The sequence below is a fragment of the Pelophylax lessonae genome (assembly GCF_965119305.1).
Source record: "Pelophylax lessonae genome assembly, chromosome: 6".
Classification (NCBI taxonomy): Eukaryota; Metazoa; Chordata; class Amphibia; order Anura; family Ranidae; genus Pelophylax; species Pelophylax lessonae.
Genome location: NC_138773.1, coordinates 43836069 through 43908157, shown reverse-complemented (window position 1 = coordinate 43908157; position 72089 = coordinate 43836069). Strand labels below are relative to the sequence as shown.

The window sequence follows — 72089 nt, the reverse complement described above, 5'->3', positions numbered from 1 at the left end:
CCATCATTGGTATCAGTGGAAGGAATAGTGCCCCATCATTGGTATCAGTGAGAGGAATAGTACCCCATCATTGGTGTCAGTGGGAAGAATAGTGCCCCATCACTGGTGTCAGTGGCTAGAATTATGCTTCAATGTTGGTGTCAGTTGGAGGAATAATGCTGTTTATCACTGGGGGGAATAGTGCCCCTAGAGCCAAATAAATGGTGGTATGTTTGGCCTCAGTTTGGAGACCCCTGCTCTTGCACATGTATTTTTCTGGCAAGAAGGAATGAAAGTTCCTATACTTGCCCTCTGCGTCTGTATCAGGGACACAGAATAGGCAGTCGATGAGTTAGAGCCTTTCTCCAGCACGAGTGGTTCTCCAGCAAGAAGGAATAAAGGATTCTTATACTCGCCCTCACATCCATTTTATATACACAGGACAGATAACCAAGTGGTTCTTTGGTAAGAAGAAATAAAGGTTCTTATACTTGAACCCGTTAAACCCCCCCCCCCCGTCCGTATCAGGCACAAAGTACAGGCAGTCTATGGGCCCAGGACCTTACTTCATTGCCAGAGGCTCTCCGGCAGTTCTTGTTACTGAATCTCATTAGAACTTAAGAAACTGCTTGTAAGAGTAGCAAAACATCTTCATCAATAAAGTGAACGAGAATGTGACTACTATTATCTAATATCAATTCTTAAGGCATCATCCAGTGTCAGCATCTAATTCTTGGACTGAGATCCCAACCCAGATCCTGTAAATCCTGGTTCCTGTGAAGTTCTTGGCTGTGTTCACAAATGTCCGACACAGATCTCACCTTGTGAACGCTACAAAATTCCAGTATCCCAGATTAACTACTGGGGAAGAAGAGGCTGAGGAAATGCTTCATCCAGCCTGCAGTAGACTGTACTAGAATGCGGATGGCATTATCTCAGACTAGAAAATCACCAAACTAATGCTGGCCATACACTAGCCGAAAAATCGTTCGTCCAGTTAATGGGCCCAAATAGAAAATCAGTTTTAACTTTTTCAGAGCTGAAAAATCGAAGGAAAAAGTTTGGAAAATTCTGCCGAACGAGCGATAAATTGAAAAGTTAATGTGTTTCTCGCCTGAACTGTTTGCACTAGGTGTATGTGACAAAATAAACGAAAAATGCATAAATGTATGTCCATTGAACGATTTATCGATCAAAATGCAGACATTACATGAAGGCACAATCGTCTGCTGTCTCGGCCGAGTGTTCGTTTTTCGAAAATGAGTTTGAACGATTTTTCGTATAGTGTATGGCCAGCATTAAAGACAGCTTTTTTTTATAAAAAAAATGATACTGTTAATAAATAATGTGACGTGTCAGGAGTTTATTCATGCAGACTTGTAAAGTTAATAAGATGTCCACTTTAAACCCCTAGAAGGTCTCAGTGCTTGCTTTAATCATGTCATGGGGTCACCGCAGTCCTTTCTTTTATGTGACTTTATTAAAAAGGAGACAGAGGAACCTGTAGGGGTCTGGGGGGGGGGGGGGGGGTTGCATTGCATAATCCCACCTGCAGAAATCTACTGAGAAATGCTGGGATTCCGGCTGGGTAGAGGGAAGTGTGTATATTGTCTCGGGATCTGTGGAGTTTCAAATAAACACACCCAGTTTCTGGCAGACACAGCAGGAGTGACAGACACACAATCAACAGGACAGCCAGGAGTCCCAATCTGAATCTGAAATGTCCCAATATCTCCCGGCATTACCTACTAATGAGAATCTGTAGCATTGTTCTTCTATATATGCAGCGAGATCAATTCAAAGCAAACCCATGGCATGATCTAGGCCAGGCCTAGTCTGACACTTCTCTCATATACAGTATGTAAAAATCTGCATTTTCTTTCTTTTTGCTAGAAAGTTATTTAGAACCCCCCAAACGTTTTATATATATATATATATATATATATACACATATATTGTTATCATTATATAATAATAATAATAATAATAATAATATATATATATATATATATATATATATATATATATATACATATATATACACCCAACATATTATCATCAAGGCATTTCCTTAAAAAAAAAATATATATATATATATATATATATATATATATATTTATTTTTTTTTTTTTAAGCAGATGGCCAATATATATATATAGCAAAAAGAGGGGGTTCCCCTAAATGGGACTTTAAAGGCATTTGACAGATAGAAAACCTGGTATATGTTGTAACAATGTCTTTAATTGATACAAAAATATAAAATATGAAAAAATATATAGGGTTTGAGCATAAAAACAATGTACAAGCATTTGGCAGATAAGAAAAAGACTCAGAAGCTAGAACTTGATACCCGACATGTTTCGAAGATATTACTTTCTCCTTCTTCAGAGGTAGTTCATAGCGGTACTAGAGTTAATCAAATCTGAACTTTGTGTGCTTGTACAGGAAGATAAAACCATCTGGTTGGTCTGGATTTAACTGGCGATGTATATCATCATTTAGAATGTAATTGCAATTGAAGTTAGGGGACCATAGAAAATAAGGTCCAAGGAATGTCTCATAAATGTAGGGTCATCTGAAGTCCTATGGAAGGAGGCCAGAAGCAATGCCCTGCCGCTTAGCATTCAAAATGGATAGGCCAATCTAGTGATGGTATTCAGTGAACTTGCATATCCTCTCCAACCAGCAACCAACAGACAACTGTCTACACACTTGTCTGTTGGTTGCTGGTTGGAGAGGATATGCAAGTTCACTGAATACCATCACTAGATTGGCCTATCCATTTTGATGACCCTACATTTATGAGACATTCCTTGGACCTTATTTTCTATGGTCCCCTAACTTCAATTGCAATTACATTCTAAATGATGATATACATCGCCAGTTAAATCCAGACCAACCAGATGGTTTTATCTTCCTGTACAAGCACACAAAGTTCAGATTTGATTAACTCTAGTACCGCTATGAACTACCCCTGAAGAAGGAGAAAGTAATATCTTCGAAACATGTCGGGTATCAAGTTCTAGCTTCTGAGTCTTTTTCTTATCTGCCAAATGCTTGTACATTGTTTTTATGCTCAAACCCTATATATTTTTTCATATTTTATATTTTTGTATCAATAAAAGACATTGTTACAACATATACCAGGTTTTCTATCTGTCAAGTGCCTTTAAAGTCCCATTTAGGGGAACCCCCTCTTTTTGCCGTTTGTTACAGGGATGTGGCACAATTGGTTACTTAGGTCAACAGCACCCCCCACAAATATATATATATATATATATATATATATATATATATATATATATATATATATTTATTTAATTGTATCATTATTATTATATATATATATACACCAAACATATTCTAGGGCATCTGCTTAAAAAAATAAAAAAAAATAAAAATACACACACATATATATATATATATATATATATATATATATATATATATATATATATATATATATATATATAATAATGATACAATTAAATAAATATATATATATATATATATATATATATATATATATATATATATATATATATTGGGCATCTGCTTAAAAAAATAAATAAATAAAAAAAAAACTATCTATATATATATATATATATATATATATATATTTAATTGTATCATTATTATTATTATATATATATATATATATACATATATGCACCAAACATATTCTAGGGCATCTGCTTAAAAAAAAAACTAAAAAAAAATACATATATATATATATATATATATATATATATATATATATATATTTATTATTATTATTTTTTTTTAAGCAGATGCCCTAGAGAATAATATGTTGGGTGTTGTTGCAATTTTTTGTCCCACAGTATTTGCGCAGAGGTTTTTCAAACAACAATCTTTTGGAAAAAATACACTTTAATGAATTGTAGTGCACACAAACACAAAATAATACCTAATTTTTTTTTGGTAAAATATAAAAAGTGATGTTACACCAAGGAATTTAAAATTGTGCATGCCCTTGGAAAGGTGACAAACTACGGTACATTAAATTATCCATAGGCGATGCTTTAAAATCCTTTACAGGTTACCACTTTAATTTTGCACAGGAGGTCTAGTAGTAGTAAAAGTGGTATTTTTTGTACGATTTTCTGATTGTGTGTACCAGGCTTCACTGGCCAGATCACCAGATGAGAATAAAGGAAAGAAAGCTTAAAAGAGAAAACAAATGCAGCCATCCCATCTAAGCTGCAATATAATAAATGTTTGCTTTTGGGTTTCATATCGCTTTAATGGAGTGATGTCTTAAAAAAAAAAAAAACAGCCGCTGCTTGACCTGATAAAAGTGTCGGTGTTTTCCAAGTAAGTGTGAGAATCGGCTCCTCTTGGCTGATTTACTTAACATAATTAAATGAGTCGTGTCACTTTACACACCTTCCTGGTGACTGAAAGAAACGCACAGCTGTGGCGGTCTGTGAAACTCTCAGCGTCCCAGCGAACAGATGAGGTTTCATTGCAAACAGTCCTGAGGAAGGCGGCGGGCCCTCGGGGTGTGAGGTTTATAGGAGAGAACGCCAGACGCACGCTACCATTTTATTGGGACTTCTGTACTTTATACCGTCCGCCGTTACGTTCCAAGGTGGCCGCCGTGCACCCGCCACCGAATGAGGCCGTGCACCTGTCAGGGATAGAATAAACTAAAGCTGGCCACCAGGGATAGCCTCAGACATTGTGCTGCCTGGGTCCAAGAATGAAATGCTGCCCACATCTCACCCCCCCCCCCCCCCCGAAAAAAAAAAAAAATCACACCCACCAAATGGCCCCCCACATCTATTATTTTATGACATGATAATTGAAACAAAAATTAACTTTATCAGGAACTCAGATTTACATGCAACAGCAACTTGAGTATATGCAAAAGTTTATGACAGACCATTATGTTCAACTCCAAACCAAAAACTCCATATCACAGATTTTCCTCATCACAGATTCCCCCCCCCCATCATAGATCCCCCCATTTTAGACTATCCCATCTCAGATTCCTCCCATCAAAGACCATCCCATCACAGATCCCCCCATCACAGATCCCCCCATCACAGACTCCCCCCATCACAGATCCCCCCATCACAGACTCCCCCCATCACAGATCCCCCCATCAGAGATCCCCCAATTACAGACTATCCCATCACAGATCCCCAATCACAGACTCCCCCATCATAGACTCCCCCCATCACAGATCCCCCCATCACAGATCCCCCCCATCACAGACTCCCCCATCACAGATCCCCCCATCACAGACTCCCCCATCACAGACTCCCCCCATCACAGATCCCCCCATCACAGACCATCCCATCACAGATCCCCCCATCACAGATCCCCCCATCACAGACTCCCCCATCACAGACTCCCCCCATCACAGATCCCCCCATCACAGACCATCCCATCACAGATCCCCCCATCACAGATCCCCCCATCACAGACTCCCCCATCACAGATCCCCCCATCACAGACTCCCCCATCACAGACTCCCCCCATCACAGATCCCCCCATCACAGACCATCCCATCACAGATCCCCCCATCACAGACTCCTCCCATCACAGATCCCCCCATCACAGACTCCTCCATCACAGACTCCCCATCACAGATCCCCCCCATCACAGATCCCCCCATCACAGACTCCCCCCATCACAGATCCCCCAATCACAGACCATCCCATCACAGATCCCCCATCACAGACCCCCCCATCACAGATGCCCCCCCCAGATCCCCCATCACAGAACCCCCCCATCACAGATTCCCCGCATCACAGACCATCCCATCACAGACTCCCCCATCACAGATCCCTACATCACAGACCATCCCATCACAGATCCCCCCCATCAGAGATCACGCCCATCACAGACCATCCCATCACAGATCCCCCATCACAGACCCCCCCATCACAGATGCCCCCCCAGATCTCCCCATCACAGAACCCCCCCATCACAGATTCCCCCATCACAGATCCCCCCATCACAGACTCCCCCATCACAGATCCCTCCCATCACAGAAACCCCCATCATAGACCAAATCAAGGCAACCCCCCCCCCTCCCAAAATGAATACAACGCATGTAAAATTAATTTCAGCATTATAGCTGATCTCAGAGGGCTGGTTGTCTCTGTAGGACTAGATGTCTAGAGCACCCCACCCCCCTTACATCAGGTGTCCAGACCCCCCCCCCCCAACTATCAGAAGTCAAGTGTCCCCCACCCTCACTTACATCATAGTGCACCCTCTTACATTGTGCTGCTGCCAGAAAGAAGCTGGGAAGCAGAAAGTGCAGGGTCTGGAGAAGGACCAGAGAAGGGCTGGAGTCAGCTCAGGGAAAGCAGGGACGAGGGGGTGCTGTGGCTGCACAGAGAGGCACAGGATCTGTAGGTGGAGGTCCTCCTCTTTAATCTCTGCTGCTAACTGCTGAAACAAGCCTCTTTGTGGGTGCAAAGGGAAGCTCAAAATCTGGAGGAGTTTTGTCCTCCTCTCCGCTGCTGACTGCTGAGACAGGGGGGGGGGTGGGGGGGTCAGAGACCAGCCTCTCTGTGAGTGCACGGAGAATCGCAGAATCTGGAGGAGGAGTTCTGTCTTCTTCTCTGCTGCTGAATGCTGAGACAGGGGAAGCAAAGACCAGCCTCTCTGTGAGTGCAGGGAGAAGTGCAGAATCTGGAGGAAGAGTTCTGTCCTCCTCTCTGTTGCCGACTGCTGAGACAGGGGGGAAAAGAGACCAGCCTCTCTTTGAGTGCAGGGAGAAGCACAGAATCTGGAAGAGGAGCTCTGTCCTCCTCTCTGCTGCCAACTGCTGACACGGGGGGGGGCAGAGACCAGCCTCTCTGTGAGTGCAGGGAGAACCGCAGAATCTGGAAGAGGAGTTCTGTCCTCCTCTCTGCTGCCAACTGCTGAGACTGAGGGCAGAGACCAGCCTCTATGTAAGTGCAGGTAGAACCACAGAATCTGGAGGGGAAGTTCTATCCTCCTCTCTGCTGGCAACTGCTGAGACAAGGTGGGGGGCGGAGACAAGGATGATGCCGCAGCTGCAGGAGAAGTGTGATGGCCACAGAAAATGGCCTGGGGGGGGGGGGGATTCAGCCTGTGGGCCTTGTGTTTGACTTATGTGCCTTATGCATTTTAATACGTTTTTAGTGGGTTTACTGGATTACTGACTTCTAGCATGCACCTGTGAAACTTGGGCATGTACCTCAAAAATGAAGGAAAAATGCACTGCGGGTGCTTTTGATGTGTTTTTACTATAGAAATCAATGGGAGGTGTGTTTTTCATGCGCTTTTGAAACAGGACACCCAAGATGCAGCATGCAGGACTTTTCACAACATACCGCATCCTCGGCACACTGATGTGAAGAACTCCATAGGAATTAAAAGGGGAATATTTTTAATGCGTTTTTTAGCGCAGCAAAAGTCCATCAGTGTGAAAGGGGCCTAAGTGAAATGCGACTTATGTAGGATATGATGTTAGGATAATTGTCCTGGTAAGACCACTGGGATAAGGGCATGCATACTACATCTGAGATGGGAAAGGGGGACACCTTACATCACATAATACTCTGACCTGATCACAGCAATAAAGTAAAGCACAAGAAATGTCCTTTCACACAGGCGGTGCGCTCGGTGGACTCCGTTTTGCTCAGCGGGGATCGATCTGCCGATCCCCGCTGGGCAGGCGGATGACAGGTCTGTCTCCGCTTACTTTGCAGAGACGGAGCTGTCAGATCCCCGCTCTCCTGTATGGGAGATCGGATGAAAACGGAACGCCTGTCCATTCTCATCCGATCCCATCCGATCCTCCAGTCGGGTAAAAATAAGGTTTCCATCTGTCTGGATTATACAGACAGGATTGGATCGGATAGCAGTGGGTGTCAGTTGACAGGTCATCCGATGACATCTGTTGCTTCATAGAGGTGAATGGAGCATCCGATCCGGTACGCCTGAAAAACTGACAGGGACCGGATCGGAAAGCCCGTGTGAAAGGGGCCTAACTGTCCCTTGAAGAAGAGGCAGACCTTAAAGTGTATTTATGCTCCCAATTAGGGTTGCACCGATACGGAGTATTTACTCGTGCAAATGCAGTATAAAACCTGAAACCAATACCTTTGCGGTGTGATTTGAGCCAATACAAAATGAATGGGCTCAAATCTCACTGCAAAAAAATGCATGCGATTTGAACAGGAATGCAGTGTGATTCCTATCTGAATCGCATGCGCTTTCCTGCACCGCTCCTGTGTGAACCCATGTTTGTCATAGCGACTTCAGTCTGGATTCACACAGGAGTGGTGAGGAAAAGCGCATGCGATTTGGACAGAAATCGAACTGCATTCCTGTTCAAATTACATGCGATTCTTTGCAGTGCGATTTGAGCACATTCATTTTGTATTGGCTCATATCACACCAAAAAGGTATTGTACTCAGTATTGGTGAGTACTTGACTGAAAGTATCATTGCTTGTACTTGCCGGTCAAAAAACAGTATTGGTGCAACCCTACGCCAAACTTTTCTTCCAGCTTTGTATAGAGTGGGGAAGGGTTCTTTGTTATCCATGTTCCATTGGAAAGACTTCCTTTTGTGGAGACAGAACAGGAAGTGAGAGTAAATCTCTACAAAGGGGGCGGGATTCCCCTCTTAAAGTCTAAAGTTACCAGCAGGCTGGTTCTTTTTTGCAGATGTCTCTTCTACAATAAAATATACCTACTTGATCACAACCCCCTGCATACACAGCAACCAGTGTGCCGGCTGGCCGGGGGGAATGACTCCTGCGTGGGAATTACATCCTCCCACACCGGCCTGTGTGCAGGAACTTTAACCACTTCTGGACCCGCAAGGATTTGCCCCCTTAATGACCAGGCCATTTTTGGGATTCGGCACTGTGTTACTTTAACGGCAAATTGCACGGTCGTGCGACGCTGTACCCAAATACAATGTATGTCCTTTTTTTCCCCCACAAATAGAGCTTTCTTTTGGTGGTATTGGATCACCTGTGCGATTTTTATTTTTTGCGCTATAAACAAAGAGCGACAGTTCTGAAAAAAAAAAACATTTTATTTTTCACTTTTTGCGATAAAACATTCCCCAAAAAAATAAATGTAAAAATTAAAATTCTTCATCCTATTTAGGCCAGTATTCTGCTACATATTTTTGGTAAAAAAAAAAAAAAAAAAAATCGCAATAAGTGTATTTTTATTTCTTTGCGCAAAAGTTATCGTGTCTACAAACTAAGGTAAAGATTTATGTCATTTATATTTATTTTTTATTTTTTTTACTAGTAATGGCGGTGATCAGCGATTTGTTGCGGGACTGCGACATTGCGGCGGACAGATCGGACCCCTAACTGACATTTTTGACACTTTTGGGGGGACCAGTGTGACATCACTACAGTAATCAGTGCTAAAAATATGCACTGTTACTGTAATAATGACACTGGCAAGGAAAGAGTTAACACTGTGGTGATGAAAGGGTTAAGCCTAGGGGAGTGATTTCTAACTGTGGGGGGGGCGTGGCTTGTGAAATGACCATAGAGACATGTGATCCTATATAGAAGGATCACAGGGGCTCTATGATCATTTCAGGGAGAAGAATGGTCGGCTGTGATTACAACAGCAGCCCGTCCTTCTCTCTCAGCGGGGAGCGATCGCGGGTGCCCGGGATCGGCATCCCCGCTGCCTAGTGGGTGACGGGCGTAGGGCTACATCATTTTGCACAGTAGATCTCCGGCAGGTGATCGGCAAGTGGTTAATGTTATTGGTGCACTATACATTAATGGGTTGATATTTGGTAACTTAAAGGGTAACTCCACCTTCGTGGGGAAAAAAAATGTGCAAATAAAGAAAAAATAATATAGCGTATACAATTGCGACACAAATCATATTGTAATTGAATTTTATTAAAAATTACCTTTCCTTTCCAATCTGCAGCTGTTGTAATTTTCTGAAATTGCAATGCAATATGGCCGCCTGGAGCTGTTCTGTACACTGAATGTATACTGACCACACCCCAGAAACATTTCCTGCTTGTTTGATTTGCTCACCAATTTTCCCAGAAGTCTGCACTAAGATACAAGTGAGATTTCTGGCATCCCCTGCAACAAAAATTTTGTTTTTGGTGAGGAACACGTCTAAAGGGATGCAGGCCCAGCAGCTTTCCTCATTAGAGCTCTGCAGGTGCACAGCTGATAGATAATTATGAAACCACTCCCATTTGACCCACTCAACACAGAGGCACAGAGGAACAAACAATGATTTCTTCAGAATAACAAAAGGTAGGAATCTGCAACAAAGTTTGTTATAATCCTTGCAATGTCCAGAGATCACCCAGAGGGGAATGTTTTTTTTCTCAATAAAAGGGGAGTTATTTAAGGGTTAATGTTGATGTGGTGTTAGCCCCCCCCCCCCCCCCCCGTGTGTGTCACCTCCAGTTTTGCAGTGATATATACAGGAGGAGTTTGGGCCTGGTGGTCTTCTATCCTGTGGGAAGTTGGGTCAATGAACATAGGAGTGAGATGGGATCCTTATACTGTACCAAGTTTGGGGCTACCCCAGAATGGAAACAGGGAACGGAGTGTAAACCTTCATGTTAATTTTCTGAGTAACAGAGAGTAAGGCCCCTTTCACACTATTGCAACGCAATTTTGCCGCGATTTCGCGGCGCGATTTTTGCCGCGATTTTGAAAGCATGGGCAAGGCTATATGCCTCAAAATGCATTAAAATCGTGGCAAAGTAGTGCAGGAACTACTTTGAAGTCGGTGCGACTTCAAAACGCACTGATATGAATGGGGCTCATTGAAAATAATGGAAAACGACTTGTCATGCGATTTTGCGGTCCAAAATCGCGGGACAAGTCGCACTAGTGTGAATGGGGCCTTAGAAATAACAGGAAGGAAGAGTAGCCAACTTGGGAGAGAAGGTGGTGGTGGCCAATGATGGAGGTTCCATGGGAGGGTTGAACTGGTGGCTGTATTGTCTATTTCTGAATAGCACGGTCCCAGTATTTGGGCTCACTGCATAACTGAACTCTCCTCTGGACTGGGTCCGGATACAGCGGCTTCTCTCCATGCCTTTGGGTTGAAGAGAGTAACGTGTAAAAGATCTAATGGAGAAAATCTGTGCTTCATGTGGAATCTCTCGAAAAGTCTCCATAGTCAGAGCCGGGATAGGATCCCCTGGCAAGTGAAAAGACATTATCCTTCCGGTACGGTGCCCGTTCTGGAAGTTTGGGGGGGTGCTAACTCAAACATTAAAACAAAATAACCATGCTAACACTTGGCAAACGTAATTATAATAAAATTCTCAGCATGCAGTTCCCACATACTTTCAGGCAGAGTTGTATAAAGTACTCGAAACCCATACTTGAGTAAAAGTGCAAGTGCTCGTTGTTTTTTTTAAAATTTTGCTGCTCAAGCACTGAAAGCAAAAGTACCAGTAGTTTTGAAAAAAAAAATGCTACTCAAGTACGGAAAGTAAAAGTACAAGTACTGTGTTATGTAGTTATTAACCACTTAAGCCCCGGAAGATTTTACCCCCATTCCGACCAGGGTGTATTTTGCGATTCGGCACTGCGTGACTTTAACGGACAATTGCGCGGTCGTGCGACGCTGTACCTAAACGAATTTGGCGTCCTTTTTTTCCCACAAACAGAGCTTTCTTTTGGTGGTATTTGATCACCTGTGCGTTTTTTTGATCACGCGCTATAAACAAAAAAAGAGCGTCAATTTTGCAAAAATAGCAATATTTTTCCCTTTTTTTTATATGAAATTCCCCCCCAAAAAAATGTAAAAATCAAAATTTTTTAACATTTTCGGCCAATTTGTTTTATGCTACATATGTTTGGTAAAAAAAAAATCGCAAAAAGCGTATTTTGATTGGTTTGCGCAAAAGTTATCGCGTTTACTAACAAAGGGAAAGATTTTTGTCATTTTTGTTGTTTTTTTTTTTAACGCGTAATGGCGGCGATCTGCGATTTTTTTTGCGGTACTGCGACATTGCGGTGGACAGATCGGACCCTTGACTGACATTTTTGACACTTTTGGGGTTACCAGTGACATTTCTACAGTAATCAGTGCTATATATATGCACTGTTACTGTAAAAATACACTGGTAGTGAAGGGGTTAACTTTATTTGGGAGGGAGGGGCTGTGTGTGTCCCTAGGGGTGTGCTTTCTACTGTGATTGGCTGTGGCTTGAGCTGTAAGGACACTGATCAACGGATCTACATAGTAGATCCATGTGATCAGTGTCTTTACAGCGAGGAGAATGACAGGTGGCTTGTTTACACAAGCTGCCGGACATTCTCCCTCTCCCCCGCCGATCGCCGAGTGGCCGGCGGACATCGGGTCCGCTGGTCACACGCGCGGGGGGGTCCGTGACCACGCGGGAGCGGGAGCGCGCCTCCGGGGGCGCGCGCTCGCTCCCTAGACCCTCACAAGCAAGCAACGTAGCCCTACGTCAGTATGCCTGTGAGGGGCTGACCGCCGACGTAGATGGTCGTGCGGCGGTCGGCAAGTGGTTAAAGAAAGAAGTCAAAAGTTTGAACATCATATTGTTTTTTATTATTTCAAATGCAGCTTTTATTTATACATACAGTAGCATTTATTTTCCTATGCGCTGATAATACACATGTTTTGAGCTTCATGAAACCTGCCATCTACTGTTCTGGCAGTGGTAATTTTTATAATTGTAACGAGTAACTATGCAGCACAAAAAAAAATATCGGAGTAGAAGTATTGAAATCATCAAAAAAATGTAGTGAAGTAAAAGTGGAAGTAGGAGAAAAAAATTCTACTCTAGGAAAGTACAAATACCGCCTTTCAGTACTTAAGTACAGTAGTGAAGTAGTTCTACTTAGTTACTATACATCTCTGCTTTCAGGCCAATCAAGACAGCCCGAAGATTGGCACCCAGAAGAAGCCAGGGAGAAGATGCCGGCGCCGGTGAGGGACTGTTGGAGAACAGATGAGTATTCCTGCTTTTTTTGCCTTAAACTCCACATAAATGGATAGAACGAAAAACAAAATCAAACAGGTTCCGCCATTTACAGTAAGAGTGCAGATGGACGAATCCCCCCTGATAGGCTATTGAATTCTGCCAGCCATCACTGACTAGATGCTCAATTTTCTGCCCGGCCTCTTTTGACTTTTCAATTGAAGGATGTCAGGTGCAAGGGGACCAACAAGGCCACCCACTGAGTAAACAATGACCAGTTCATCAGCAACCCACAAAAAAGTGTGTGGTCATCTTTAGACAGTTGTCCCCAGATCAGGTGTCCCCATTGGAAGATGTCTCCTCTATTTCTGTTCTGGGGACAGCTGCAAATAGAGATGTTCAGGGCGTTTTACACTTGTGCGTTTTGTCCACGTAAAGGTCCATTAACCAGCGCTCGATCGGAAGGTTTTACCCCCTTAATGACCAGGTCATTTTTTGCGATTCGCCACTGAGTTACTTTAGCAGACAATTGCACAGCCGTACGACGCTGTACCCAAATAAAATTGATGTCCTCTTTTCCCCCACAAATAGAGCTTTTTTTGGTGGTATTTGATCACCTGTCCGATTTTTATTTTTTGCGCTATAAACAAAAAAAGAGCGAAAATTCTGGAAAAAAAAAAAACAATATTTTTCACACTCTGCTATATAACATTCCTAAAAAAAATTAAAAATCAAAATTTTTCATCATTTTAGGCCAATTTGTATTCTGCTACATATTTTTGGTAAGCGTATTTTGATTGGTTTGCACAAAAGTTATCGCGTCTACAAACTACGGGAAAGATCTATATAATTTTTGTTTATTTATTTATTTATTTTTATTAGTAATGGCGGCAGGACTGCGACATTGCGGCGGACAGATCGGTCCCCTAACTGACATTTTTGGGGGAACCAGTGACATTACTGCAGTAATCAGTCCTAAAAATTTGCACTGTTACTGTACTAATGACCCTGTCAGGGAAGGGATTAGCTCAGGGGCGATCAAAGGGTTAAGTGTGAGCCTAGGGGGTTATTTCTAACTGTGAGGAGGATGGGCTTGTGGAATCAACACAGTGACCGGTGTTCCTAAATAGGAGGATCACAGCCGATCTGTGCTGATTCCTGAGAAAACAACGGTATGCTGTGTTTACAACACGGGGAGAGATCGCGGGAGCCAGCCCTGTGAATTAGCTTACCCGCTGGCTAATTGGGGCGGGTGCGTGCGCCTCGAGCAGCGCGCACGTGCCCCCAGGATCCCTCCTGCGGATTGCCGTACAGGTACAGCGATTCGCGTTTCGTGCAGCCGAACATGAGTTTGGCACCATACCTGCTCTATGTGCGGTGCGTTGTGATGGCATTTTTTGTGAATATTACCCCTGAAGCATGACACAGAAGAGCCCAATTGCCATGTGCTGTAGGGCATTGCATTGTTAAAGAAGAGCCCTTTGCTATTTTTCATCCATTGTGGTGCATTGACTGCCCATTCATAATGAATGGTCTGCCTTAACGCAACACAAATAAGGTCATCGCAGAGGACAAGGGGGCACTCTTTATGTCTAGAGGAAAAGAGATTTCACCCCCAAATACAAAAAAAGGTTTCTTTACAGTAAGAGCTGTGCAAATGTGGAATAGATTCCCTTCAGAGGTGGTTCTGGCCAGCTCAGTAGATTGCTTTAAAAAAGGCCTGGATTCTTTCCTAGGTGTAAATAATATAACTGGGTACTAATATTTATAGCAAAAAGAAGTGGAGACTGCGCTCAAATATTAGTGCATTGTACAAAATTACTGTATCAAGAGATAAATGAAAATAGGAATAACATTCGTTGCTATAACAAACTAATTATGAACCTGTGGGTCACCCCAAAAGTGCTCAAATAAAGTGACTGTGCTAACACAAATAGTCTGCAGTATTTTAAAGTGCCTTGGTGCAATGATAATAAAAGAAAGTGCTAACACAAATTATTGCAATACATATAGTCCTCACTGTTTTAAATGAAGTGCCTTTGTGCAACGATAATACAATGCATAAACAGTCCTTGGTGATTTTAAAAGTGCTGGGTGCTCAGTGGGAGTAAGTATCCATGTGCAAGATACAGTGGGAAATCTGTCACCTAATGTTCAGCCCACTTACCAGACGACCCCTTGGGGTCTAGTGTAGGTAAATAGTCCCTTTGCTTGGATCCCGGTGTATCCTCAGAATGCCTCAATGGGACCTATGTCCTCTCACTGGGATGGGGGTATAGCTGGGGGTCTGCTCCACTGTGTGGGGAAGGGCTGTAAGGATTCCACTGCGTGTAGCATTGGTGTGGTGGTCCCATTAAGCCGCAAGGGAAGTGGGAAAACTCATAGTGTAGTATGTACAGATCAAGTTTTATTAAATTCAGTAGTGACTTACATTTACCGTAATTTCCATGTAAACAGCCGGATCGTGGAGCTGCAATGGAGATGCTGGTTTGCGTTCCGGATGCGTTCCAATAGGCCAGAAGTGACGTGGGGCATAGCACGGGACCCGACGCGTTTCGTCAGCAAACCTCTGACGTCATCAGGGATCACCAGCCTAATATTTATAGGTAAAGTTGATCCAGGGAATATCCGATTGCCTCTGGAGGGATCAGGAAGGAATTTTTTCCCCTGCTGGAGCAAATTGGATCATTGTCACCCTATAAAAGGAAGTACCTCAACAAAGACTTTAATGGCAGGATCACCAGGGATTGTTTTAACATTCACACCATCACAGTGCATTATTACATGCACGTTGATGTGTGTTATACCATGTTCCAACATACACTGAGTTTTCTTTTTTTTTTTAATGAGCCTGCAATGTGGTGCACATAATTAAAACACCAAAAGTTAACCAAAAAAGTGAACTTAATGTGTTACAAATGGTCCCCTCCCAATGAGGAAGGATCCATTCTGGACCCCTCTGGGGTACAAGACTCCTGATGGGGGCATGCACACTCAAGGTCGACCTATGCAAAAGACCTAGTGGACCACTCTCCTCATGGTCAGCCAAAGCCAAAAAGCCAACCAACAAGTACACGATAAGGGGTTCTCCTAAAGGGAGACACCCCCTCCCAAGACAGGAGAGGAAAGAACCTAAGGGCTATACATCCTGCCACCCTATACTTCAGGGTAGGCCTGAAGACCCTTGTGAAAGAAACACACATCAACATGCACTCTTTTCAGACGGGCAATTTAAAATGAATAGGCTGCCAACTCACCAAAAATAACGCATGCACACCACACTGCAACTGCTCTGCAAAGTACTGCCATCGGCTTGTGGTGCCACTCAGAATAAATGGCACCATATTGCGCAAACATGGGTAACACAATAGTGTCAATGGGTTCTGAAACATAATAAAAATGGGTTTTAAAATTGGAAACTAATTAATACTAACATGTGAATTCTTTTGAAACTCCACAGTGCAGTGAGCACACAAAAGACTAAACACCAGGTGCATAAAAAAGTGAAACACACGAAAAAGTGCACAGGGTATTTACATGGTCCTCCTCCAAAGAGAAAGAACTCTGGCCCTGATTCCTCTGGGGCGCAAGGCTCTTAACTGGGGTACTTGTGGTCCACCTAGTTGAAACCAGGTGGACCCTTTTCTTCGGGAGACTTGCCAAAAGAAAAGCGTTACTGCACTAGGTGGGGCTTACCCGAAGGGAGACCCAATGGGAGAGGGAAAATCTGACCAAAAGGCAATGTGCCCTCCCCTGAAGACTTTCAAAGCAAGTTCGAGGACCTACACCCTATTAATCTGGGTTAATATATTTTTTTTAATCCACAGTGGTCCACAAAAACACCCAAGTGTACAGAAAAAGTGCATGTGAAAAACATACACAAAAAAAGTGTACTTAAGGGTGTGTCTCTTGTCCACCCCCTAAAGGAGTAGGACCTTACCTTGACTCCCCTGACAGTCGCAAGGCTCAACTTAGTCCACCTAGCCAAAAGGTCTAGCAGACCCCTCTCTTCATGGTCAGCCAGAGCCAACCAACAAGTACTAGTACTAGTTGAGAGGCTCTTCTGAAAAGATATCACTACCCTGCCTCACCCCTCTGGTTAGATGAAGAAGAAACCTAATGGACTTACATCCTCCCCCTAGACTTCAGGGTAGGCCTGAAAAACCCAGACACAAGTGCAGTGACAAACGTAAAGAAAAATTCAATTAAATAAATGAGTGCCCATGCTAGTGCATAGGCTAGGCCCTGAGGCACCTGACTTAGCCCAAAAGCCTAGCCCAAAGAGGCGCAGTGCAAAAAAATCTTTAGTGCTGTGGCCATGTGCTTGTTCTCACAGTGGGGTTCCCATGCCCAAGTAATACTGAGAGCATGCCTGGGGTGACCAACTCCCAGGTGGCACATAAACAGTGGATTCTCTGCCTCCGCAGCCCATGCCAGACATGGTAGACCCAATAAAATCAGGGAACACTGGGCACTTCTAGTCTTTCCAGGGGAATTACTTCTGTGTCTCGCATCCTGTGGGCACCCAGGTTTTTGTTTCAGCTGGCCTCCTTCAGAGCCTTCATCATACCAACAGGGATACTATACAGCCAGCCATTTCTACCAAACGGCCAAAACTACGGTGGACATCCCTACTGGACGCTAATAAGAACAGATACTACACTTGATCTTAACCAAAAGGCCAAAAGGTTGGGGTGAATCAATGCGAAAGTGTAACAAAAAACCAAAAACAAATTATTACGAACATTTAGACCCCATTCAGACTGGGGTGACACGCCTTGGTGGGGCGACCTGTGAAGTCGCGGTGCACAGCATGCACCGCGACCTCGGCTCGACTTGCACGGACTTCATATAATTGAAGTCAATGCAAGTCGCCTCCAGGTCGCCCCAAAGTAGTACAGGACCCTTTTTCTAAGTCAGATCGACTTGTGTCGCTCCTATTAGAACGGGTCCTGTACTATTCAATGGCGAGCGACCGACCGCGACTTGTCAGGCGACCAAGTCGCCTGACAAGTCGCGCTAGTGTGAATGGACCCTTAAGTGCCGGTTCACACTACTCCGACTTGTCAGGCGACTTGGTCGCCTGACAAGTCTTGCTCCATTCTGTGCAATTGGAACCATTCTAATAGGAGCGACTCAAGTCACTCCGACTTAGAAAAAGGTTCCTGCACTACTTTTGGCCGAAGTCGGAGCGACTTGCATTGACTTCCATTATGTGAAGTCAGTGCAAGCCGCGCCAAAGTCGCGGTGCACGACGACTTGTTCAAGTCGCCCCGAAGTCGTGTCGCCATAGTGTGAACCGACACTAAAAGCTTATGTCAGCAAATTTGCTAATTTGTTAATTAGCTCATGGTGTATTATTTGCCATTTTGGTTGACTTGTGTGTTGTCATCTACTTTATGGGGCAAACAAAGACTTTGTACTTTGTCCGCTATTGAGAACCCCATCACACCTTTCTCTGCACATCTGAAAAGCAGCTGGTTAAAAAAAAAGGCAACTTTAGCAAAACTGCTTGTTAAATGGCCCCATAATGGAAGAAAAAGGAGAGAGCAATGAGACAAAAGCTTATATATGTAAATAGAACACAAGTCGGCCATTTACGGTGTGACCTGACTGTCCCCCCCCCCCTCCCCACCACCACCACCACCAACAACCTTATAGTACCTCCACCCTCCCTCCCTCCCTCTTTTGTTGTCAGCCAGGAATGCGATGCAATTGTGTCTTGAGCTGCTTGCAACCCCTTTTGGCGGGCTGTCACTCAGGGTAATGGAGGCTTAATTAATGATGGATAAGGTTTGCCCTCTCTGGACAATGCAGTCTGCAAAAATAAAATAATTAGGTGTTGGTTTCTGTGGCCACAACAATAGAAAAGGGCTTTGGGGTGGGGGATAGTTTCATTAGAGGAGAGGGACCTCATCCAGATACTGTTGCAATAGAACACACTTGAGTCATTAGGAGGATTTTTTTGTGTTACCTGAGAGGTAAAGTAAATACCAAGGCCATGGAGGCCATGATGAGGGTCTTCTTCTATAAGGTTCATACCATCTTTGACTAGTAAATAGCCATGTCTATAAAGGCTTAGAATGACCCTGTGACCAATTTAGAAGATTGCAGGTAAAAACACAGAAATATCAAATATTCCAAGTATTTACTTCCAGCATTTTTGCGTCTGAACCAATTTGACTACTTCGGAGTAGTCAATTGTCTAGTACAGCTTCCTCCCTCCTTGCACATCATTGTCCTCTCCTCTTCAAGGGTCTTATTATTCTCTGTGCTGGCCCAGCTCCTTTTCTTCGCCCCATTTTTTATGTAGTAGTCAGAGAAGAAGTGAAGAGGAATACTATAGAGCAGCCTTTCTCACCCAGGGTTCCTCTAGAGATTGTTAGGGTTCCTTAAACTATAAGTAGTGGATTGACTTCCCACTAGATAGGTCCCACATCAATGGGCAGAGGCAGTGGCCTGGAACCAGTGGAGCTCCTCATCTTTTCTCTTACTTAAGTAACAACTGACAGAAATGGTCTTTTGGCTGTCTGAGAGGAGCTTTCCTTACAATGACCACCAACGTAAGGTAATTTATCCCAATGACTACCAATGTAGGAGGAGCATTCTTCATACTGACCACCAATATAAGGGGTATTTTTCCCAATGACCACCAATGTAGGAAGAATTCTTACCGCTGGCCACCAATGTAAGGAACATTCTTCCCACTGATCACCAATGTAAGGAACATTCTTCCAACTGACCACCAATGTAAGCAGCATTCTATCCACTGAACACCATTCAGTTGAAGGAGCAATCTTCTCACGGACCACCAATGTAAGAGTCTTTCTTCCTACTGATAACCAATGTAAGGAGCATTCCTCCAACTGACCACCAATGTAAGAAGAATTCTTACTGCTGGCCACCAATGTAAGGAATATTCTTCCCACTGATCACTAATGTAAGGAGCATTCTTCCCACTGACCACCAGTGTAATGAGCATTCTTCCCACTGACCACCAATGTAAGGGTCATTCTTCCTACTGATAACCAAAGTAATCAGCATTCATCCTACTGACCACCAATGTAAGGACAATTTATCCCAATGACCACTAATTGTCATTATGACCTCCAATGTAAGGAACACTGACCACCAATGTAAGGAGCGTTCTTCCCAATGACCGCCAATGTAAGGGGCATTCTTCCCACTGACCACCAATGTAAGGAACACCGTTCTTATTGACCACCAATGTAGGGAGGATTCTTCCCACTGACCACCAATGTAGGGGGCATTCTTCCCACTGACCTCCAATGTAAGGAGCATTCTTCCCACTGACCACCAATGTAAGGAGCATTCTTCCCATTGACCTCCAATGTAAGGAGCATTCTTCCCACTGACCTCCAATGTAAGGAGCATTCTTTCCACTGATCACCAATGTAAGGAACATTCTTCCCATTGACCACCAATGTAAGGAGCATTCTTCCCACTGATCACCAATGTAAGGAGCATTCTTCCCACTGACCACCAATGTAAGGAGCATTCTTCCCACTGACCACCAATGTAAGGAGCATTCTTCCCATTGACCACCAATGAGAGGGACATTATTCCCACTGAAAATGCAAGGAGCATTCTTCCCACTAATGGATCGCTTTGAACATTAAAAATGAATGAAAAAACGTTTTTGGTTTGTGGTGCTCGGATGCAGTGTAGTTCCGCTTTAAAGTGGGGCAAAGATTTTATTTTTTGTTTTTGTTAGGTAGGGGGTTAAATTTACTGTAGTTGCAGGTTCATTTTAATAAGGTAGAAGGCAAGAACAAACTTTATGGATCTTTATGGGTGCAAAGGACATCTGGTTGAACATTTCTGTTAAAATGTATGTGTTTTTTTTTTTCCAACACTTGAAAAATTCAATAAAACACTTTAAAATTAAATTAAAATAATTCTAGAAATGTAACATTCTTGTATACCTCTACCTCATACCCATCATACATAGACATATACTGTAGATAATGGATATGAGGTGGAGGTATTCATGAGTGTTGAATATTTTGAATTATTTTATTGAGATTTTAGTTGGGTGTTAACAAAAATATATATACATTTTAACAGTATTTTTTGAAAAGATATAGATTGTTCTCACATGGTCCTATATAGTTTATTTTTCTTTACATTTTTTATATATTTATAATTTTAAAAGTGTTTCTTCTTCTTTCTCTTCTTCCTTTTCAGATTATTATTATTATTATTATCATCATCAATAATAACAATAATGATAATTGTATTGATAATATTTACAATGTATATAAAAGTTTATGTTATATTATTAACAATGATTGTATTAATAATAGTGATAGTGATAACAATAATGATAATTGTATTGATAATATATTTACAATGTACAGCATATACATTTTTATCGCATACTAATAACTATGAACGTATTAATAATAATAACAATAATGATAATTGTATTGATAATATTTACACTGTATATACATTTTTATTTTATACTAGAAACAATGGTCGTAATATTAATACCAATAGTGATAATTGTATTGATAATATTTATAGTGTTTATACATTTTTATTTTATTCTAATAACAATAATCATAATAATAATAACAAGAATGATAACAGTATTGATAATATTTACAATGTATATACATTTTTATTTTATACTTATAACAATAATCGTAATAATAATAATGACAATAATGATATTGTATTAATAATATTTACACTGTATATACATTTTTATTTTATACTAATAAAAATGATCATAATAATAATAATAACAATAATGATAATTGTATTGATAATATTTACACTGTATATACATTTTTATTTTATACTAGAAACAATGGTCGTAATATTAATACCAATAGTGATAATTGTATTGATAATATTTATAGTGTTTATACATTTTTATTTTATTCTAATAACAATAATCATAATAATAATAACAAGAATGATAACAGTATTGATAATATTTACAATGTATATACATTTTTATTTTATACTTATAACAATAATCGTAATAATAATAATGACAATAATGATATTGTATTAATAATATTTACACTGTATATACATTTTTATTTTATACTAATAAAAATGATCATAATAATAATAACAATAATGATAATAATTGTATTGATAATATTTACACTGTATATACATTTTTATTTTATACTTATAACAATGATTGTGATAATAATATTGACAATAATGATAGTGTTTTGATAATATTTACACTGTATATACATTTTAATTTTTATACTAATAACAATGATCATAATAATAATAACAATAATGATAATTGTATTGGTAATATTTATAGTGTTTATACATTTTTATTTTATACTAATAATAATCATAATAATAATATTAATAATGATAACAGTATTGATAATATTTACAATGTATATACATTTTTATTTTATACTTTTAACAATGATTGTAATAATAAGAATAATAACAATAATCATATTGTATTGATAATATTTATATTGTATATACATTTTTATTTTATACTAATAACAATGATCGTAAAAATTACAACAACAATGATAATTGTATTGATAATATTTACAATGTATATACATTTTTATTTTTTAATATAACAATGATAATGACGATGATGACAATGATGATGATAATAATAATAAGAACTGTATTAATAATTTATACACATTTTATTATAGAATAACAATAATAATGGTAATTATAATAATATTAATAATAATACCAATATTATTAATTTACATAAAATTTTAATTTTATATAATTATATTTTCTCAGGAATGTTATACACCCCATAAACACTCTGTATGTTCTTTTTTAATAAGGAGCAGTTCTGTAGCTCTTCCTAACTTTCACAGCTCCTCACCTAATAATACTTCCAAATATTTCTTCCTGATAGAAGACTGAGCTGCACTTATCACACTCTCCCTTCCCTCTCTCCCCTCCATCCTCTGACTCTCCCACCACCTTCATTACAGGAGAAATGTCAGAGCAATAAAAAAAAAAAAAGTCAGCCTGGCAAGAGGAAGAAAATTCCTCTCCAATTCTACAAACCCACTTCAATGCTGCTGAACATCTGGACAAGGATACTTGTAACTTTTCCCCCTCTCTCTCTCCCTGCTTTGCTCTTTAATTGCATTGTTCTCTGGTTACCCCTGTGAAGGGGGATGGGACCGAAACTTCTGCACTCTCTCCTTCACTTCTGATTGGCCAGGCTGCTGCTTAGCTCTGGTTGGCCGCCTGCAAATTCCACACTACCCCCTCTATGGTTACTTTTCTCCCCCCCTCCACTCTGAATGTCCTGTCCAAGGATTTCCCAGAGCTAGGACTAGAGGTATTCTGGACATGTAGGGGGTCCCATCACTCTAGGACTAGGACCTAGCTTTTCCCATGGCTGGTGGACATTTAAAGAGACTGTTTAGAGTGAAGTCAAACTAAGTCACCAGAACTGCTGGCCATGAGCTTCATCTACTGAACCAGGAGAAGTTTTGAAGATGCTCAACCTTCTTCTGTGGACCTCCTTACTTGGGACCCTCAACTTTGTCCACTGCAACTCCCCTGAGAATCAGTGTAACTGGAGAGGAAGGTTTGTCACTGCCATTAACTCACTGATCCTACTTACTGGCTTGGCCAGAGACAGAAAAAAAAAATAACTAGCTGTAAAATATACCACTAGTTATTTTTTATTTTTTTAAAGTACAATAGAAAAAAAAAAAGAAAAAAAAAAAAAAAAAATATATATATATATATATATATATATATATATATATATATATATTTTTTTTTTTTTATATTGTACTTTAAAAAAATAAAAAATAACTAGTGGTATATTTTACAGCTAGTTATTTTTTATTTATATAGAGTATATAGTTTATATAGTTTGTATTTATATGTATATTTATATATGTATATGCCTTATAACAATGTTTTGTGCTTTTTTTTGGTGTAAAATAATTACATGTAGTATTATGTTACTGCTGTTCAGTTATGTGTGGGGATTAGGTTACTTGTTGTTGTTGCATAAATGCTTTTGGTTGTTGTCAGTAACAACTTACTTTATAAAACAAAATCCTCTTCAGGTTACCTTTTTGCTTTTATTGTTTTACTACTTTGTTTTTTGTTTTACATATATATATATATATATATATATATATATATACTGTATGCACTTTTTTTTATCATTGTGCTTTTTTCTTGGTGCTTACTTTTACAAAAACAATTTTTTTTTCATCTTTTGCTTTTTGTTTGCACCCTTTTTTTGTTAACTTAATGAGGTAATTGTTTGTTGATACTTTTCGGTTTTCCTTAATGGTGTGTATATATATATATATATATATCTATATATATATATATATATATATATATATATAGAGATATAGATATATATATATACATATACATATATATATATATATCTATATATATATATATATATATTTAATTGATATATATATGTATATATATATATATATATATATATATATATATATATATATATATATATATATATATATATATATATATATATATATATATAATGTTTACTTTAGCAAAGATAGCTTTTACATTTTTTTTTTTCTTTCGTTTCTAACGTTCTTCATCATTATAATTAATTTATTGCTGCGTACATTTTTTTTCTGCATCATTTTTTTTTCAATTCTTTATTTAGATGTTCAGAACTCTGCTCAACAATTAGTTACTTTTTACAACTTTTGCTTTTCATTTGTAACTTTTTTTTTTCTTAGTTTAATTTATTTGTTATTGTTGTCTAAAGTGTTTGCTCTTTATTACAAGAGCAGATGCTTTTTGTTGCTTGCTGTATAAACAGCATTTGTTTTTTTTTTTATTATGTCTGTAAAAAAATGCTGTCTTGTTTTGCAACAAAACAGTTTGAAGTTTAACCAAGACCACAGTCTTGGGGGGAAAAAAAGATCTGTTTTCTGTGGTTGGCCAATTGGCACAGTTTAGTTAACTCAAAACATTCCAGTGATTTTTTTTTTTAGTTGCATAAACTTTACAAAAGCTGTGTCTGAATTTTTTGACATCTGTCTTTGGAAATGAACACAATTTTGGATTTATTGTGTTAAAACGAATTTTTGGTTGCATTCTTTCATTATTATTATTTTTGATCTGCAATTAATGCAGCATTCTTCATTTTTAAAAGCAGGATTCCTGTAGTATGTTTTGGAAATATTCTCCTGACCCCTTTTTTTTTTGTTGGTTTCCCATTGATGTACTTTTTTTTTTTTTTTTTTTTTTTTTTTTTTTTAGTTGCAGTGATTTTTTTTTTTTTACTAAAATAAGGAAAGGGTGAGTTAAATTGCATTGCTATCTGGAAGCCAAGTTGTCTGACTCAATAGCCACCTAATGACCTTCTGTAGAACTTTTAAGACTGTAATACATCACTGGAGACAGGCAGACTCCCAGCATGCATCTCTCTGCTTGCCTGTTAACCCTTTCAGTCATGCGATCAGCTGATCTAGAGCTGGATAGAGTGGGCGCAATTCTGTTGAAGCAAGCTTTTGGAACTTTTTACGTTATTGTTCTTTTTTTTTTCTGCTTTGCACCTAAGATGGCCACACAATGTATTTCAGTTATAACTTTAGTTACCATCCCAGTTCCTTTTTTTTTTTCTCTTTTTTTTTTTTTTCTTTAACCATAAACCATTTGTATATAATGTGTATACATTTTTGTAAATATAACTTTTACTGTATTTATACTGTATGTATACTGTAAAAATCCTATAAGCAGTCTTAGGAACAGAATTCCAGGCAAAGATATAGTCTAGATAATAATAATTATATATATATATATATATATATATATATATATATATATATATATATATATATATATATATATATATGCAGTACCTCTCAAAAGTGAGTACACCCCTCACATTTTCAAATAATGAGTGTACAGCTTGTATAACAGTGTAAACTTGCTGTCCCCTCAAAATAACTCAACACACAGCCATTAATGTCTAAACCGCTGGTAACAAAAGTGAGTACTGCCCTAGGTGAAAATGTCCAAATTGGGCCCAATTAGCCATTTTCTCTCCCCAGTGTCATGTGACTCATTAGTGTTACAAGGTCTCAGGTGTGAACGGGGAGCAGGTGTGTTAACCACTTTACAACCGGAGGATTTTGCTGTCTTCCGTCCAGGCCACTTTTTGCGATTCGGCGCTGTGCGACTTCAACTGACAATTGCGCGGTCGTGCGACGCCGTACCCAAACGAAATTTACGTCCTTTTTTTCCCACAAACAGAGCTTTCTTTTGGTGGTATTTGATCACCTGTGCGATTTTTACTTTTTGCGCTATAAACAAAAAAAGAGCGTTTATTTTGAAAAAATAACAATATTTTTAACATTTTTTTATATGAAATTCCCCCCAAAAAAGATGTAAAAACCAATTTTTTAAAAAATTTTTGGCCAATTTGTTTTATGCTACATATGTTTGGTAAAAAAAATCGCAATAAGCGTATTTTGATTGGTTTGCGCAAAAGTTATTGCGTTTACTAACAAAGGGAAAGATTTCTGTCATTTTTGGTGTTTTTTTTTAACGCGTAATGGCGGCGATCTGCGATTTTTTTTGCGGGACTGCGACATTGCGGCGGACAGACCGGACCCCTGACTGACATTTTTGACACTTTTGGGGGTACCAGTGACATTACTGCAGTAATCAGTGCTATATATATGCACTGTTACTGTAAAAATGACACTGGCAGGGAAGGGGTTAATTTTATTGGAGAGGGAGGGGTTAATGTATGCCTGGTGCTTACTGACGTGTAGGGGGGGAGGTGACTGTGTGAGTCATGGACAGATCGGATGTCCAGCTATGCTGAACAGTCCGATCTGTCACTCCCTGTCACTATGGAGATCCGCCCGCTGTGTTTACACACAGCGGGCGGATCTCCAGACTCGATCCCCGACGATCGGGTAAGAGCAGCGGCGATCGCCGCTGCTCCTCCCCTGGCCCGACTCCCGCTGTGAATGAAAACAGCGGGAGCGAGCCTCCGGCGGCGCGCAAGCGCCGCCCAGAAGGGGGAGTGTCCAGTCACGTTAATACTACGTGACTGGACGATAACGAACCACTCTGCCGCAGTAGTATTACTGTGAGCGGTTGCAGAGTGGTTAAATTTGGTGTTATCGCTCTCACTCTCTCATACTGGTCACTGGAAGTTCAACATGGCACCTCATGGTAAAGAACTCTGAGGATCTGAAAAAAAATAATTGTTGCTCTACATAAAGATGGCCTAGGCCAGTGGTGGTGAACCTATTGCATGCAGAGCTCTCTGTGGGCACGCGAGTGCCGCCTCCACTGACCGCACTGTGACAAGGGGAGAAGCGTGCGCGGGCTGTCAGTGTATTTCCCCCGCTCGCTCCCCTTCTTTTGTCCAGCAGCGCAGGACAGGGACAGAGCGGTGCTTGCAGGGATATTCACCCACTCTGATTCCTCCTGCCTCCCCATTGGCTAAAGCCAGGGACAAATGAGGAGCCAGGACAAGTGCACCATGGGACATGTAGTCCCTGAAAACTTTGGCTTCTTTTTATTCAATTAAAGAAAAGCTACAACCCCAGCATGCCCTGAGAAAATAAGAGGAGGGACAGCCTGGAGCCCAGGAAAAAAAAAGGGCTGTGAGAGAAGGGAGACCAAGGGTGACAGGAGTGTGGAGACAGAAGTGAGAGGAGGTTGAGGTGGTCAGGAGGAGGGAGAGGGCCAAAGCCACAGCAGCCCCTGGAGTTGAGCAAGCCAGAGAGGAGCAAGAGGATGGTGCTGAGAGGACACCGTCAAGAGTTAGAAGGGTGTTCAAAGGCACCAACAAAAGGAGAAGCTGCTGCCAGGCACACACCGACACTGGAGGCCTGGTGACAGCTGAATTGCTGAGTGTGTGATCATCACCTGGGTGTCTGCAGTTTAATTGCAGTGTTGGCACTTTGAAAAGAAAAGTTGGTTTTATGATGAAGTCTGGGCACTCGGGCTCAAAATGGTTCACCATCACTGGCCAAGGCTATAAGAAGATTGCCAAGACCCTGAAACTGAGCTGCAGTACGGTGGCCAAGACCATACAGCGGTTTAACAGGACAGGTTCCACTTTGAACAGGCCTCGCCATGGTAGACCAAAGAAGTTGAGTGCATGTGCTCAGCGTCATATCCAGAGGTTGTCTTTGGGAAATAGACGTTTGAGTGCTGCCAGCATTGTTGCAGAGGTTGAAGGGTGTCAGCCTGTCAGTGCTCAGACTATACGCCACACACCGCATCAAATTGGTCTGCATGGCTGTTGTCCCAGAAGGAAGCCTCTTCTAAAGATGATGCACAAGAAAGCCTGCAAACAGTTTGCTGAAGACAAGCAGACTAAGGACATAGATTACTGGAACCCTGCCCTGTAGTCTGATGATACCAAGATCAACTTCTTTGGTTCAGATGGTGTCAAGCGTGTGTGGCGGCAACCAGGTGAGGAGTGCAAAGACAAGTGTGTCTTGCTTACAGTCAAGCATGGTGGTGGGAGTGTCATGGTCTGGGGCTGCATGAGTGCTGCCATCACTGGGGAGCTACAGTTCATTGAGGGAACCATGAATGCCAACATGTGCAGAGCATGATACCTTCCCTTCAGAGACTGGGCCGCAGGGCAGTATTCCAACATAATGACCCCAAACACACCTCCAAGATGACCACTGCCTTGCTAAAGAAGCTGAGGGTAAAGGTGATGGACTGGCCAAGCATGTCTCCAGACCTAAACCCTATTGAGCATCTGTGGGGCATCCTCAAACGGAAGGTGGAGGAGCGCAAGGTCTCTAACATCCACCAGCTCCGTGATGTCGTCATGGAGGAGTGGAAGAGGACTCCAGTGGCAACCTGTGAAGCTCTGGTGAACTCCATGCCCAAGAGGGTTAAGGCAGAGCTGGAAAATAATGGTGGCCACACAAAATATTGACACTTTGGGCCCAATTTGGACATTTTCACTTAGGGGTGTACTCACTTTTGTTGCCAGCAGTTTAGACATTAATGGCTGTGTGTTGAAATTATAGAGGACAACCTTTAATTGTGTTCTGAATTCATTCTCAGTTGTACTAAAGTTTTTTTTTTAACACTGAGAAGTCACACACTGGCTGAAATCAGGATTAATGTGGGAGTGCCTTCTGTACAATCTAGGGGGTATTTAAAGAGGACCTTCATCCTAAATTGACATTAATTGTACCCCACCTTCTCCCCCTTTCCTCTCTATCATGTGAATATTATCTTTATTTTTAACTAATAGGAAATTGTGCCTGAGTGAAACCCCAGATTCTGCGCATGGGATTTAGGTCCCCCGCAAAGCCTTATGGCACATTTGCGCATGCATGGTTTTCCTGCACATGCGTGAATACAGGCTGGGCTGAAAGTCCCAAAGCTCTTCGTGCCTGTGGCGCATGTGCAGGTAGTCCCCTGCCCGTGTGCTGATGTGTCGCTGCACTTTTTGGAACCCTTTGGCATATCTGTACACACGCCTGAATAACAACTATGGCGGCGCCAGAGGGGGCGGAGCCAAAACAAAATGGGACTGTAGTTCCTCATTAGGGCTTGTTCAGACAAAATTGCGCTCTTTTCTGCAGACATGCATGAATGTCATTCAGTTTTAATGGCAACCCCCATGCATCTGGCAGGCGTGGGTGCATTTGCAGCGCCAAAACGCATGGTACCACAGTACTGTGCGATTTGGTGCAGCACCATTATGAAAAAAAATGCTCCTGCGCTATTTTTTGCATGTTTCCCTGCATTTGAAAGTCCATTGAAATTCATGGGCTGCCCTACATGTGTTATGCAGAAAAGAGCAAAAAAGCGCAAACCTCAGACACACTTTTATGGTGTGGGTGAGCCCTTAAGGTGGACTACAGAACACCTCCCCTACGTTTTGGAGAACAGAATAGGGGAGATGCTCTGCATTCCTAGCAAACTTCCAGGGTGACAACGCTGCTCCTCCAAAGATACAGAGCGAGTGAGCGTTGTCACCCTAGGACAGGAAGTGTGATGCTGGTAGGTAGTGCTGGGACAAGTTCATCTAGAGCCCAGGGCAAACATACAGGGCTGGTGCTTGACTATTTTGCACCCTAGGCAAGACCAGCTACTTGCACCCTCCCCCCCCTCCAAAATAAAAAAACTGTACTTATTGCTCCCTTTCCTGCAAATAATGCCCCCCCTTTAACCCTACACTCCCCTTCTTGTACACACTGCCCTCTTTAATCCTACACCCCTCTCCCATTACACACTGCCCTCCTTTAACCCTACACCATCCTTCCTGTACACACTTCCCCCCTTTAATGCTACACCCCCTTCCTGCACACGCTGCCCTCCTTTAGTGCTACACCCCCTTCCTGCACTCTCTGCCCCCCTTTAATGCTACACCCCCTTTCTATACACACTGCCCCCCTTTAACCCTACACCCCCCTTCCTGTACACACTGACCCCCCTTTAGATGTGACATCCACCGGGGAGGAGGAGGAGGTGACAAGAGAGGAATGTGGCACTGGCCATGGCTGCGCCCTAGGTGGCAGTGCGCCTTAGGTGGCTGCCTAGTTCGCCTAGTGGTAGCACCGGCCCTGCAAACATACCAAACTGTGTCCCCCACCTCAAGATGTATGAGCACTATGTGTCAGCAAATACCCCCCCCCCTAAAAAATGTACCCTTCTAGCCCAAATTCCCTCCCCCCTCTACCATATCCCCTTTTCTAGCACAGACCCCCAAATTCCCCCCTGTTAGCACAAATCCTCTTCCCCCATTCCCCCTCCCAACACAAATCCCCCCAAATCACCATTCCTAGCAACCCTCCTAATTTCCCCTCCTAGAACAGTTCCAATACCCCCTCCCATTTCCTCATGGTGCCCCCCCCACCTCACATGATACCACAGTGCCCAGGGCAGACGTCCTTTCTGCCCACCCCTTGTCCCAGCCCTGCTGGCAGAATCTGAAGCTGAAAAGAAAAGTCTAAAATAAAGCCTAAAAATTAAATAACATGCTTATAACCTTAGTGTGATGATACTTACTAGTTCCGAGTGCAAGGATGGGGCAAGGCAAGGTAACTGCAGAACTGCAGTCTATGAAAGGTGTTGTCACCCCCTACAGCCATATAGAAGTGCTGTGTTGGGTACATTGGCATGTAAAGCAGTTCCTGGAATTGGTGTCAGTTTAGCCGGAGTTGTCCTATATTAGTCCATCAGACAGATTCCCCTTTCCGGAGCAGGAAGCAGAATGTCATCAATAACTCCTGTTGGAAGAATTAAAGACACTGGATGAGGCCCGGGCCCCTGAGCTGATCTCACTCAGGAAGTCATAAGCGGCTGTTATATCATTTATACATCCCTGGGGGGGGTCGCAGTTTGTTATGTTATCTTCCAGAAAATGGGATGGAGCCATGATAGAAGACGGGTCTGCTCCCCGTGGAACAATAACAGGCGCCCTTTGGGTCTCCTGCGTCCTAACTATTTCCCATAGCATCCCCGTCCATCTCTGGATTCACATCTATGTATGGGAGCACATTAAGGGATGATTGGCACGGAAAAATGCATATTTTCTGCATGGAAAGCAGATTCTTGCTGGCAGAAGATCCTGCATAAAATACGCTTCTGCACGCATTTATGGTTTTTAGATGTGCGCAATTTTTTTTGTTGGTTATACGTTTACGTGCATACACGTTTGGTGAAGTTTAGTTTTTAAACCCAAGAACAAAAATATAATACTATATTTCAGTTTACCAGTCCTTACATGGGGCGGCAGCAGCGGCATTATAATTATTATTTTTTTTTAGGTTCACCTGGTGATCCTGCCAATATCACACTTCCTGTCCTAGGGTGACAACACCCACTCTCTGTAATGTAAGGAAGAGCAAAAGAGGAAATTGCTAACACCTCCGAAAACATGAGGGGGGGGGGGTGTTCTGTAGTCCACATAGAGATCTGGGAACAATGTAACTGATAAGAATGTAGTCCAGGTAGAGAGATTTCTGGCAGGATTGACTCCAAATTGTATTTATTTTTCTTATCGAGGAGATATAACAAAACACTTTCTATTTAACAGATTAAAAAGGGAGGCCAGGCGTTCATGCTACACGCATAGGGCAACCCTACGGCAGCTTATCGGTTGCTTTGGGTAACGTTATGGATACCTAAAGACATTAGACTGCTCAGAAATGAAGAGTGCAGTGGCAGCTGGTGCTCCATGGGACGGGGGGGGGGGGCGGCAGACAGACTACACCATACCCCCCCCCCCCCCCGACTGCACCAGCTCCAGCCATCACTGCCCCCCACCAGCTCAAGCCTGCACTGTCCCCCACCAGCTCCAGCCTGCACGCCCCCCCCCCCCCAGTTGGCGGCTCACTTACCCTGGGCAGGCAGCGGCGGCGGTGGCTTCCCCCTCAGTCTCCTCCCTCCTCCTCCTCCGCTCCTTGGCCAATAGCATGGCTTTTCCTTTCGGCCAATCGGGAAAAGGGTCTCAGGACCCGCTCCTTGATTGGCCAGGAGGAGAATCAGTGTGGCAATAGCGACATTCGCTATTGTCACACAACTAGGTGGGCTCAGGGTGTAGTGCCCACCCTTTTTTGAAGCCTATTAAAGCCTCTGGCTCTAATCTCGTGCTTAAAAAAAAAAAAACCCATTGGAATTCATGCGTCCAGCGCCCCGCCTGTAGATTAGGGGGCTGGACGCATGGATGGGGGGGGGGGCGGCGCTCCTGCGCCCCCAATGCACCAGCCGCCACTGGTACAGTGATACCTACAGATGACTGTTGCAGCATGCTAAAGCAGTGTTTCTCAACCTTTTCTCAGTCAAGGCACCGTTTATTGTTCTGCAATCTCGAGGCACTCTATTCTAAAGTGTAAAAAATGAAACTACAAGTTTTAAAAAACGAGGCGGAATCCACACACATAGGACACTCAATGTTACAAATGATGTATTCTTCTAAAGCAAATACACATTTGCACACTGGTACTGACTAGTATTCCAGAGTTTCCCTTCTCTCTCAGTTTCTCTCCCTCACTCAGCCAGTGTGACCCCAGAGCTGACTGAGAGGGCAAGGGATTAGCAAACAAGGATGCTGTGCAGGTGACTGATGTCCTCCTTATCAACCAATAACATCATAGGTTGTTAAGATGCCGGCAACTGAAAGGTTGTAATGGTGCACAATGAAAACCTGTGGCATTGTGCAACAAAAAAGGCAGGCTTGATCCACCTGCTAAGTTTTAAATACAATTTTTGGGCAATTTGGCAAGACACCCCTGAAAGAACCTGAGGGCACCCCAGTGTACCTGGGCACCCTGGTTAAAAAAGGCAGTGCTAAGGGAAACAGATTGTATTGGGAAACAATTTTGGCCACATACCAGTTTGAACACCCATAGGCTTACCATACATGGTACAATCTCCTTCAGATCTACCTAGAAATATTTAGAGTAAGAGCCTGCCTAATTAAATACATATCAAAGGAATTGTCTGAATAGTCCTTTGTGGTTTGATATATCTAATAGAGATTGTAAAGACATTATAAAATCAGATTGTAATATATATGGGCAGGTTTGATTGTTGTCTGTTTCACTGGCTTTCAACCATTGAGCCATGGCCCACTGCCAGGCTATGGCCTCCCTCCTCCTGGGCCAACAGTTAGCTGCCCTATCCTTCCACAATGCATCCCAGCTCCTATTGTGCCACCCAACCACCTATAGTGGCCAGCAGTGCCCGTCCACCCCACAAGTGCCTCTAAGCCCCCTAAGAGCCCTCAGTTCCCTTAGTGCCATCCAACCTCCCATAGTGACCTGCAGTACCTCTCAACCTCACACAGTGCCCCTAGGTCCCCTAAGAGCCCTTGGTTCTCTCAGTGCCATCCAACCTCCCATAGTGACCTGCAGTACCCTTCAACCTCACACAGTGCCCCTAGGCCCCCTAAGAGCCCTTGGTTCACTCAATGCCCCCCAACTTCCAATAGTGGCCCACAGTGCCCTCAACCTCACACAGTACCCCCTAGGCCCCCTAAGAGCTCCCAGTCCCATCAGTATTTGCCAGATCCCCACACCGCACCCTCAGATCTCTGAAGTGCCCCCTAGCTTGCTGCAGAGCCTCTATCCCCCCCCCCCATAGTGCCCCAACAATATCCCACAGTGCCCTCCAGTCTCCCACACTGTCCCTGCAAAACCCTCATCCAACTGGAGAGATCCCCAGCCCCTTTAGATACCCCATCCCCCACAGTTGCCTTTAAGTTCCTCCAGAAAAGTCAAGCCTTTAAGGGCCACCCAAGTCTGCTGCAAAGTCCCCCAACCCCTTCTAGTTTTCCCCTTTTCCACAGTTGTGCCCCAGGTCTGTCCAGAAAGCTCAATCCCTAGACGGCCACCAAGACTGCTGCAAAGTCCACTAGCCCCCTCCAGATAATACCCCTTCCCCCACCGTTGCCTCCAGCTTTCCCAGAAACCTCAACCTCTACAAGGCCACCAAACCTTCTACAAAGTCCAAAAAGCCTCTTTACAACCCTTATCCTCCGACAATGACACCCAGTCCCATCCAGAATCTCAGTACCTATCTTGTGTTCCTTTTTGTTACTGCTTGGGCACGGAAAGTGTTTGAAGAAATTACCGGGGCAATGGTCTCCTTGAGATTGAGAACCACGGGTCTATGTTGCCAGTGAATTCAACCATGCGTATTAGTGGGCATTCCGGATGCGACCATAACATTGTAGAAAAACTGATTGGACAAGGTCCATCGCAGCGTTGAACACTTTTTTAACAACCAATCAGATTCCAGAGGTCATTTTGGATCTTTTGCCAGGGGTACTGTGTTTGTGCTCTTTTGCAGGAGTTTCTGTCACTGGGGCCTATTGTCTCTTTTAAAGTAGATCTGCCATGAAGAAATCCAGGGTTTGCCTTAACTGGCCTTTTTTTCTAAAAAAAAAAAGCTTCTTGCCTGGCTGTTACGCTCAGCCGCTGCTTTCAGTTTTGACTCAGAATAAAAATGCAGAGAAAAGTCAGGAATCCTTATTGTTTGGGGTCAGTAATGAAACTAGAGGTTTGGAATGACAGCCAGGCAGTTGGCATTTTCTAGAAAGCAATGGTAGCATCTGTGTTTCTCTGATGGCCGGTTTCCTTTAATGCAGCATGTTGACTCCAGTTATTATTTGCACCGTACTTAATGTTTTCACACACAGCTAAAGCCTTTCACCCTAAATCAACTCCAACATCTGTCGAGCTGCACCTTTAAGGATGCTGCCAGCTGCTGTGCATGTCTGTCATTGAAGACTGCGGCCAATTTCTGAGCTGACAACTCTGCGGGCCCTAAGTTTTACGCCAAGGGTCAATTGCTTTTCCCAGAACACCAGGCGGCTCGTCAGTAACCCCTTAGCGGCTAAACCGCCTGCAGTTGTGAAAGTGATTGCAAGATATATATATGTATATATAGTATATTTAAAAAACAATACAAGTTTCCCTTAGTCCCTATTCACTCTGTGGCCCTACGGGGCATATTTATAAAGTAGTGAATCTGACGTTCACCAAACATTAGGGGCCCATAAGTGCATGTGTGTAGAGGTGCATTATTTGTACCATTGGCAAGTGCACTGTCAAAGAGCCTTTTCCTTCTTGCGTTGACATGCCTAGTTGGTGGATGTTGGCACAATGTACAAAAATGCAAACATAAAAAAATAAATAAATAAATATTTAGACATAATGTCTAAACTGCTGGCAACAAAAGTGAGTACACCCCTAAGTGAAATTGTTCAAATTGGGACCAAAGTGTCAATATTTTATGTGGCCACCATTACTTTCCAGCACTGCCTTAACCCTCTTGGGCATGGAGTTCACCAGAGCTTCACAGGTTGCCACTGGAGTCCTCTTCTACTCCTCCATGATGACATCACAGAGCTGGTGGATGTTAGAGACCTTGCGCTCCTCCACCTTTTGTTTGAGGATGCTCCATAGATGCTCAATAGGGTTTAGGTCTGGAGACATGCTTGGCCAGTCCATCACCTTTACCCTCAGCTTCTTTAGCAAGGCAGTGGTCGTCTTGGGGGTGTGTTTGGGGCTGGTATCATGTTGGAATACTGCCCTGCGGCCCAGGGAGGGGATCATGTTCTGCTTCAGTATGTCACAGTACATGTTGCCATTTATGGTTCCCTCAATGAACTGTAGCTCCCCACTGCCGGCAGCACTCATTGAGCCCCAGACCATGACACTCCCACCACCATGCTTGAGTGTAGGTAAGACACACTTGTCTTTGTACTCCTCACCTGGTTGCTGCTACACACGCTTGACACCATCTGATCTAAATAAGTTTATCTTGGTCTCATCAGACCACTGGACATTGTTCCAATAATCCTTGGCCTTAAGGCTCGTACACACTTCGGAAGAAATATTTTTCTCTCTCATGCTCAGCGGTCATAACCATTTTTAGTTGACAGTGCATAATGTTCACAAAATTTCTCGGCAGATTTTTTTTTTTTTTTGGGACGCTTGTACCTAGACTTCCGGGTCGTCAGCAACTTCAGATCATGCACGGTCTTTCGTATCTGATTTTTCACGGACGTATTGCATACACATTAAACGAAAATTGGTCGTGCTGGGGGCGGACGATAAAAATTTTGGTGTTTGTCCCTCCGTTCTTTTTCATTGAAAATGTCGGCATCGGCTGCTAAAAGTTGTGTACACACTAGCCGAAAATCGTACGATTTTACCTCGGACGGGAACATTCGGCAGATTTTCTACTAGTGTGTACCCCACTGTAGTCTGCTTGTCTTCAGCGCACTGTTTGTGGGCTTTCTTGTGCATCATCTTTAGAAGAGGCTTCCTTCTGTTATGACAGTCATGCAGACCAATTTGATGCAGTGTGCGGCGTATGGTCTGAGCACTGACAGGCTGACCCCCCACCCCTTCAACCTCTGCAGTAATGCTGGCAGCACTCATACGTCTATTTCCCAAAGACAACCTCTGGATAGGACACTGAGCATGTGCACCCAACTTCTTTTGTCAAACATGGCGAGGCCTGTTCTGAGTGGAACCTGACCTGTTAAACCGCTGTATGGTCTTGGCCACCATGCCGCAGCTCAGTTTCAGGGTCTTGGCAATCTTCCCTTAGCTTAGGCCATCTTTATGTAGAGCAACAATTCTTTTTTTCAGATGCTCAGAGAGTTGTTTGCCATGAGGTGCCATGTTGAACTTCCAGTGACCAGTATGAGAGAGTGAGAGCGATAACATCAAATTTAACACACCTTTTCCCCATTCACACCTGAGACCTTGTAACACTAACGAAACACATGACACCAGGGAGGGAAAAGGGCTAATTGGGCCCAATTTGGACATTTTCATTTAGGGGTGTACTCACTTTTGTTGACAGCAGTTTAAACGTTAATGGGTGTGTGTTGAGTTATTTTGAGGGGACAGCAAATTTACACTGTTATACAAGCTGTACACTCACTACTTTACATTGTAGCAAAGTGTCATTTCTTCAGTATTGTCACATAATGTAGAGGGGTATCTCATTTGTTCCTACTGGGCCCAACACATTAACACCGTAAACATCTTGCCTAACCTTTCAATGTGCATCATGTGTATTGGCCAAAAACAATCATGTATTCACGTTGAAGCTCGTTAAAGTATACAGTATCTAAAGGCCAATTTTTTTTTTCATTCTTGGTAGAGTATGTACTGGATGTAGAGTAAACCTGTCAGGTTTTTTGACATCTACATCCAGTTGTGGATATTTCCCTTTACTTTTTGTCGTATAGACACAACAGGAAGTGAGAAGGAATCTCTATAAACAGCCACCGGAACAAGTGTCCCCATTGGAAGATTTCTTTCATTCTGTGGACAATTCAGAATTTGGATTTCCCATCATCAAGACAAGAACAAAGAACAAATCAACAAATCTTCCTAATGGGGACAGAGACAACAATAGAAACTTAAAAGAGATTGTAACAATTCCCTACTATAGCCAAGAACCCAAGAACAAAAAACATTTTTTAAATAGACTTTAAAGGCCCATAGGAAATGAATGAAGCACCAATGCAGCGTGCGTCAATTTTAAAGGCACATGCCTAAGTGGAAATGGGTCCAAAGGTGTTCCCCTCCTATTTTTAGATCTTCCATTTATTTTATACTGTAAGGCAGGCAACAAGAGTTAAAAAAGGTTCCCCCTGTAGTAAAAGAACGGAAGGCTGACCAACTTGGACTTTATGAAGCAGAGAAGCCCACCAACATCCGCCTAGACCCCAGTGTTGACAGACCCATTGATGTACAAGTGCTGCAAACATCATTTAGGCTAATCTTTCTCAACCTTTTTACCCCTGAGGAACCCTTGAAATCAGATCTTGGAGGAACCCTTGAACTCAGATCTTGGAGAAATCCTGCTAAAACCAATTCTTTGGGAGTCAGTGGGAAAAAAATGCCTCTTACATGTGATAAGGATGTTCCTTATATTAGAGGTCAATGTGAAGAATATTACTTTTACATTGGTGGTCAGAGGGAAGAATGTTCCTGCATTGGTGGTCATTGGGAAGAATCTGCCCTTTACTTTGGTGGTCAGTGGGAAGAATGCTCATTACATTCGGGGTCAGTGGGAAGAGTGCCCCTTACATTGGGGATCAGTGGAAAGAGTGCTCCTTACATGAGTGGTCAGTGGGAAGAATACTCCTTACATTGATGATCAGTGAGAAGAATGCTCCTTACATGAGTGGTCAGTGGGAAGAATACCCCTTACATTGATGATCAGTGTGAAGAATACGTCTTACATTGATGATCAGTGAGAAGCATACACCCCTTATTGTGGTGGCCAGAATGTCACTTAAAGGCAGCTAAAAAGATAATTGGTTTCATGCTGCTGGCTCTGCCAAGTAGTGTTTTCCCTGGAACTATGCAGGCACCATCAGATGGGAGGCCAAACAGCCACTGCCATGGAACACTAGCACCTTTGGAGTAACCCTGGTGACTGATAAAAGATAATGTCTGCACCAATTTCCATAACCACAAAAAACCTATAGCATTTGACATAGTATTTGCAGTACATGTGCTTTTAAGCTAGGCTGAGGTTAACTGTTCTATGTTATTAGCCACTTGTTGCTCAAGGAGGCTAAACAGAGAATGCCTCTGGTCAGTTGTATGGATCATTGCCGGGAAGTCTTCTTTGTTTGAGAAAATATATTTTTCTGTGGCACAAATATTTTTTAACGCTCTTACACACTCCTAAAATTCTCCGCCTGTTAATTGCTCTAACACAAAAGATGTAAATCAGTTTATGAGTCATTCTGCCTTGTTTCTTGACAGAACAGGTCAAACACCTATTTAGTTGGACAAAAAGTACCCTTTGCTCGTTTTATGATCACATTATTTATCTCATATCATGGATGAAAAAAATTCCAAATTACTCAGTATTATTAACTACAATAATGTCCAGATTGGATTGGATTTTGTCCTTTTTAGGGAAAAAACGTTCTTCTATTTCCCCTCTCTATCAGTGTCCCTTCCTGTCCCCTAGTACTTTGAGTATTACTTGCCCCTAGGTAGAGAGAAAGTCAATGTTTTCAAACACAAAGACTGAAGAGCACACAAGGATGCTTGTGTGTATGATAAAGAGAAAGCTTCTCCTTTTTTTTTTTGTCTCTGCTCCCCTACGGTAGACATGAGCAATTCATAGTAGTAAGTGCTGGTTTGAAACCTGGTACACTTAGATTGAGACCTGGGTACACTTGGTTGGAGATCTGTGGCTCTTGGCTAGAGACCTAGAGTTCTTGGTTTGAGACCTGTGGGCACTTGGATGAAGACCTTGGGCACTTGGTGGGAGACCTAGGGTTCTTGGTTGGAGATCTGGGACACTTGGCTAGAGACCTAGTGTTCTTGGTTTGAGACCTATGGGCACTTGGATGAAGACCATGTGCACTTGGCGGGAGACCTAGGGTTCTTGGTTGGGGATCTGGGACACTTGGCTAGACACCTAGAGTTCTTGGTTTGAGACCTGTGGGCACTTGGATGGAGACCTTGAGAACTTGGCTAGAGACCTAGAGTTCTTGGTTTGAGACCTGTGGGCACTTGGATAAAGACCTTGAGAACTTGGCGGGAGACCTAGGGTTCTTGGTTGGAGACCTGGGTCACTTGGCTGGAGACCTTGGGCACTTGGATGGAGACCTGGCTTAGCAAAACGCTTTGCATATGGTTACCATTGCAACATCATTCTTAGAAATCTCATTGACAAAACGAATCCCTCTTTATTTTTGCCAGTTGCTTTGTTTTATAGAAACCAGTTTACCCTTTCCATTAGACAATTAAGGATGATTATATAAGGGCTATGCCATCTCATCTTTATAAAACAGTAAATTAAGCAAAAGGTAATTTTGTTTGGGAAAATGATGATCATCAATTTAAATTCTTATGTTTGTCATCTTCTTTTATCTGCAGTGGTCTTTCCCTGGAACCCAGATCTGTGGAGCAAGTCTTGTTGCACTGTGCAGAGGGAACGGTGGAATGGCTGTACCCAACAGGAGCTCTACGCCTCAGCCTGGTACCCCGGCAGCCCTTGGCCTCTCCGGCTTCTGGGCCCAGCCGTTTCACAGCCTGTATCAAACCGGTAGCCACGTACCGAGGGGCCCAGCTGTACCTGGAAAAAGAAGGCATACTAAAACTACTGCTCTCAGAGACAGGGCCTTCTCCACATTCCAGGGTCCATTGCTTCAGTTGGCATCCCCACCAGAAAGTAGCACTATTTCTGCAAGCCACCCCTCACCAGGACATTAGCCGACGCATCGCTTCTTTCCGATACGAGCTTAGAAGTGACTGGGATGGACAGTTAGCTCTACCTCATAACAAGCTGAGCATGGAAGGTGAGTTGAGTGTTAACTTTTTCCTCTCTGGGTTTTTTCTGTCGGAAATATATTATGGAATAAAGATCTAAACCCATGATCAAAAATGTAATATTTTGCAGCCTTTTTAGGCTTATTTATTTTGTTTTACCCTGGTGATCCTGCAAGTAACATACTTCCTGTCCTGGGGTGACAATACTCATTTACTGTATTATTTAAAAAGGAAAACCTAGGACAGGAGTATAGCACACATCCCCCTCTACTCTTCTAAAAAACAAAGGGGGGCGGGTGGGGGGAGGTCATTGTCCTGTGGTTCACAGAGATAGCTGGGAACAATGTAAGGCTGGTTGCACACTCCTAGATTTCGCAGCATTCCCTCCATCCATACTAAACAGTACAAATGACTGAATCTCACCCACACATAGTGTGAATGGGGGCTCAGGGTTTGCATAAATATTAAAGGTCAAACTCACCCGAAACTCAAATTTCAGTTTTGCGTGGGTGCTGGCAATCTAAACCACATACTGAGTTTTTATAGCTCTCAGGGACCCCAGTGGTGAAATATTCCTAACTATGTGTGTAGGTTGGGTGCAGTGTGGTGTGGTAGCAATAATTCAAACAGTCGGGTGTAATGTACGTGCCGATTCACACTAATACGACTTGTCAGGCGACTTGGTCAGCCTGGCAAGTCGTGCACCATCGCGGTCATTGAGTAGTACAGGACCAGTTCTAATAGGAGCAACACAAGTCGCTCCGACTTATAAAAAGGGTCCTGTACCCTGTACTACTTCGGGGGGCGACCTGGAGGCAACTTGCATTGACATTCATTTTATGAAGTCCGTGCAAGTCGCGCCGAAGTCGCGATGTGTGCGACTGCACAGGTCGCCCCCTAATTCGGAGCGACCTAGTGTGAACCGGCACTAAAACTTGTATTGAATTAATGTAGCAACAGTTCACAACAAACCCGGTGTGAAAACTACCCTGCCAGGTGCACTCATAGTTTCCAACAATGTAAAGGAGCAGATTCCAGCTGGACTGACAGTGTCTATTGAGAGGGGGGCAAAATGCGGCCTGGCTGTCTCTTGCCCAATCAGGAAGGTGTCCAGAAGAGATGCGACCCTACACTTTCCCTCCTCTTCAGGAACTTTTCACCAGCACTAATACTGTCCCTCACAGACGGGCTAACTGTCCCTACTCTACCAAATTGCCAAATTCTTGCGAAACCTGGGAGCCGGGCCTTAAAAAGGCTCTGCCTGACCCAAGATGATCGCCAGAGTCTCATGATGTGGCAGCATCTAATCGGATCGCTTCCCCAGTGACCCAGGAAAGCATAGAGGAACCATGTTCCTCGTGACTTCTTCTCCAAATGAAGTGCTGCTGCGAATAGCCCCATCGGCAGTGGAGAAAGTAGATTGCACCTGCCTACTTGCTTAACTGAGGCAGTCATAGCAAGAGGAGCGTAACCATGAACCTTAGAAAAATTTCAGCACTGGTGTCTTTGGTGGAAACGAGAATGATGATTTGCCCAGAACTGAAATACAGAATGTGGTGCATTGCTTATGTAAGAGATGCATTTGATAGAAAAGGATTTATATTATGATTCTTTGGGTCTAAGTGGCTGATATGGGCCTACATTTCCCAACGCTCTATGAAGACCCTTGAAACTTTCCAAGCATGGGTGCTAAGGAAAGAACATAACCAAGAAAAAGATACAAAGTTTGCATACTGCCCCCATACAGCAGTGTAATCCTTTACCGATACCGGCACCCTGGGGTGAGACTCTCATTAACATTAGTAATGCAAATTTATCACAGCTTAGTGAATAGGTTTGGGCTTTAGCAGCAGTCCGCCAAGTGAAGCCATCACAGCCTGGTGGGGGGAGGTAGAAGTGTTTTGAAGTTTCTTCCCTCCCCCCCCCTCCTTTCGCTCTCTAAACAACAGGGCAGTGTCCTGCTGGGCCTAAGGATATAACCATTAACCCCATTAATTAGCCAGATAAGAAGCAGAGCAAGGGGCGTGCTACCATGACAACTGACAGGTCCTTTGATTTCCAGCACAGATACTTATTCAGTCCTAAAATTAGCCAACATGCAAAGCTTTGTTTGAACATACAAACCCACTCTGGTGTGTATCTGGAAGCTCAAGGGTTGACTTAAAAATTTAATGTTTTGGCTCGACATGTCAAAGCAATATGGTGTGCGTCATATCAAGGGTGAAGACCAGTGAAAGCTGAATCAGGGACGCTCCTCCACGATCAGTGTAACATTTTCTAAGAACCCCCAGTTATCAGTCCCTTATTGTTTTAGAATCTCCAGAATGTGTAGAACCATGTAAAATATATGGATGAATTTAATGTAAGAAGTGAAGGCCACACTTAGTTTACTGTTCCTAATACTCTACTGAAGTCAGAAAAGTAGGATGGATTTTGATTGGCTGATGCACTTTGTATCTTGTTCTTTGGTTTAATGGATAAATGATCCAGAATCCCCCAAAAAGAGCCCCCAGATGGTGTCCTAACTGGCAGATTTGGCCCATTGGTGGCCATGAGACTTTGAGTCCTCCAATGAGGTCACTTTACATCAAAAGGTCACTTTACATCGTTGCTCTAAAAATGATCCACAGGAACAGGCAAGTCAAAAATATGACAAGAGTTGAATTGTGGAAAAAAAATAAAATATTGTAATACTAATAGTAATAATAATATATACTTTGCACCATACAGTCATTTATCCACGAAAAACAGAGAAAAATATTTGTAAAGTATTTAAAGGCCAACTCAAGAGTATGGGCTCACAAGATTCACAAAAGATATATGGGTCACATGACACATTTTCCCCAAATATCACATGCAAAACTGAAAATGTCAATTCACTATCCTTTTATGCGGTATTTACCTTAAAAAAGCAAAAACTTAAAACAGCATAAGAGCCCATTCACATTAGCGCGACTTGTCAGCCTGACAAGTCACGGTATGTCGCGGTCCATTGAATAGTACAGGACCCGTTCTAATAGGAGCAACACAAGTTGCTCCGACTTAGAAAAAGGGTCCTGTACTACTTTGGGGCAACCTTGGAGCGACTTGCATAGACTTCCATTATGTGAAGTCTCTGCAAGTCGCGCCGAAGTCGCGGTGCACACGACTTCACAGGTCGCCCCCCGAAGTCGTGTCGCCTCAATGTGAATGGGCTCCTAAAGTCCATTCATATAAGGAGATAAATAAATACATGCATAAAATAAGCAGTAGTCCAGGCATGTAAAATTTAAGGAATGTATGAACTATCAGCTGGTTGTAAGGAGCCAGCACCTGCCATGTCCTTAACAACCAGCTATTCACTAGTTGTTAGGGACACCGGAAGGTGCCAGCATTAAAATATCTCAAGTTTTCAATAGTGCATGCAGTATTATAGTAGCGTTTTTTAGTAAATGGCAAAAACATTTTTTTAAAAACCCTATGCACTATTTTACCGCTGATCTTAAAGCGGTAGATCCCTTTTTGTGAATTTAACTCACTAAAGTTTTATTTTAGGCCCATTTACTGCTTAGTGTTGCGGTAACGCTTGTTATATCATGCAGTAGGGTGTATTGAATGGGCGTGTGAACGTGTGAATTTGAGATTATTGTTGGATGTAGCGGGGGGGGGTAGGACCTCTGCTAGACTTTATAGCCATCTTTATTCCTGATGGAAAGGGTCTGTCCTCAGACAAAAATCTTTGAAAGAACACAAAGGCTAAACAATCAAAAAAAAAAAATATGGACTACTAGTGCTGGCCATACACGCACAGAATTTCAGCCGAAAATGGTTGTTTTAGGAAAGATCGCTCGAAAATCGGGCCCTTAGTGAACACAAGTTTACCGCCGATTTCGATCATGTGCCCGGGTAATGTCGATGGATCCATAGCGAAAACTATTATTGTTTCTACAAAAGTTTTTATGTGTATGGTAAAATTGAAACGACAATAATATTCCGGCTCATATTGTGCATGTTATTTATCGATCATTATGATCATGAAAACGATTACGTAAAAGAGTTTATTCTGAAAGTTAGTGGCCAACTCGCTTTCGACCGACGAATAATCGTTCAGTCTGAAAACGGGCCGAAATTCTGTGCGTGTATGGCCAGCATTAGACTTATTCTACTGTCACTCCTCTATGTTCCTAATTCACCCTCACTTCATGCCAGGGCAGGGAGTGCTGGGAAACCTCTCTAATAAGGAGACAGAAAAAGAAAAAATTTTTTGGTAAGATAGAGAAGAGTTAGAACTTTTTATTGCTGTCCGTGCCTTTTTTTCATGGTCACAACTGCTCACCCCACTTCTTGTACATGTATCGTAGGAATAGGAAGTGAGAAAAATCTACCTAATGGGGTCACACAGACAGAAATAAAAACCTGGCAGAAATGTTAACTCTTCCCCGCTCTACCCATAACCAAAAATAAATAGGTTAAAAATAAAACAACCAATAGCCTCCCAGAAAACTTCAGTTTGTTATGTCTTTGCTAGAACAATGGGTGGCACAGCCAGACTATTTTAGATGTAATGTTTTCTCTTACACAATCCGCTCCCATTGGACATATGAGCTGTTTATTGTGAAGTGGGTGGAAGCAGATGCATTTGTGTGCTTTTGAATTGTAGGAGGAGATCATAAGTCAGACATAGCTCCTGGAAACTCACAATCTACAGTATAATTTATTATGCAACTCATTTTACTGTGTATCCTGGACCTAATGTCTAATAAACGTTGCTTTCTTTACATTTTGTATAGGTGCCTGTCGCCCCTGCAATGACACAGAAATTCTAATGGCTGTCTGCACTAGCGACTTTGGTGAGTAAACATCAAGTTCACCATCTTGCGTAGTTTCAAAGTAAACCTGTAATTTGCCCATAGTAGGATAAGACATGGGTGCTCTTCACAGGAGGGGTCATTAATGCCTCGTTTCCACTGATCGGATCGGTTCGGGTCGGTTCGGTACGGTACGCTAATTTGAGTGTTTCCATTATGAAAGTGGCCCATACAACCGAACCAAACCGCACCATTCCTGGTCCTCCTTCAGATGTAGGGCCATAGGAAATGGTACGGTACGGTTAGGGCGGAGCTACTGGCGTCACACGATAGATTCCACTGATTGGCGGACAGGAAAACTTCAATGCTCACGTCAAATGAAAGAGCAAAACAAACACCTCATTTGGTGTAAACCCTGCATGGTCCCTGGTGGCCCGACTTGCAGTGGAAACGCTCACCTGAATAGACCGGACCATTCTAACCCTTCCAAACTGTACCGACCCGAACCGTTCCGCTCAGTGGAACAAGGCAAAAGACATACATTTATCTTCTGATTTGATTAGCAAGTTGAAACTTGGGGCCTTCTGACTGGCCACTGTAGCACCAACCACTATATTGTGGTGAGACATTGTTCCCCATCAGGTATTGTTCATTCAGTCTGGGGGAACTGAGCTCCTTATGGTCCCTCCTGTAATATAATACTTTGACTAGTAGTATGTTTCTCTAATAGAGTAGAATTTGGGGGTTACAGTGTTGGCCAAATCTAAAAGATTTAGTGGTGTTTTATTTAAATTATGGCAAAATGAGTGAACATTGTGACCTGACAGTGGAGAAAGTGAATAGAATTCTGGGGTGCATCACTGGAGGGGTCACAAACAGTAGGAAGGAGGTCCTGATTCCTCTATATAGATCTTTATTATCACTAGAGGGATCACCAGCAGGGGGAAGGAGGTCCAGATTCCTCTTTATGGATCTTTTTTTTTTAATAAAAGCCCGTAGCGTGTGAAACACGCTCAAAAGACTTCACCCGGTGCATAAAAAAGTGCACACACACAAACGTGAGGAACACAAAAAGTGCACAGGGTGTGCGAATACAAATGGTCTTCCCTCCGAAGAGGTAGGACCCGAACCTCGATCCCCCGGGGCGCAAGACTCCTGACAGGAATTTAAGGTACTCATGGTCTGTCTGGCCGAAACCAGACTGACCCCGTTCTTCAGGGGGACTGCCGAAACAGCCCCCACCGAGTACTAAGTGGGGCTCCCCCGAAGGGAGACCCCATGAGAGAGGGCGGACCAAGCCAAAAGGCCATATCCACCCCCTCCCAAGACTCAAGGCAGGGCCCGAGGACCCACACCCTACAAGTTGTGCAGGTGAAAAAAAAGGTGACAGAAAGTGACAAACTACAAAGAAAAAGCACGCACAAACAAAAAAGTGGGGAAGGGGAAGTGGAGAGGTGAATTAGTGCCCTTGTGAAAATACAAGGGCAGGCCTTCCGGCCGGAATAAAAATTCCTCTGGTCGAAGCCAAAAGGCCTTGCCCAAGAGGCAGGTGCTTAAAAAAGTGTGCATAGGTGCAGTGACCATGGTGCCGAAAAACTCAAGGCGAGCTGCCCCTCACCAGTGAGAATTAAGGCACCCCTGGGCTGCCACCCCAGGGGCACATACACTACGGGCTTTCTCTTTATGGATCTTTATATCATTAGAGAAATCACCAGCAAGAGGAAGGAGGACCTGATTCCACTATATAGATCTTTAGTTATACCTAGTTTGGAATAATGTGTCCAGTTCTGGAGACCTCACTTACAAAATATTATTTATAAGAATGACTCCAGACACAAACAAAAGAAATTGTTAAAGGTCCGAGGGATAAAATATTTCAGGATAGACTGGAAGAACGTAACATGTACAGTCTTGGAGAAAGAAGGAAAAGGGGGGACATGCAACCTTTGACTACAGGAAGGGTATGAATAAGGTTCAGAAGATCAGAATTTTCAAAATGAAGCTAAGATCATGGACATGGAGTAAAGTTCAAAAGTATTAGGAGTCTTAGAGCCGGTTGACACTGGGGCGACTTGTCAGGCGACCTGGTCGCCTGACAAGTCGCCGCGGGTCGCCTGCCATAGATTAGCACAGGACCCGTTCTAATAGGAGCGACACAAGTCGCTCCGACTTAGAAAAAGGGTCCTGAGCTACTTTGGGGCGACCTGGAGCGACCTGCGTTGACTTCAATGATATGAAGTCCGTGCATGCCGCTCCGAGGTCGCGGTGCGAGCTGCGCACCGCGACTTCACATTTCGCCATGGCAAGTCGGGTCGCGCTTATGTGAACCGGCTCTTAAAAGGTATTATTTACTGAAAAAGTAGTTGATATTTAAACAGACTTCCAACAGAGGTAATGAGTCATTCAACAGTGAATGAATTTAAACATGCTTGGGACAAACATAGATCTACACTCAGACATAAAGGTTATAGGGCACTTGGTCTTTTTTTGCCATCACTCTTCTATGGTTCTAAGCTCAGTTCAAGCCAAGTTTTTATGCCATAATGAAATTATTTTGCCCACGAAGCGTAAAAAATGTTGGATGCATCACTTGACAGGAACAAAAAGTATTGTCACTTCTCTCTCATGATATCCTGCAAAACTTTTTAATACAGCAAATACTGAGCGATTTTTTAAGAACCTCTACAAATTAGCTACAAAGCACGTTGTCCTTTAACATCTGTAGAGCCTTGAACACCAATGTATTGGCTGTTATCTCATCTCCAATCTCATACTGTGCAGTCGTCCACTTAAAAATAGATTTAACATTAGTTGTTAGGCATTTTTGGACAAAACCCTCCAGCATGAGTAGCATATTTTGTAGTCTTAACTCATGGGCTTGGCTTGGCTTGACTCAGTGGAATGCAATAATGACTCAGTCAAGCGTTCAGTCCATCCCCAACCCCCTATCGCCTATTTTCTTCTGAGCTCTTACCTAAGCCTCCTTTGCCCCCTGCTGAATCCTAATAAAGAGTGAAGAGAGATTGTCTGTGCAGAAGGGGGGTATCTGCAGAGACTCAGTTTCCCTGGCAATGTGGCCTGGGGGAAAGGTTTAAACCCTCTGTGTAGGCCTCAGGTCTAGGATGTCTAGGAATGGTGATGCTATAAGTCTAAAAATTAGATTTTCCGGTTTGTTTACTAGTTAGGGCAGACAAGAAAAAGCTATTTTTTTTTTTTTTTTTTCAATTTCTTTAACCACTTTACCACTGGAGGATTTTGCTGTCTTACGTCTGGGCCACTTTTTGCGATTCGGCACTGTGCGAATTTAACTGACAATTGCGCGGTCGTGTGACGCTGTACCCAAATGAAATTGATGTCCTTTTTTTCCCACAAACAGAGCTTTCTTTTGGTGGTATTTGATCACCTGTGCGATTTTTACTTTTTGCGCTATAAACAAAAAAAGAGCGTCAATTTTGAAAAAATAACAATATTTTTCAAATTTTTTTATATGAAATTCCCCCCAAAAAAATTGGTCATATATAAAGTCCAGAGAAAAAAAAACGTAAAGGTTGCAAGACTATTTTGCAGTGTAGAGCATGGCTGTTGAAATCAAAAGGAAATTTTAACCACTTAAGCCCAGGAAGATTTTACCCCCTTCCTGACCAGGGCCTATTTTGCGATTCAGCACTGCGTGACTTTAACGGACAATTGCGCGGTCGTGTGACGCTGTACCCAAATGAAATTGATGTCCTTTTTTTCCCACAAACAGAGCTTTCTTTTGGTGGTATTTGATCACCTGTGCGATTTTTACTTTTTGCGCTATAAACAAAAAAAGAGCGTCAATTTTGAAAAAATAACAATATTTTTCAAATTTTTTTATATGAAATTCCCCCCAAAAAAATGTAAAAATCAAAATTTTTTTAAATTTTTGGCCAATTTGTTTTCTGCTACCTATGTTTGGTAAAAAAAATCACAATAAGCATATTTTGATTGGTTGGCGCAAAAGTTATTGAGTTTACTAACTAAAGGAAAGATTTATGTCATTTTTGGTGTTTTTTTTTTTAACGAGTAATGACGGCGATCTGCGATTTTTTTTACGGGACTGCGACATTGTGACGGACAGATCGGACCCTTGACTGACATTTTTGACACTTTTGGGGGGTACCAGTGACATTACTACAGTAATCAGTGCTATAAATATGCACTGTTACTGTAAAAATTACACTGGCAGTGAAGGGGTTAACTTTATTGGGGAAGGAGGGGTTAAGTTTGTCCCTAGGGGCGTGTTTCTAACTGTCATTGGACATGGCTACTGATGTAAGAACAGAGATCCACGGTCCTACATAGTAGAACCGTGTGATCTCCATTTTTACACAAGGGAGAATGACAGACGGCTTTGTTTACATTAGCCGCCTGCCTTTCTCCCTTCACGGCGCACGATCGCGAGTGACCGGCGGACATTGGACACCGCTATTGGCTCACAAGCCAGTGACAGGCTTGTGACGTACCCATACGTCACTTTGCCTGGCCGGGGCTGACCGCCGCAGTATATGTACTTGCGGCGGTTGGCAACCGGTTAAAAAAAAAAAGAAGAGGTGATCAAATATCACCAAAAGAAAGCTCTATTTGCGTGAAAAAAAAATTATATAAATTTGGTTTGGGTACAGTGTTGCATGACAGCGCAATTACCAGTTAAAGTAGCGCAGTACTAAATAGCAAAAAATGGTCTGGTCATGAAGGGGGTAAAATCTTTTAGAGGTGGTTAAAAATGCATCTGAAAAAAAGAAAAAGGTAAACACTTGATTTTATGTAGAGCTGAGACAACAGCAGCAATCTGTTGAACATTTCAAAAGCTTGCAATTGATATACTAACTTGATTTACTTCTTTTCACAGCTGTGCGCGGCAACATCCGAACAGTGCTCAATGACAAGGACATGCACGAATCTGTGATCGCAATCAGTGCCACGAGGGTCTATCGCCAGAAGTTCACATTATTTCAGCCCAGAGGACACTCTGTAAAATCACTCGGAGATATTAGGACACCTCTCAGCTGCGGGGTCCGACCGGGACCAGGCAGTTTTTTGTTTATGGGATGGGTGCACTTTGGTGACGCCTGGTTGGGGTGTGCCCCGCGCTACAAGGACTTTAAAAAGGTATATGAAACAGCCATGGAGACCCACGAAAACCCCTGTGAGATAGCACTAGACTGAGGTTATAATGAAAATATGGGACATTGTCTAATCTCTACAGAAAGGATGGAGTTTATTGTATGGCTGGATAGCCTGTTGGCAATCAACTTAATCTTCAGAAGCATGTGGGAGCTTCACATCTTTCAGGAATCCAAGGCCAACACTTCACCCCTGTTAGCTAAAGTATGACTCTCCAGATCTCTAGACGTTGCCCCTACTACATAAGTCTTGAAAGACTGGATAGTTTATCAAGACATCCTTCAAAGTCATGCTAGATTTTGATCCAAGGTTCTTCAGAGTGACTCCAGCTACTGTGAAAATTAACCTTTGGATCATTTTCTGGGCTTAAACCAACCAGAAGAATTTATTTAAAGCCTAGAATAAAATGAAGGACTTTGAACGGTCTTATTCCTGTGAATTCACAAGTGGTGGGGAAGCCATGAACATGGAGTCTTCTTCAGGACCAACTCCTTTCCTTCTCACAATTTGCACTCCTAAAGAGACGTTAGAGAGAACTGAGCCAGTTCTTATATTCCCTTTATTTGTTAGGGAGTACTTTATTGCTTATAGCCACATGCAACCACCTCCAAGATGGTGGAATGGCATGTATCTCTTTGAAGAAACTGAACGGCAGCTTAAGACGAACACTGAACATATTGTGGGTGCCGAAGCCCTCAAATCCATGTAGCACTCTCTTTTTTTTTGTGATTCAACCAGTATTAAATGAAAGCTAAAAGGGAAAATAAAAAACTAGAATGTGGACAGGCCCCTGGTTGGCAGAGCATTCTGGGAATTAAGAATTAGTAGCATAACTGGGATATTGAGCAATATTGTTACCCACTGCTTTAAACTGGAGTTACTGTGGCAGTGGAGTGAAGGGGATAGTTAAATATTCCCATCTTTCTTTCTTTTCTAAAAACATATCATACAAATATCAACATGTGACTGCTTCAGCTTTAAATAAATGGATGACCAGTCATTTACAATCATCTGACTTGTTAAATAATGAACTGGTCTTTTACAAGAGGAATTCATTTTAACTGCCCATTTTACAAAATAAGTATAAGGGAGATTCCACCTAAACTCATAAGGCAACAATATATTATCATTGAGCATTAATTGACTAATGGTGGAAATGTCAATATTAAGAAAATATCTGGTTTGTGTTGGAGACCGCACTGATCTGGATCAGTCACTGGTTGTGGGTGGATATTTGCATGACCAAATAGGAAGAAGTACCTTCCAGCAGATTGTGCCTGATGGTGGTGATGGACCCTTTTGGGGCTTGGGCTCTTACCTTTTCTGACCTTATGGTTTCAGCTTGTAGACTTGAGTAGGAAGGAAGGAGTGCCCAGTGTGCAGAGAAATGCAAATTCCAATGTATGGTTCATAGGCGTTTATTAAAAGTAGCAACGTGTTCATCAAGCCAACGTGTTTTGGGGGAAAGGAGTCACCTAGAAACCATACTTTAGAATTTGCATTTCTCTGGACACCAGACGATCCTTCCTTCCTATCCAAGTATTAAGAAATTAAATTTAAAGTAGATTTAAACCCTAACTGCATGGCAGATTGTGCCTGATGGTGGTGATGGACCCTTTTGGGGCTTGGGCTCTTACCTTTTCTGCATGACCTTATGGTTTCAGCTTGTAGACTTGAGTAGGAAGGAAGGAGTGCCCAGTGTGCAGAGAAATGCAAATTTCAATGTATGGTTCATAGGTGTTTATTAAAAGTAGCAAAGTGTACATCAAGCCAACGTGTTTTGGGGGAAAGGAGTCACCTAGAAATGATACTTTAGAATTTGCATTTCTCTAGACACCAGACAATCCTTCCTTCCTATCCAAGTATTAAGAAAAGGAATTTAAAGTAGGTCTAAACCCTAGCTGCATGGCATTTCGTTTGGTAAAGCTCTTTGTACAATAACCGGTTGTCAAGTTTTTACCATAATATATCAATACCTTTTTTGCATCTCCTGAAGCCTATATCAGCCGCTTCCTGTCTACATGCCCTCCCTCCAGTGTCGGTTGCACCTCATTGGACCTGCTTACTTAAAATGACACATTTTGACCCCTCCTGCCCAATTTGTCTGCAAGGTCACTTGTAGTCTCAATCATGGGGGCATGTGACAGGTTAACCAATACAGGGGTACAGCTAAGGGAAATTTATCACCTTAAAAAAGTAAATGCCTGAAAAAGGCCCCTTCATGTTAGGGTCACCAGAGATTATTTTATTTTTATTATATTTTTTAGATCTACTTTTAAAGAATTTATTTGTGCTGTCATTCAATGTTTGGTAGCTATGGGCATTGCCAAGAACAAATGCATGATGGCCACCAAGTCAGCTCTAGAATCTGGGAGATGGACGACCAGACTGTCTATCCAGCCTTTCTCAATCCTTTACCCCAGAGGAAGCCTTAAAATAAATTTCAGGTCTCGGGAAGCCCCTGCTAAAAGCAATTCATGGGGTTTCTGTAAATAAAAATTCCCCTTAAATTGGTGGTCAAAAAGCCACCCTTACAGACGATTAAAGTGGAAGTAAACCCTCCTATCGTTTTCAGTCAAGGAAGCTGCCATGTTGGCCTCTGTTTTATCTTCAAATGCCTTGATGCTGCATATGTGATCAGTTATGACACCAGCCATTGGATAGTTTGACAGTTTAGTTGAGAGCACATCCAATGTGATGTTGCCTTTCTGGCACGTGCCGGGAATGTAACTGTTTTTTGAAACTGTTAAATTTATGGGTTTACTTCCACTTTAACCACTTTACAACCGGAGGATTTTGCTGTCTTCCGTCCAGGCCACTTTTTGCGATTCGGCGCTGTGCGACTTCAACTGACAATTGCGCGGTCGTGCGACGCCGTACCCAAACGAAATTTACGTCCTTTTTCTCCCACAAACAGAGCTTTCTTTTGGTGGTATTTGATCACCTGTGCGATTTTTACTTTTTGCGCTATAAACAAAAAAAGAGCGTTTATTTTGAAAAAATAACAATATTTTTCACATTTTTTTATATGAAATTCCCCCCAAAAAAGATGTAAAAACCAATTTTTTTAAAAGTTTTTGGCCAATTTGTTTTATGCTACATATGTTTGGTAAAAAAAATCACAATAAGCGTATTTTGATTGGTTTGCGCAAAAGTTATTGCGTTTACTAACAAAGGGAAAGGGGAGGAGTCCAGTCACGTTAATACTACGTGACTGGATGGGAACGAGCCACTCTGCCGCAGTACTATTACCGTGAGCGGTAGTAGAGTGGTTAAAAACATCATTGGTGTCATGTCACTGACTCTGCCACTTGGTTTTGGTCCTAGAACTATGCAGATGAAAGGGCAATCAGCCAGAGCTCAAGAAACCCCAGGAAACCCCTTGAGGAACCTTAGGATTTAAAGAAATCTTGGTTAAGAATGGCTAGTCTAGCGTAATATAACTATTATTCAGTACTGTATTACTTAGCAAATATTAAAAACTGCTTCTACAACATGTAGGGCTCAAAATATCAGGAAAATAGTAATGGCTTCATGAGAAAAAAGAATATGTTAATTTATCACCAAATTCTTCAAGCACCATGTTTAGAGCCGGTTCACACTGAGGCGATCCGACTTCGGGGGGCGACCTGTGAAGTCGCGTGCACCACTGTGCATCGCGACTTCGGCGCGACTTGCAGGGACTTCACATAATGGAAGTCTATGCAAGTCGCTCCCAGGTCGCCCCAAAGTAGTACAGGACCCTTTTTCTAAGTCGGAGCGACTTGTGTCGTTCCTATTAGAATGGGTCCTGTACTACTCAATGGACCGCGACCTACCGCGACTTGTCAGGCTGACAAGTCGCCTGACAAGTCGCGCTAGTCTGAATGGGCTCTTAAAGCGGTTGCAAAGACTCAGTTTTTTTTAAAATAACAAACATGTTATACTTACCTGCTCTGTGCTCAGAGCAGCCTCCAACTTCCTCATCTGGGGTCCCACGCTAGTCCTCTAGGCTCCTCGTTTTCTTGGTACATGACCAAAGGAAGCTGCTTCCTTAGGTGGCACACCTGCGGGCAGCTCCTGAGCTGGGCTGTGTGTGTCTCTTGACATACAGCACTGCTTGGCCCCACCCCTTTCCCTCCGCTTGCTCTTCGCAGGATTTGACTGACAGCAGTGGGAATCATTGGCTCCCTCTTACTGAGCAAAACCTGTGAATGCAGGGAGAGAGGAGAGAGCTGATACAGATGGGCACAGTGCTGGACCGGGGGTGAGGGGGGGGCGATACTATTACCGGGACATTTTTTATCTTAATGCAGGGATTGCAGTAAGGTAAAAAAATGTCTAGCCTTTAGAACCACTTTAATGAGGTCCAGTATGACCAATTCATATAGTCAGATTTTTCAGAGAACCAATTTAGCAAACGTGAAATGCTTAACATTATTTTCCATTTTTTAAATTTTTATTTTAAGAATCAAATATTTTCTGTCCGACTGATACCTCCCAAAACTTTTATGGGCAAAATTAGGACACTACGAAGTCAGATTAAGCTGTTGTCTTGCTAAAATCGGCACAGTTTGGAGGTTCCAAATAACACAACCCCTATAGGTTGGCTTTGGGTATTTCTAAATCTGATAGTAATTTTTGCAAAAATAAATCCCATATCTAAAAAAAAAAAAAAAAAAAATAGAAAAAAAAGAAAATTGATGCCATCCTTGGCTCGGTACATTTCTATGCTACAGAGCAAAATCTCAAAGAGGTTATTTTTTTATAAATGCGTTTTTATTTATTTTCTTTTATTTTTTATTCTTTTTCTAAATTCGAAAAAAATGCACTAAAAAAGTTTTATTTTTTATTTTTAACAATACCAAAATTTGTGTTTTTGTAAAGCAGATTCACCGTCATCTTTTTGTATGTATGTCTTATGATTGTTGCCTTTGCCTTATAAATGTTAAACAGGGGCATTATAGCATGCCAATAAAAGGCTTTTCTTATATTAATGAATAAGAGGTTCTTTTTGTTTTTATTACTCTCTTTTGCATTGTGGAACCCTCTTGAAAACATCAGTCATCTCTTTACTGTACATTATGATGGATCTGCTGGAAATAAAATTGTATATTTGTAAAATGTGTTTTTGATACTGCTGCAATGAAAGCTATGTCACTGCCAGACTCGATTCCATGGTCCTTCCAGGCCCCACATTGGCAGCAAAGCCTTGTGGGGGCACGGAGGGTGGTCATGGGTAATCTAGTCACGTAGCCTGCAATATATATGAAGAACCAATGTAAATAATTGTTCAAAAAACAGAACTTTATGTAAATGGCTTGTACAGTTAAATGTGATTTTTATATGTTCCTTCATACATGTTTTGCGATACGTGTTTTATATTAAAAAAAAAACAAAAAAACATACCGGCTCTTTTGTTTTTATTTTTTATATTTTCACTCTTTCTTTTCTTTTCAATGATTTTTATGGAAAGTTTTCAGCATACAAACGTGTGTTATAACAAAACAGCAATAATTGAAAAACGGTACGAAACCGTATAACAGTCCCAGTGGTCAGGTAGTACAGTCCGGGATAGACAAGCATAAAAATACAGTAGGAAACTTATTTCCCAGGAGGGAGACCTTGCGAAGTGAGGGCTCAAGGACTCCCACACACGTGGAGATATAGAGACGTCCCCCCGCAATGCGTCAGAACTCCAACAAACAATATCAGCCTTCGCTAATTGATAAACATATAGGCTACTGCTAGATAGCTGGGCTGAAACCAACCTAGAAGATTAAACCACAGCCGATGACCACCAAGAAATCCTCAGCAAAAAAATAAAATAAAAGAAAAAGGCTGCTGAGAGACAAATATAGCGGATAAAGGAAATGGAGAAGAAAGAAGAAATGGAAAGAAAAGGCGAGAGAAAGAGGAAGAAATGGACCCAACCCCGCCCACCGGACCCCCACCTCCAGACCCAAGCGGACTACTTATTCGTTCCCAGTAAGATAATTGAGCCAGGGTTCCCACACTTTGTCGAATATGTGCATCTTATCATCCAGTTGAGCCGAGAGCCTCTCATTCAGCATTATCCAGGATAGCACTCTTTCTTTTAATTCAGTTAAATAAGCAATATTTTGTAAAAAAAAACAAAAAACAAAAAAAAAAAACGTGACTCTTCGGAGTTTTGACAGATATTTATGTGCAAGTATGAAATCCAAACTCAAGAATGATATTAAAGAGACCCTGTCACTAACCTAAGTTAAAAAATTACAAGTTAAAACACAAAAAAATCAAGTATTTTTTAACACTTTTGCTTGTTTCTTTACAATACTGTACATGATTTTTTTATTTTATTTTCAACTGGCTAGAAAATATGACTACTCCAAAAAAAATATTCCCTAGCACAGCCTCTTCCATCTTATGTGTCGTAACCCTAATTTTTTTTTTTTTATTAAAAACATTTTTTTAATTTATATATATATATATATATATATATATATGTAGATACAGTAAACCCCCCTCCATTGCGGGGGTTACGTTCCGAACCCAGCCGCGAAAAGTGAAAATCCGCTAAATAGAAAAACCCTATTAAAATGCATTGTAGGCATGCTTTTTTTACTGTCACTGTACGTGTAAAAGCATTTTAAGGTCTTTAAACACACTTTTAAAACAATAGAAACTCATTTAAACACATAAAAGATACTGAGAGACATAGCAAGAGCTATGAAAAACACATAAATATTTCATTTTTAATGATTTATATAGTAAAATAACATTACAAAAAAAAAAACGCAATATACCGGGACCGCAAAAACTGAACCGTGATGAAGCGGGGGGTTTACTGTATATATATATATATATATATATATATATATATATAAAATAGAAAAACGGAACAAATCACATCCAAAAAAAAAAAACGAAATACAAACAACAACAACATTTTAATTTATCCAGTCCCATCCCTCTGGTCCTAGAAAACAGAAAGGGAAGATCTTAATTTTTGTCTGTGCTGTCCCAGCTCCACTCCTCCCTCCATTGCCCTACATAACCCAATATAATAGTCTTGGGGCTATTGGATGTCTATAGTCCCAAGTCTATAGCCAATGGGTTCCCGCTGCTGTCTCAGCCAATGAGGAGGGAGAGTCCCAGGATAGCCAGGGCTATCGTGAACATTGCTGGATTGGAGGGAGCTCATGTAAGAATTGGGGGGGGGGGGGGTGCAGCATGCACATGGAAGGTTTTTACCTTAATGCATAGAATGGATGAAGGTAAAAAACTTTCAGCCATTTAGAACCACTTTAACCACTTGCCTACAGTGCACTTTCACCCCCTTCCTGCCCAGACCGATTTTCAGCTTTCAGCGCTCTCACACTTTGACTGAGAATTACTCAGTCATGCAACACTGTACCCATACAAAAATTGTGTCCTTTTTTTCACACAAATAGAGCTTTCTTTTGATGGTATTTGATCAATACTGGGTTTTTTATTTTTTGTGCTATAAATAAAAAAAGACTAAAAATATTGTGAAAAAACGCATTTTTCTTTGTTTCTGTCATAAAATTTTGCAAATTAGTAATTTTTCTTCACAAATTTTGGCCAAAATTTATACTGCTACTTATCTTTGGTAAAAATAACCCAAGTAAGTGTATATTATTTGGTCTTTGTGAAAGTTATAGAGTCCACAAGCTATGGTGCGAATCATTGAAAATTGATCACACTTGATCACACCTGATGTACTGAAGGCCTATCTCATTTCTTGAGACACTAAAAAGTCAGGAAAGTACAAATACCCCCCAAATGACCCCTTTTTGGAAAGTAGACATTCCAAGGTATTTAATAAGGGGCATGGTGAGTTTTTTGAAGTTGTAATTTTTTCCCACAATGCTTTGCAAAATGAAGATTTTTTTTTTATTTTTTTTTTACAAATTGCCGTATTAACAGGTTATTTCTCTCACACAGCACATGTATACTTGCAACTACACCCCAAAACACATTCTACTACTCCTCCTGAGTATGGAGATACCACATGTGTGAGACTTTTTCACAGCCTGTCCACATACAGAGGCCTATCATCCAAGTAGCCCCGTCCGGCATTCTAGGAGCACAAATTACACATATAATTTCCTGACAACCTATCGTACTTTTGAAGGCCCTGGAGCACCAGGACAATGGAAACCCCCATAAAATTACCCCATTTTGGAAAGCAAACAGCCCAACGTATAATTTTTGAGGCATAATGAGTCTTTTGAATATGTCATTTTTTTCCACAAGTTTTTGGAAAATGTGGAAAGAAAATGAAAACACATTTTTTTTACACAAAGCTGTCAATTTATGCAATATTTCTAACACATAGCATGTACATAGCAAAAATTGCACCCCAAAATACATTCTGCTATTCCTCCTGAGTATGGCGATACCACATGTGTAACACTTTTTCACAGCCTGGCCACATACATAGGCCTAACATCCAAGTAGCGCTTTACACAAAGTTGTCCATTTATCCACTTTAAGACTGGGCCTATTTTTGACACTTGGTGTTTACAAGCTAAAATCATTTTTTTTTTGCTAGAAAACTACTTAGAACCCCCAAACATTATATATTTTTTTTTAGCAGAGACCCTAGAGAATAAAATGGAGATCGTTGCAATATTTTTTATCACACCATATTTGCGCAGCAGTCTTCCAAATGCGATTTTTTTGAAAAAAAATTCACTTTTTTGAACTAAAACATAAGAAAACAGTAAATTTAGCACAATTTTTTTCCATAATATGAAAGATAATGTTACGCCGAGTAATTAGATATCCAACATGTCATGCTTCAAAATTGTGCATGCTCACAGAATGGCGCCAAACATTGGTACTTAAAAATCCCCATAGGCAACATTTTAAAAATTTCTGCAGGTTACTAGCTTAGAGTTACAGAGGAGGTCTATGGCTCAAATTATTGCACTCGCTCTAACGATCGCGGCGATACCTCACATGTATGGTTTGAACACCGTTTACATATGTGGGCGGGACTTGCGTATGCGTTTGCTTCTGCACGCGAGCTAACGGAGGCAGGGCACTTTAATTTTTTTTTTTTCCTATTTATTTTATTTATTATTTTTTTATTTTTACACTGTTTAAAAAAAAAAAATGTTTTGATCATTTTTATTCCTATTACAAGGAATGTAAACATCCCTTGTAATAGAAATAGGCATGACAGGTCCTCTTTATTGTGAGATCTGGGGTCAAAAAGACCTCACACCTCACAACTACACTAAAAAAGAAAAAAAAAAAAAATTGTCGAAAGAGGAAAAAAAAAAAAAGCAAAAAAAAAAGCGGCCCTTTAAACCGGTTGCTAGGCAACGTCTTTTGACGTAGCTCCGGTCCTCCAAGACCATAGAGTTGAGTGAGGGCCATCTTGCCCTCACTCGACTTCCTGTCTCTGAGGATCCGGGACCGGATAGTTTTCCCCGCTCCCGGCGGGTCCGGTAAGCTGGGAAAACGTCTGGGACGCGGCAGGAGGGGGGGGGGCACCTCTTCCCCTGCACCGTAAGGGTAATTCCGCGGCGAATCCGCCACTGGGACCACCCTTATCTGAAAGCCGACCGCCCGCCGTTTCAAAAAATACCGGGGTTATGGGGGCTATCTGCTGCCATAACCCCAGTATTTAGCTTTTAATGGCCGATGCATATAGTCGTTAGGCGGTCAGTAAGTGATTGCATGTATATGACAAACAGGTGACGATGACTGATGGGGTGACAGGTGACGATGACTGATGGGGTGACAGGTGACGATGACTGATGGGGTGACAGGTGACAATGACTGATGGGGTGACAGGTGACGATGACTGATGGGGTGACAGGTGATGATGATTGATGAGGTGACAGGCGACGATGATTGATGAGGTGACAAGTGACGATGATTGATGGGGTGACAGATGACAATCACTGACGGGGTGACATGTGACGATGATTGATGGGGTGACAAGTGACGATCACTGATGGGGTGTCAAGTGCCGATGATTGATAGGGTGACAGATGACGGTGACTGATGGGGTGACAGGTGACGATGTTTGATGGGGTGACAGGTGACGGTGATTGATGGGGTGACAGGTGACGGGCGATGGTCACTGATGGGTGACAGGTGACGGGCGATGGTGCACGGCGGTACTGATGGCAGTCTCTGGTGACCGGTGAACTTTAGGCTATGTTCACATGTGAGCGCAGCGATCATGGGCAGAATCACTGCGATTCTGCCCGTGATCCAGAAATCATTGCAAATCGCTGGACGCCTGTGCGTTGCCCGTGATTTGCAATAGCACCCCAAACGCTGTGCGATGTTGCAGCGATTTCCGCCTGCCGAATCGAGGTAACATCACGCAAACAACGCATGACGCCCCAAAGAAACTCTTGTACCTTTTTTGGGCGTCATGCGATGTTTGCGCGATGTTACCGCGATTCGGCAGGCGAAAATGGCGGCAACATCGCACAGCGTTTGGGGTGCTATTGCAAATCACGGGCAACGCACAGACGTCCCGCAATTTGCAATGATTTCCGGATCGCGGGCAGAATCGCGGTTATTCTGCCTGCGATCGCTGCGCTCACATGTGAACGTAGCCTTATGGGTGTCAATTTCTGGGCACTGATGAGGTGACTGTTGGGTGACAGGGGACATTGGGGGGGGCTGAGGACTGTGTGTGGGGGACCTTTATTTGTGTGCTTTTTACTTTTTACAGGTGTACAGAGCAGTAACTCAATGTTTCTAGCTCTTCTCCCCTCACACTGGAAGCTGTATGAGGAGAGAAGAGCTAGTAACAGTGAGTTACTGCTCTTTGTTTACATTTTGTGATCGGCTGTGAATAGATTCACAGCCGATCACATAGTAAACAGTCACTGTCAGTGACTGCTTACTACCGCCGGAACACAGTGCCACCGACATGACCGCGCTGCGCGCTCCCGATCGCGCATGCGCGGTCATCTCCCGGGCGCCTCCATTGTGATCGGCTGTGTCATTGGAACACAGCCGATCACGTGGGAAACAGCCATGCCTATTGGCTGTTTCCCCCCTGCCGGTGACTCCCGGGGACACGCCGACACCGGCAGTGCACGGCGGCGCGCCCGCGATTGCGCGCCTGCCGTGCATTTACTGGGTCACGTCATATGACGTCCGCCCAGGATAATAGCCGCACCGTCCCGCCGTCATATGACGGCGGGCGGGCGGTAAGTGGTTAAGCATATGTCAAAAAAAAAAAAAATTATATATATACAGTACATCTTTGCAAAACATGCACATTTCCCTAGTTTGTAATCCCTTTAACATATATGGGTGGTGGCAAAAGGGTAGATTTTAATAGCCATACGCAGTACATATGGGTCACTCAGTGACCAATGTTTCTTCAAGCACAGAGACCAAGCGGCCAAGACAGCTCTCGGTCCAGACTACCAATCAGTAGCTGATGAAACTGACTTCTGATCATGTAACCACTGTGGCAGCCAATTACGGTGATCATATGATCTCTGATCCTTCCCGATCCCCCCGGGTGATCAGAACTTTTGAAAATCCCTTCTCACCCACCCACCGGACGGCTGTAAGTACAGAAAAATACCTCTGTCCGAAATGTGCCAAGCTCTTAAGTCCTGTTGTGGTTTTGTTGAGTATTGTCAGCCCTGCCCAGTTTTCTTCATGTAGCACTGTCCCTGTAGGACTTGCTGTATGTTGACTTTTTGGGCCTCCTTTGATTACCTGCAGACAGTCACTTAGGGACAGTTCACTCATCCATCCTTACTCCCAGTTGCTCGTTGCTCAATAAACAGTCCAGGATGTTTTGTTTTATTATTATTGTGGAACTTGGATGGCAGAAGGGAATAGTGGGATACTCCAACTTGAACTATTCACACTTGATAAGGACAACTCTCACTTGGCCTCACCAGGTTATTTGTGGAAGCAGACACACTGCTTTAACCAGCCACACGTATGGAAGAATTAGGTCGTCTTGCTCTCTCTAGCAACAGACTTGATTTAACTACATTATCTTCAGGACACTCTCTAGCATCCCCTTGACTGACACCCATCCACTGACTCTTCCAACAAAAGGGATGGCCCTCTCAGGACAGGCCCCACGACACAGATCTGTACTCACTGTAGGCAGAATTAGATCCTCTCCAGTGTCTCCCTTCCAGTCAGCTCTGCAGGACATCTGGGTTCAGCTCCTCTCTGACTCTCCAGCCCTCAGGTCGACCACCTGAGGCCGCATGGCAGCTTCTACAGAGGAGGGGCAGCCTCCCCATCCCTCTGGGACCCTGCTGTCCAGCTGAAAGACCCCTAGCACATTTGCCCTTGGCATTTATTAGTATCCCAGCATGCACCAAGGCACTTTCCTCTGCCAATCAGCAGAGCTGTACTAAATGCCTGTGCACTCATTTGTCAGGTTTCCTCCCCCTGTCCAATATGCCTCCCTATTGAACCAGTGTGAAACACTTCAGACAAACTGAGCTGCTCCTGAGCACCATGAGCAGACCTCACTAGCAGATCCTGCTCTCGTGCAGGCAGCGAGCAATATAAAATTACCTGGCAATCTCTCTGGTAAGCAGAAAGATCCAAAAACGATATTCTCTCTTCTAGCACCTACCTAGGAGGGTGCTACATTCAGATGAACTTCTCTGACCAACCCACTCTTCCATCTCCACAGCTAAAAGACTGATCCTTCTGTAGAGGACTAATTACTCTCCTTGCGATAACTCAGGAAGTGAGTGTAGGCAGGTGCAGTTAGCTTGTCTTTCACTAGATGGCTCTGTTCACACTATAGTATGGTAAGGGAAACTTGTAAGTGGATGTTAGGTCCCTTTTCAGGAAAGCTCCTCCTCTAGCGATGTCATGGGTGTAGTTAGAGCCCAAATAAATGCCAGTTGTGGGAGGAGCCTAGTGGTATTTAGGACATGGGAGCCAAACACACCTGAGCTTATGAGATGTAGTCCCCCTACAGTGGGGATAATAAGGGCCTTTGTAGAGCTGAAGTCTCAGGCTGTAGGTGACCTGTCTCCCCTGACCTTCTTCTGCAGGTCCTGTAGGGAGCGCATAAAGCCTTGGAGGCCAGAGCACTCTGATGTGAGTAGTAGCGTGCCTGGCTGGGCAGAGCTAAGGAAGGGACAATGGAAGAGACTGATATACTACAGTGGTGTCGCTATGGGGGTGCAGTCCGCACCCGGGTGACACCCGCCAGAGGGGTGACACCAGTTAAGCGGTGACTCGGCCTGTTTCCTCGCTCAGTCCACCAGAGAACAGGTAGCGAGCTGCAGGCTGTCAGTTTATCTACCCCGCTGTCCCCCCCCTTTTCTCCTGTCAGCAGTGCAGGATAAGAGAGCGGCTCTCATCTGATTCACCACCCAGCTTGCTGCCCGGTCTGTTTCCCTTCCCATTGGCCACAGTGGAGGGCCAATCAGAAGAGACTAGGGGAGCATCATGGGACGTGTAGTCCCGGAAGATTGCCGACCCCATTTGTTGTCCACAGGGAGAAGACTACAGCCCCCAGCATGCACTTCTGCTGGGGGGAGAGATTGAGAGAGTGAGTGCTACAGCATAAAGAGAGGACTGTGCTGGGGGAAGTCAGAGAGAGAGCCACGCTGTACCCACACCACCAGAGAGAGAGGGCCAAATTGTACCTGCACCACCAGAGACAGAGAGCCACGCTGTATCCATACCACAGAGAGAGAGAGCCCCGCTGCCTAGCACCATCAGAGAGAGAGCCACATTGCCCAGCCCCACCAGAGAGAGAGCCACGCTGCCTGCCACTGCCAGAGAGAGAACCACACTGCTCAGCACCACCAGAGAGGGAAAGACTGAGCCACTGCAGGGGTACAGACGTGCTACACTACTGACCAAAGTCGGCCTGGTCAATCCTGAGGGAGCGAACGTCCAACCCGGAGGGATCACTGCTGTTGTTTCGCTGGGTCTGGCAGGAGGGCCTGTCAGCCATTATCCCTTACTGGTCCTAGGGACTGAGCCATTAGGAAGTGCCTAACCTGCTATCCTCTAGGCCTTATTGACCGTTGCAACGTGCGACAACAAACTCCAATGCTGGGCTGCTGGCTGACCCGAAAATGGGGGGGGGGTGACACAATTTTTTACGTCACCAACCCTAGTGACGCCACTGGTATACTAATGAGGGCACCTTGTTCTCATTTGGTCATGGAAGCTAAATGCTGTCATGAAGTGTCCCAAATTCATGGTGCTCCCAAGGACAGGAAGTACATAGGGAAGATGGCTTAAAATTGTGCTTTTGTTCTGCACAAAAATTACAACTACAGAATGTCTAACCTTGTGTATGGCGTTTCGCACAGAAGAATTCTGTTAGTATGTCAGTGTGATGTCAAATGTCATTCATATCTTGTGAAGCTACGACAAAGTGTGAAAAATGTTATTTAAAATGTAAATTTAAATGTAGACACTTCCTTTATTCTTAAAGAGTAAGGGTTACGGCCGGGGATGTCGAGAGCAGGCCTATGGTGGAGAGTATGGCACAATATGGCAGAGGGCACCATCACTACTGGAGTTTGCTGTCCTATCCAAGCAGAAGTGGAACGGGGGCTTTCTCGGTTTGGCACCAACACCTGCCCAATTGAATTTCTCAGCAGGACTTTTTTTACATTTATTGAACAGATACAACAAAACATTTTCAACAGTATTTTTAACAGACCGAAACTGAGGAAATGAGAGAAGTTCATTGTTAGAGTTTACATACACTTTACATCAATTCCGTCTACATGTCTCCCCCCTTTTAACCGAGTACATAAACATGTTCACAGTTGCTATAAAAATATACATGGTTTTCAAATCTGTCCTTCAAAGTGAAATGCTTGTGACACGTGGAATGTACACTTTTTTCTACGATTGCTCCATAGTAGCTTTTCTGCTTCATAGTTTAAAACAACATCTCCAGGTAAAAAGTCTTCTCCACTTATTTCCATCACTGTCACTCTCAGAATGTACCCGCAGGACAGGCAGACCTGTAAATACAACCCTCATAGACTCAAGGCCAGAACTATGCAGATGGTCTACATGAAGTATAAGCTGACAGAAATAAAAATACACAATTGTATACCATGATACTATATAAAGCAACGTTCTTAAACATTTGTAAATATATTGGCCAAGGTTCTACATAGATTCTCTAGTCTAACCACTTGCCGTCTGCTCACTAGAGCTCTACTGCGGCAAAGTGGCTCTTGTAGGTCTGACGACGTAGAACTACGTCGGCAGACACTCCCCCTTCTCGGCGGCTCGTGCGCACCGCCGGAGGCTCGCTCCCTCTGTATTCAGTCACAGCGGGAGTTGCGCCAGGGGAGGATCGCCGCTGATCGCCACTGCTCTTCCCCGATCGTCGGGGAATCGAGTGTGGAGATCCGCCTGCTTGTGTAAACACAAGCAGGCGGATCTCGTAAGTGACAGGCAGGGTCAGATTGCAGGGTTCAGCATAGCTGAACATGCGATCTGTCCTTGTGTCACTCAGTCACCTCCCCCCACACAAGTTAGTAAGCACCAGGCATACATTAACCCTGCCCTCTCCAATTAAATTAACCCCTTCCCTGCCAGTGTCATTTTTACAGTAACAGTGCATATACTGTATATAGCACTGATTACTGCAGTAATGTCACTGGTACCCCCAAAAGTGTCAAAAATGTCAGTCAAGGGTCCGATCTGTCCACCGCAATGTCGCAGTCCCGCAAAAAATAAATCGCAGATCGCCGCCATTACTCGTTAAAAAAAAAACAACAAAAATGACAAAAATCTTTCCCTTAGTTAGTAAACACAATAACTTTTGCGCAAACCAATCAAGATACGCTTATTGTGATTTTTTTTACCAAACATAGGTAGCAGAAAACAAATTGGCCAAAAATGTAAAAAAAATTAGATTTTTACATTTTTTTGGGGGGGGGGAATTTCATATAAAAAAAATGTGAAAAATATTGTTATTTTTTCAAAATTTACGCTCTTTTTTTGTTTATAGCGCAAAAAGTAAAAATTGCACAGGTGATCAAATACCACCAAAAGAAAGCTCTGTTTGTGGGAAAAAAAGGAAGTAAATTTAGTTTGGGTACGGCGTCGCTCGACCGTGCAATTGTCAGTTAAAGTCGCACAGTGCCGAATCGCAAAAAGTGGCCCAAACGTAAGACAGCAAAATCCTCCGGTGGTAAAGTGGCTAGAGAATCATTGTTGTATACATCACAAGAAACTTTTGTATATGCAGATTTTAATCCAACATATTTTTTGGAAAATGGTTTTTGAGTCCACTTCTTGAAGGATACACATGCCATTCAGATGATAAAAACAATCTTGTAACTTGGGTCATTGTGATTATATTACATGGAAAGCAACCCAAACAAATATATGGAACAGCCTTTTTTCAATGAGGGTTCCTAAAAAGGTTGCCAAGGTTTCTCCAATCTGTAGCTGATTGACCCCCCATCTGATGCTCCTACATATTCCTGGATCCAACACCACTTGGCAAAGCCAGCGGAATGACACAATTTTGTTAGCTGTCTGTAAGAGTGGCATTCTGACCACACATGTAAGGGTGGCATTCTTACCACTGACCACCAATGGAAGTAAACTTCCTCTTAATGACCACCGATGAATTAATTTTAGCAAAGGTTCCCTGCGACCTGAAAATTATTTCAAGGATTCATCTGGACTTAGCATGTTGGGAAAGGCTGTAGAGCAGTGATGGCGAACCTTGGCACCCCAGATGTTTTGGAACTACATTTCCCATGATGCTCAGCTACACCGCAGTGTGCATGAGCATCATGGGAAATGTAGTTCCAAAACATCTGGGGTGCCAAGGTTTGCCATCACTGCTGTAGAGTATCAATCCCCACCCCCTTCTTTGGGCAATGGTGCTATATCTGAAGAAACGATCCAGCACAGGAAATGTAGAGATGTCCTTAGAGTGGATACCACACAGTTTCCACGTTTACCCAGTATAGGAAAGACTTTGTATATCAAAGTCTTTGTTTTTAGCGCCATGTTCTCCACTTTCACTTTCCCTTTCTTGGAGGCCACCCAGTAACTTTCAACCTAAAGTACACTTCTTGAAGGATGCATGTGCAGTTCAGATGATAAAAATAATGTTATAAATTGGCATGTTGATTATATTACATCCAAAGTACCATATATATATTGTAAGCTGGGGAACAGGTAGCAGGTGCAAAGCTCCCTGGGATGAGCAGTCTTTCAGGCACAGATACCAAATCCAGTGAGGTAGTGACAAACAGTGTGGTGTTTATTGGTGCTATATACAAGTTTATAAACAGGTGCTGTACAGTGCTTTAAGGAAAACAAGCAGGAATAATAATAATAAACAAAAGCCTAGTCGTGTCCCGGCGCTTACTACACACAATGCAGTCCCTAACTAACACAGACTCAGCAAGCCTACAGCTTGTCAGCTTCCAAAGACACACACACTGACAGTGTTACCAACCTTCTGCTCTCCTAGACAAACGTTGTCTGTGCTCCCAGGCTGAGAGAGAGATGCTGTCTGTCTCAGGTGAGTTTAAATTGGCCTCTGGAAGAGGAGCAAGATCTGAACTGGATCATGGATCAGAGATCCCTAAAGGTATACGAGAGATGCCTGGGGGATGTATAAACCCCGAACAGGACTTTTCCTGGCTCTCTCTGGGATGCTCTGCTACAATATATATATATATATATATATATATATATATATATATATATATATATATATATATTTAGAGCAGCAGTTTTAAAGCAAGGTTCCATTAAAAACTAAGGTTCTTCCAAAGACTGCAAGAGGTTCCTTGAGCTACAGCTGACTGACCTCCCACCTGATGGTTCTACATACTAATGGCTTCAATGTCACTTACCAAAGACAGCAGAATGACACAATCTTCTTAGCTGTCTGAAAGGGTGGCATTCTGACCACCTGTGTAAAGGGGGAATTCTCCCCCCAATGAAAGGAACTTTCTTCCCACTGACCCCTGATTAATTAATTTTATCAAGGGTTCCCTGAGACCTAAAAATTATTTCAAGAGTTTGTCTGGGGTAAACATGTTGGGAAAGGCTGAAGATAGATTATCAAAAACCCCTTTAGGTAATAGTTCTAGATCTGATGAATTGATTCAGCTTAGAAAATGTCCTTAGGGTTGATTCCCCATAAGGAGAGCCCTCCCACACAGTTCTGAAGACTACCCACTGTAAGAGAGATTTTTTATTGTAAAATCTTAGTTTTTATTGCCACGCTCTCCACTTTCACTTCCCTTTTCTTGGAGGCAACCCGGTTACTTTTCAGCAACGTACTGTACATAAAATAGAATACAGAGTTCTATGAGACTTTAATTATTTCAAGGGTTCTTCTGGGGTAGACATGTTGAGAAAGACTGATATAGAGTATCAAAAACTCTCACTCCAGGCAATGGTGCTCGATCTGAGAAACCATTGGAAATGTAGTTATGTCTCTGAGTGAATTCTCAACAGCGGGAGCCATTCTACCCAGTTCCCAAGACTGCCCACTGTAGTAGTCTGTAGAAAAGGATTTTAATACGAAAATCTCAGTTTTTAGCACCGTGCTCTCCACTTTCACTTCCCGTTTCCTGGAGGCCACCAAGTCACTTTCAGCCAAAGTACATTTCTTGAAGAATGCACATGCAGGGCAGATGATAAAAATATTCTTATAACTTGGATCATGTTGATTATGTATATTACATCCAAGGCACCTTAAAGCGGAGTTCCAGCCACAAAAAAAAATCAGTCAGAGAGTCAGGGCTAGTACATTCCACAATAGCTAGCCTCTGATCTGTCCCGGTTCGCACTTACCTTTTAGAAGGAATACTTACTTTTAAAATTTCTTCTCCAGCGCTACCATCTCAGGTGTGGGCAGCTTGAAGCCAGCACGATCCTCTTCTGCGGCCTCTTCCGTCCCACGATGCACTGCGCCGGCCCCGCCGTCACTTCCAGGTCTGCAGCATCATCCCTGCACAGCTTCTGGCCATGCCCAGAAGCTGTATAGCAAGGTATGACGCGCCTACACTGGAACTGACGTCGGGGCCGGTGCAGGCGCATTGATTCCTGGGAGCGATGACGTTCAGCTCCCAGGAATCATTGCAAAGCGGAAGTGACAGTGCTGGCCGCGGCCGCCGAGGGAGGAAGTGGAAAAAAGGTGAGTATGTTGTTCTGCAATTACAAGGTAAGTAAAAAAAAAAAAAACAATCGTAATTATCCATTTCTGTTTCAGGTGAGCTATAGCAAGCGGATGGCCCAAAATTGACTATGTCGATTTTGTGGCTGGAACTCCGCTTTAACCATATATAGAGCAGCCATTTTCAGCCATGGTTTAGGGGAACCCTAGGTTTCTTCCAAAGGTTGCCAGGGGTTCTAAATGACCCTCAATTAACTATTTTAGCAAGCGTTTCCTGAGACCTCAAAATTATTTCAAGGGTTCCTCTGGGGAAAACATGTTGGAAAAGGCTGTAGAGTATCAAAAACTCCCGCTTCAGACAAAGGAACTAGATCTGACGAATCGATCATGTGCGATGCTTTTAATTTAACTGTACAGTAAACCCCCCTCCATTGCGGGGGTTACGTTCCGGACCCAGCCGCGAAAAGTGAAATTCCGCGAAATAGAAAAACCCTATTAAAATGCATTGTAGGCATGATTTTTTTACTGTCACTGTACGTGTAGAAGCATTTTAAGGTCTTTAAACACACTTTTAAAACAATAGAAACTCATTTAAACACATAAAAGATACTTAGAGACAGAGCAAGAGCTATGAAAAACACAAAAATCTTTCATTTTTAATGATTTATATAGTAAAATAACATTACAAAAAAAAACGCGAATTACCGGGACCGCAAAAACTGAACCGCAATGTAGCGGGGGATTACTGTACTTTCTGCCTTCATGTTGTAAAGCTCTGCACAAACTGTTGGCGCTATATAAATCATGTATAATAATATTAATAACTACAAAAATGTCAGTATTTGGAGATTCGGATGCATACCAATCACTGAATCTCAATTGTAACGAATTTCAACAAATCCAAAATAATTTATAATGAAACAAGATAATTTGTATTCATTCGCAAGTTTGAAGCATCCAAAATTGATTCGGATCCATTTAGTTTTTATGTTGCATTAACATTTTTCATTATTATAAAAAATGTACTACATATGAAATGGAAACATATTTCAATAAATACAGTAGCGTATAAAAGTGAAATAAGAGGATGGTTCCTACTTATTGTGTTTTGGTTGGATGGAGGTGGATCCATTGGAATCTCTGAATCATAACATAATAAATGAATCCGAATTAAAATCTAGTCATTATGTTAGGATTCTGATATTCTGATGGATCCACTTCCATCCAACCTAAACCAAGTGCATAAATAATCTCCCAATATAAGGAATTAACATATTAAAACAAGTATAGCCAATATTCAAAAATAACTTCCGAAATATGGATCAATTCTGAACAACAAATACAGGAAAAATTCCAAATATACGAATCGAATTCTGAAAATGAATCATTCCAATTTAACGAATAAGATGAAATGATTAACTTAATAAACGAATACGATACAAAACAGTATTTTCTGTCGTGCACATCTCTAATGACCGCTTGGGTCTATTCTCGTCCCCCTGAGGAAGTAATATAGTCCTATTTGAAACGTGTTGGGAGTGAAAAAAAATTATACCCAACAAGCTCTGAATATTATCATGGCCTGATGTATTGTTTTTATTTGTATCTAAGTTATTATAACATGTTGCTAATAAATTACATTGTATAGATTTACATGTGTGTACAGAATAAGCAGATTGCCTGAAAAATCCCATCCAACCTTAGTAAGGTATAGGCCTCCTCCTATAAAGTCATAACGACTCCCAATTTATTTATTTTGTATTATTGATAATCCATCAGGTGAACACAACATTTGATATGATAAGCCGGCATCTGATGCAGTATTAAAAAACTGAAATATCAGTTATGAGTGGAGAAGACAATTGGGCTCGCCGCTGTCATTAGCGCAGTCCTCCTAAGAGGAAGTGACTTTTTAATTACGACGTTATGTGTTAAATACTGTTCCTTCCCTGTGATCCTTTAATCCTATTATATTGCTGTCATAACTCAAACCGCACATCAAAGGAACATTTCTCAGAGACTTATTGCTATGGGGATTAGTGTGGGACGAGGGTTCTTACAGCTCTGTACATTTATTGCTGAAACATGCTCTTCCCGGCTTACTTCCATTCCTGGAGACCAACCGGTGGAGTGACCACATAATGTCATTTAATCAAAGCCGACTTAAAGTGGACCCGTCATCTAAGTCTAAGAGGGCATTTTTAAAAATAGGGATTTGTTCGCTCTTGTGTTAAATACCAAGAGGAATGTTTGTAATTACCTTACAGCGAAAAGGAAGGTAAGGGAGGGGGTGATGGTCTTCTGAAATCTTAGAGATGGAGGACTATTATTTTAAACAGTTGTCCAACCAGAGGT

General features: G+C 42.4%; 1 protein-coding gene across 1 annotated transcript; it reads left to right on the top strand.

Moving 5' to 3' along the window:
• The first annotated feature begins 23187 nt into the window (after positions 1–23187).
• Positions 23188–51710, top strand: METRN (meteorin, glial cell differentiation regulator). The gene is made up of 4 exons (XM_082260968.1): positions 23188–23500; positions 40305–40726; positions 45467–45526; positions 50358–51710. The coding sequence occupies exons 1-4, from the start codon at positions 23409–23411 to the stop codon at positions 50672–50674; spliced, it is 891 nt and encodes a 296-aa protein (XP_082117094.1). The 5' UTR covers positions 23188–23408; the 3' UTR covers positions 50675–51710.
• Positions 51711–72089: the final 20379 nt, after the last annotated feature.

Coding starts and splice junctions, on each gene's coding strand:
- METRN (XM_082260968.1), top strand. CDS start 23,409: ATGCTCAACCTTCTTCTGTGGACCTCCTTACTTGGGACCCTCAACTTT. Junction 23,501..40,304: donor CAGTGTAACTGGAGAGGAAG/GTTTGTCACTGC, acceptor TTTTATCTGCAG/TGGTCTTTCCCTGGAACCCA. Junction 45,527..50,357: donor TGTCTGCACTAGCGACTTTG/GTGAGTAAACAT, acceptor TTCTTTTCACAG/CTGTGCGCGGCAACATCCGA.